Source organism: Glycine max, chromosome 6 (genome assembly GCF_000004515.6).
Source record: "Glycine max cultivar Williams 82 chromosome 6, Glycine_max_v4.0, whole genome shotgun sequence".
NCBI classification, from domain to species: Eukaryota; Viridiplantae; Streptophyta; class Magnoliopsida; order Fabales; family Fabaceae; genus Glycine; species Glycine max.
The window spans coordinates 21,750,385-21,822,473 of NC_038242.2; the positions used below are offsets into that span (position 1 = coordinate 21,750,385).

The window sequence follows — 72,089 nt, forward strand, 5'->3', positions numbered from 1 at the left end:
CGTAGACGACATGATTTCCAAATCTCGGACTGAGGACGAACACCTCGTCAATCTGCGTAAGCTGTTTGGAAGGCTGCGGAAATACCAACTGAAACTAAACCCTGCCAAGTGCACCTTTGGGGTGAAATTGGGGAAGTTATTAGGATTTATCGTCAGCCAGAAAGGGATAGAGATAGATCCCGAGAAAGTGAAGGCCATCCTTGAAATGCCAGAGCCATGCACGGAGAAGCAGGTTCGAGGTTTCCTGGGCAGATTGAATTATATCGCGAGATTTATCTCACAACTCACCCCTACCTGCGAGCCTATCTTCAAACTATTGCGTAAGAATCAGGCGGTCCTGTGGAACAGTGACTGCCAAAAGGCCTTCGAAAAAATCAAACAGAGCCTCGCGAATCCCCCGGTGCTCATGCCACTTGTAATAGGAAGACCTTTTTTCCTTTACATGACTATGTTGGACGAGTCTATGGGGTGCGTGTTGGGACAACACGATGACTCTGGGAAAAAGGAACAAGCCATTTACTATTTAAGCAAGAAGTTTACCGCCTGTGAGATGAATTACTCAATGTTGGAAAGGACGTGCTGCGCCTTGGTATGGGCGTCACATCGTCTTAGGCAGTACATGCTCAGTCATACCACATGGCTTATTTCCAAAATGGATCCCGTGAAATACATTTTTGAGAAACCGGCCCTCACGGGATAAAGGCAATAAAGGCGATAAAGGGAAGCGCCTTGGTAGATTATTTGGCCCAACAACCTCTCCAAGATTATCGGCCGATGCACCCTGAGTTCCCGGATGAAGACATCATGGCCCTATTCGAAGAAAAGCGGACGCATGAGGATATAGACAAATGGATTGTTTGTTTCGATGGGGCATCTAATGCTTTGGGCCATGGAGTAGGGGCAGTCCTTGTATCCCCAGATGATCAGTGTATTCTTTTCACAGCCAGGCTAGGTTTCGATTGTACCAACAATATGGCCGAATATGAAGCGTGAGCCCTTGGGATTCAAGCGACCATTGATTTTGACGTAAAGATACTCAAAGTGTATGGAGACTCGGCTTTGGTAATACGCCAGTTGAAAGGAGAATGGGAAACTAGGGATCCAAAGTTGATACTCTATCAAACTCATATCTTGAAGTTAGTCGAATTCTTTGACGACATTTATTTCCACCACATACCTCGGGAAGAGAACCAAATGGCCGATGCATTGGCCACCTTGGCGTCCATGTTTCAACTTGCCCCACACGGGGATCTACTGTACATTGAATTTAGATCTCGCGGCAAGCCGACACATTGTTGTGCGATAGAGGAAGAGCGAGATGGTAAATAGTGGTATTTCGACATCAAACAATATGTTGAGAACAAAGAATATCCACCAGGGATTTCTGACAATGACAAAAGAACGTTAAGGAGATTGGCTACTGGTTTCTTTGTGAGTGGTACCATCCTGTACAAACGGAACCACGACATGACCCTCCTGCGATGTGTAGATGCCAAAGAGGCGAACTACATGATTGAGGAAATCCACGGGGGTTCATTTGGGACACATGCCAATGGGCATGCTATGGCCAGGAAGATCCGTAGAGTGGGTTATTACTGGCTCACTATAGAAAGCGATCGTTGCACCCATGTAAGGAAATGCCATAAATGTCAAGCGTACGCGGACAATGTCAATGTTCCGCCACATCCTCTGAATGTCATGTCCGCCCCTTGGCCTTTTTCCATGTGGGGGATAGATGTCATTGGGGCCATCGAATCCAAAGCTTCGAACGGTCATCGCTTCATTCTTGTGGCGATAGATTATTTCACCAAATGGGTCGAAGCGACTTCTTATACCAATATCACGAGGAATGTGGTGGTTAGATTCATAAAGAAGGAACTGATTTGTCGATACGGACTCCCTAGGAAGATCATTACTAACAATGGCACCAATCTGAATAACAAAATGATGCAGGAAATGCGCAGGGATTTCAAGATCCAGCATCATAACTCCACCCCCTATCGGCCAAAGATGAACGGGGCTGTAGAGGCTGCAAATAAAAATATTAAGAAGATTATTCAGAAGATGACGGTGACATACAAAGATTGGCATGAGATACTGCCTTTCCCTGCATGGATATCGAACCTCGGTACGAACTTCTACTGGGGCAACGCCATATTCCTTGGTTTATGGGACGAAAGCGGTACTCCCATTTGAGGTAGAGGTCCCTTCCCATAAGATACAAGCAGAATCGGGCCTAGAAGAATCAAAATGGGCTCAAACACGCTACGACCAACTCAACCTTATTGAAGGTAAGCGTTTGACGGCCATGAGCCATTGGCGCTTGTATCAACAAAGGATAAAGAACGCGTTCGACAAGAAGGTACGCCCGCGCAAGTTCAATCAGGGGGACCTTGTCCTGAAAAAGATATCCCACGTTGTTAAAGATAATCAAGGGAAGTGGGCTCCTAATTACGAAGGACCTTTCGTTGTGAAAAGGGCTTTTTCTGGGGGGGCTCTGGTGCTCACCAACATGGATGGCGAGGAACTACCCTCGCCCGTGAACTCCGATGTCGTTAAGCGATATTACGCTTTAAATATGGGGCAATTAAGGAAACCGCTACATGTTCTTTTTATTTTTGTGTTTTTGTTCTTCTTGGTTTCCTCCAAGGATTCCTATCCGTTGTAATTGTCTCGTCACAGTTCTTTAAAAGAAGAGAGCATGGGTCTGAGGCTTGAGTCCTCATTTTGGTTTTAAACCATGTGTAGTTTGTAATAACCTAAGCCCTCTCACTCAGTTCATGGGGTGCCCTAAGCGCTTAATTAAAACTGAACCTAACCATCTTTCACTGAGAAGATTATTGCATTTCAAGACGTACATGCATATGCATATGCATGCATATTTTTGTGATAACAGGGACATAATTGTCTTAGGCCACGGTCAGAGGTCAAGACAAAGTTAAAGACCAATCCAGGTAAGACGATGACGCGGTCACAATTTGCCACGCATTGTTGTTTCCAACTTTCAGGTACTTAGGGATGGACGCAAATAGAGGCTAGGGTCACGACTGACGGATCGTCGTCCCTTCCTTGCTCTGGACAAGCGGAAAACGCCGCTGCAAGGCAGCCTAGTATCCTTTAAATTCATAGTAATTATTACTATTGTTTGTTTAAAAATAAATAATGGATGCCTAATCTACCTTGAGTGGGTTCGAGTGAGCGAACGCCAGCCCGTAGGGGACCATGATTATGTCTTCCCTAAAAAAAAAAGGTACAGGTTAGCTCGCCTGGGCGAGCAACCCTTGTACGAAAATGTTAAAAGAGGCGGAGGGGAACGTTTTCTACACTCAAAAAAACTTCCCCCCTCATTCAAAAAGAGAGCTCATGGGACTCACGGTTTTTGCCCCCCCAAGCCACCTTTGGTTACATTTTGCTTTCTTTTTTGATACTCCTACTCACTCCAACAAGTAAGTATCTCATCCTTGAGCTTTCTAGCTTTCCATTGATGTATCTCGGTCTTCTTTTGGTGCTCTAAATTGTGTGAATATGCCCAAATCTATGGAGCAATTTTGGCTTTGTTTCATGCTTGATTGGTTTGAATTGAGGGGTTGTAGGGGATGGCCTTAGGCCTAGGGTGCATTCTGAAGCAATGGGGCATGCCACATTGCCCTCACTCTCTTGTTATTCATGCCTAAACATGCGCCCACCAAGTGCTCAGTGAAATGCCTCAATGACATATGAGCATGATTTTGTAAGCTTGGGATTGTGGGACTATTTTATATGTATAGGGACAGCATGAAGGATTTAAAATGAGTGCCCGAATGCGATTCTAAGCCTAGGAACCCAAGCTTTTAATTTCAATACAAGGAAGCATGACTTACGCCTAGGAATCTAAGTTTTGGCTTTGAATGTAAAAAGGCATGAATGTTAGAACATGTTTGAGAGGTTTTTTATTAGAATTTAAATTTGGCTGCCCCATGAGGAATACCTTGCACCTAGGTAGCATGGAAAATACCTTTCAACGGTATGTATGTATGTGAATATATGTAGCACGAAAATGTCTTGCAAAGTGTGTGAATATATGGCATAAAAATACCTTGCAAAGTGTGAATAGCAAATAATGCATTTCAAAAGTCTATATGTGTAGGATAGCTAGTGTAGAAATGCCTTTCAAAATATGTATATTTGCGGATAGGTAGCATAAGGAGCCTTTCAAAAAATGTACCCATGGCAAAAATGGCACGAGAGTGCTTCCCAAATGAATATATGATGTGGAATTGCCCCTCAAGTGTAGATAGTTGGCATGAAAGTTCCTTTTCAAATGCAAGTGTGTGCGTGATGTGAGATTGGCTCTCCAATGTGCATATATGTATAAATAAATGTGAATGAAACAACACAAATTTGTATGTTAATAATGTGCGTAGGTAGTTTGTGGTAGCAAAATACTTAGGATATGAACATGTGTAATTTTAACACAATACCTTGAGCATGCGTATATGTATTCTTTCCAAAAAATATATGTGTGTGGTAGCTAGAATGTTTTGAATATCCTTGTATGTTGATATTAGGATATTTTACGCATATGCACATTCATAAATGTTTTACATTAAGGAAATGTGTGCAGTAGTTTGTTCTAAATCGGAAAGATTAGCATGCCGTTTTTGCTTTAAAATAAGCGTTTTCTTGTAAACTAACTTTCCAAATGTTTGTCTTTGCAGGAAATGGCTTCGAGAAAGCTTTCCATAAAGAGATCTAGGAAGGATGCCGCGGCTGAAGGGACTAGTGCCGCCCCCGAGTTTGATAGCCATCGTTTCAGGAGTGCTGAGCACCAGCAGCATTTTGAGGCCATCAAAGGATGGTCGTTCCACCGAGAGAGACGCGTCCAGCTCAGGGACGATGAGTACACCGACTTTCAGGAAGAGATAGCTTGCCGGCGTTGGACGTCGTTGGTCACCCCCATGGCTAAGTTTGACCCAGAGATAGTCCTGGAGTTTTACGCCAATGCTTGGCCCACGGAGGAGGGCATGCGGGACATGCGGTCATGGGTAAGGGGCCAGTGGATTCCTTTTAATGCAGACTCCCTCAGCCAGTTCCTGGGAGACCCGCTAGTGTTAGAGGAGGGCCAAGAGTGCGAGTATAGTCAGAGAAGGAACCGGGCCGATGGATTTGACGAGGAGGCCATTGCCCAGCTGTTATGCATACCGGGTCAGGATTTTTCCCGGACCGCTGTCGGGAGACAAGTGCGGATCATGTGCACCAGCATGACCACCTTGACTCAGATATGGATGACATTGCTGCTCAACAACATCTTGCCCAGCGATCATAACTCCGACCTCCCTCTACCGAAGTGTCAGCTGGTATATGCCATCCTGACACGAATGAGCGTCCATGTGGCTCAATTGATCGCTTACGCCATTTATTTATTTGTAGGTATGCCACCTACCAAGCACCTTCTAGACCCAGATAAGTCTAACAGGGCCCTGGGGTTTCCAACGTTGATCACGGGTCTCTGCCAGTCATTCGGGGTTCCCGTCACACCTAGTAAGTTGATTCGACCGCCGATCACCCGGGCCTTCATTGAGAAGTATTGCACGCCTAGACAGGCGCAGGGTGATGCACCGCTGGCCGCAAACGCACCACCACCGCCTCATCAGGCTGATCCAGCTGGGTCATTTGGCATGGAGCGGTATTTACAGCACTTGGTTCGCCAGCAGGCGGCCAACCACAGGGGGCAGGTGCAGGTCCATGAGTCTCTCTACCAGCTCAGCCTCAGTTTGCAGAGCCAGGGTTTCACTCCTTTTGCGTGCCCTACTCCAGATCAGTTCAGGGCAGAGGTCGCATGGGCCGGAGATTGGCCTGAGGCCCAGGCAGGGGAGGCGCCTATAGAGGCTCCCGGTGATGCAGAGGAGGCCGGCATGGATGAGGAGATGTCGGATTTACTCGGTTTCTTGGGAGGGAGTGGATCCACAAGACTAGGAGACCCCCAGATTCATGTTCTCTTTTATGTTTCCTCTTTTATCTGTTACATATCATTTTATTTTTATAACTTGAGGGACTAACATTTGTTTTGTTGCGTTAATGTTTATTTCGTTATTGTCGATAAATGTTTGTTGAGATTCCGGAACCGTGTAGAGTTTTCATTTAGGAACGTCGTCCTAAAAATAAAACGAACAAAAATCATGGTAACGCCAAGAATATAAAAAAGAAAGAGGCGTTGTGAACAAAAGTCATGTCTATATATAAAGAAAAGAAAAAAGGAGTTTTTTATAAATAAAAAGTGTATGAAAAGATTTTGTGTGCATGTAAATAATGTGTGAAAATAAATTCTTGTGTGTGAGCAACGAGTGTATATAAAGAAATTTTTGTGTAAACCACGAGTGTATGTTGAAAAAAAAAAACAAAAAAGAAATCTTTGAACAGGAATAGAGTTTGTATATAGACCGTGTTTGATATAAAGAGAAAGAGTTTTAATGCGTGTGTATACAGAAAAAGTTTGTCATGTGTAGGAATGTAGGTGTACAAAGAAAAGCTTTCTCATAGATGGCGATGGATGTATAGTTTTTTGCGAACATAAAAAATGAAACAAAAAGAAAAAAGAAAGAAAGACCTCGAAGGTCGGCATGTTATGGTCATAGGAAGCATAAATCATTCGTAGAGGGCAAACATGTCTTTTGGAAATAAGGGACTGATGCTAAGAGTTTATTTTCCAGAATAACTGAGATGAGAATGGATGGATCTACTTGTGTAAATCCCCAGTCGTAGTATCACAATGCCATAAACTGGATGCTTGAGTACTCACCTAGTTGTAGCCATGACTAATTTTGCACGTTGTTTCCAAATCATCATTGTTACGCGTGCCTTGTGGAAATGATATGGAAGTCTAACCCGAAACCGAGGCCTTGACACATGAATTTGTCTTGCCCCAAATATCAAAATCAGGCACACACGATGGAAAGACCATGTTGAGACACAACCTTTAGCTACTTTGAACCTTGGCCCATGAAAAGAATCCTCATCCTTTCCCCCGAAGAGAAGGACAACAGAATCTCCTCAAGAGAGAGCGAATAACGAATGCTAAAACCCGAATTCTCAACGAAAGAAATGGAAAGGGAGAAATGAAATGAAAGAAAAGGAAGAGAATGATTCCCGATCAAACATCGGAAGAAAGTAAAAAGGGAAAGATCGGAGGAAATTAGAATAATTCCCGATCAATAATGGAAAGCAAGAAAGAGAACAGAAGATCTTCTAACCAGATAAATTTTTCGACAGGGTAAATGACTGCCAGCGAAGGAAAACCCATTTTTGAAGTAGTTCTTCCTTTGGGATTGCCATTCAAAGTCGCTCGCGACTGGCGATATCCCGCCCCACATAAACAAAGAGGAAAAGACTAAAACACCCAGCTTCCCCTTCGAAAAACACTACCGTCAAGAAAATACTATTGATCTGTGATCGTGCGTGTGATCTTTTGGTTCGATAGGAAGTCATGTGCAAAATAAAGTCATAGTGCAGCTATGGTTTGGAATTAGGGTAAAACACTTACCTGTGTGAGTTTTTATACACCATGAGTGATTTTATTCCCAGTTTCAGTTTGATCCGATGTTTCACTTGAATGTTCATTTAAAAGCTAAATGTTGACATCCTACCCTTCATTTTTCGGTTACAAGGAAAATTACTTTTGGCATGGGTATATTGTTTCCCTAAGATATGGTGCTCTCGCGAATGATTTATTTTTCCGTGCTAAAGCATGTTCGCCTTTTTAGGTGAAAGAACCCGATGGACCATTCGGTCCTACCCTCAAATCTTATTCGGAGACCCATGAATTGATTGCCTAGCGTTGTTCATGCGTCCTCCACCATCGGGCCTGGAGCCCCGCGAATTAATTGCCAAGCGCTGTTCACCTATCCTCCACCCTCAAATCTTATTCGGAGACCCATGAATTGATTGCCTAGCGCTGTTCATGCGTCCTCCACCATCGAGCCTGGAGCCCCACGAATTGATTGCCTAGCGCTGTTAACCTATCCTCCACCCTAAAATCTTATTCGGAGACCCATGAATTGATTGCCTAGCGTTGTTCATGCATCCTCCACCATCGAGTCTGGAGCCCCGCGAATTGATTGCCTAGCGCTGTTCGCCTATCCTCCACCCTCCAATCTTATTTGGAGACCCATGAATTGATTGCCTAGCACTGTTCATGCGTCCTCCACCATCGAGTCTGGAGCCCCGCGAATTGATTGCCTAGCGCTATTCGCCTATCCTCCACCCTCAAATCTTATTTGGAGACCCATGAATTGATTGCCTAGCGTTGTTCATGCGTCCTCCACCATCGAGTCTGGAGCCCCGCGAATTGATTGCCTAGCGCTGTTCGCCTATCCTCCACCCTCAAATCTTATTCGGAGACCCATGAATTGATTGCCTAGCGTTGTTCACGCGTTCTTCACCATCGATTCTGGAGCCCCGTGAATTGATTGCCTAGCATTGTTCGCCTATCCTCCACCCTCAAATCTTATTCGGAGACCCATGAATTGATTGCCTAGCGCTGTTCATGCGTCCTCCACCATCGAGTCTGGAGTCCCACGAATTGATTGCCTAGCGCTGTTCGCCTATCCTCCACCCTCAAACCTTATCCGGAGTCCCATGAATTGATTGCCTAGCGCTGTTCATGCGTCCTCCACCATCAAGTCCAGAGCCCCATGAATTGATTGCCTAACGATGTTCATGTGTCCTTCGTTATCAAGCGCGGAGCCTCCAGTGACTGGGAAATATGGTTTTTTGTTATTTTCCCGATCAGTTCCTTCGCCAAACATGTGTATATGTATATATTATGTTATTGGTGTCTTTTGTTTGTGTTTGTTTTGTGTTGTGCGGAGAAAGAAGAAAGAGAGACGGGAGTCATCATAGACTAATCACAGAAAGGGCGAAGACGGACGAAATCAGTGTTTTTATCTTTGCTTGCCTCTTATCTCCGATAAAAGGTAAGTAAAGAGGAGCAACTGTCATACCCTAATTTCGTCCGGGTACTTTTGTTTGATGGCATGCAACCTTTGGTTGATCGCTTCGAGGTACTTGGCACCCTTTGTTGCGCAATCCGTGAAATTTCGTAACATGCCAGAAATCAAAAGGAAGCATTGTTACGCAATCTGTGAAATTCCGTAACATGCCGAAATCAAAAGGAAGTATCGTTACGCAATCCATGAGTTTTCGTAACTTTCCAAAAGAAAACAAAGGAGTAATTACATGACCCGTAAGGTTCCGTAACCTTACGAAAAGAAAACAAGTATCGTTACGGAATTCGTAAAGTTTCATAACGTTACGGAAAAAGAATCACCAAAAAAGCAAAAGGGGGTGTATTTAGTAAAAAAAAGGGTGCAAATAGCAACCAGACCCACTTGGGCCTTCCAGATTCTTCCTCCAGAAGGCGGTTACTTCTGGAGGAAGCAACCTGGCTCGCCTGGGCGAGTTGGGTGGCAAGCTCCTCCCTTATTTTCCTATAAATAGAGGGAGGAGTGAAGAAGAAAAGGGTTCAGCCTTCTTGGCACTTCGTATTAACTTGAAATTAGTGAGGAAAATTGTTTCCGTGAAGAAAATCCAAGTCGAGGCGCTTCCGTAATGTTTCCGTGGGTGATTTCGCGAAAATTTTCAACCGTTCTTCGTCGTTCTTCGGTCTTCAATCGGTAAGTTCCCGAAATCGAACTTTTGAATTCATTCTATGTACCCGTGGTAGTCCCCATTTGTTTCGCGTACTTTTATTCTCGTTTCATTTACTTTCCGTACCCCCTTTTGACGTGCTTCAGTCATTTACTTTAGTCATTTTCTCGCCTAATCAAAAAATAAAATAAATTTCCACCGATCATTTGATTTGTAATATCCGTTAATTTCTGTTAAAATGAAATCCGACCGTTCGGTCATGCCGTAACCACGTTGGAAACCAAAAAGAGATAAAAATAATAATATAATAATAAAAAAAATCTTTTAGTAAAATAAACCAAGAAAATCAATCGGACGTTTCTCTTTGAGATTTCTCTTTCTTAATTGAATTGACTAATAACTAAAGTGAAACAAAGGCTAAAATCAACTCGCAAAGTCAAGCTCGTCCGCAAAAAATCACTAAAAAGGATTTTAAGGTTCAATACCTCACTTTTTCTTACTAAGTAAAAATGGATCATTTTTAAGGTCCAACGCCTTAAAAAGACCACATTCCAAGTAAAAGAAATCGCTTGATTCACCCTTAAAAAAGAACTACGTAGGTCTGATTTCCTCTTCGATGGAGGGTACGTAGGAGCAAGAGCCCCACTTTTGTCGACCTCAAAAATAAAAAAGAAATAAAGTTTAGGTACACAATTTCACACAATTCTAATTTAAGGCTGTTGTCCTTTGGGACAAACGTGAGAGGTGCTAATACCTTCCTCAAACGTAAATACAACTCCCGAATCTAGAATATTCTTCATGGCCGGTTTCCTTCGATTTTTTCCGACGTTTTCCACAAATAAACGTTGGTGGTGACTACGCGCATTTTCCTCATTTGGAAGACGCACCCGTGAGCCTCGCCTCGCTCGCCCGCAAAAGGGTAGGTTGCGACACCTTGTAAAATCCTTTACAAGCAAAGATCCACAAAGGATGTACCCTCCTTTGATCTCATTGAACAACCAAGTAGATGCACACTCCACTTGAACTGATCCACAAGAGATGTACCCTCTCTTGTTCTCAGTATTACAACCCAAGTAGATGTACGCTCTACTTGTACCACAAAGGATGTACACTCCAATGTGTGAAGACAAAGAATTCTTAGGCAGTTAGTCCTTTGAATTCTCTATAGGGGGGATACAAAAGATATCTCAGGCGGTTAGTCCTTTGAAATCTTTTGTATAAAGGGAGGAGGAAAAAGATATCTCAGACGGTTAGTCCTTTGAAATCTTTTGTACAAAGGAAGAAGGAAAGAATCAAAAGAATTCTCAGACGGTTAGTTCTTTGAATTCTTTTGGCAAGAGAGAGAAGGAAAGAATAAGAAGAATAACACAAGTTTTTGGCCAATGAACTTTTCTTGAAAAAGAAAGTATTGAACAAAAACTCTTAGAAAGATGAATGAATGAATGAAAGAAATCTGTTATGCATCTTTTTGAAATTCATGCCATAGTCACATATTTATAGTCATTTGATGACTCAAGTTAAAAGTTTATGACTCTTGGCAATTTCTTCAAAACTAATCGCTTTTAAAAGTTGTAACTCTTTTGAAAACTAGTCACTTTAAAATTTGTGACTTTTGAAAAAATCTTCAGAAACAAGTCACTTTAAGAATTGTGACTTTTGATAATTTATTTTTTAAAATAAGTCACTGGTAATCGATTACCATCATAGTGTAATCGATTACACATCAACATATGTGACTCTTCATGTTTAAATTTGAAAATCAAAACGTTTAGAAACACTGGTAATCAATTACAAGTATTGTGTAATCGATTACACAAGTTTGAAATGATTTGAAAATGTTTTATCACAAGTTGTGACTCTTGAAATTTGAAATCTAACGTTTTAAAACATTGGTAATCGATTACATGATTATGGTAATTGATTACAGCTTTGTAAATCAGTTTGAAAACAATGTTGGCTACTGGTAATCGATTACTGCCTTCTGGTAATCGATTACCAGAGAGTAAAACTCTTTGGTAAAAGATTTTTCTTTTTGAAAAATTCTCTTGAGCAAAATTGTGCTATTCAATATTTTGAAAAACTCTTTTAATACTTATCTTAATTGAGTCTTCTCTTGATTCTTTACTTGAATCTTGAGTCTTGATTGAACGACTCTTTAATTCTTGAAACTTGCTTTGATTGAACGGATTTTTGATTCTTGGAACTTGCTTGACTCTTGGTTCTAGACTTGAGTCTTTGGCATTATAAAAATAATCTTGGAAAGCATTTCTTCCATATTACCTGGTGTTATAGTGGTTGCTTGTTTCTTTTTCTTTCTATTCTTCCATTTAGTCTTGGTAATTTCTAGATCAAATGATGATTTATTAGCAAGAAATTTACCTTGCATAAAGGAAAAAAGAACACACTACAACAACCTATAAGCACCAAGGTTAGTGAAAATAAAAGTAAGAGAAAATTTATACAAGATTCAAATGAAAGAAATAAGTACAAAGGTAAGAAAAAATAAAAGAGGGAATTTATACAAAATCAAAAGAAATTTACAAAGGAAATAGCCTATCAAACTAAAAGTCTAAATCTGAAAGAACTAAGTGGATGATTCGAGTCCCCGGCAATGGCGCTAGAAGCTTTTTGAAACTTTTGGCAAGCGTACCAATTGTTGTCGTAGGTTTCACATTTATAAAAGAGTTAGTCTCCACAGGGACATAAGTTTACTTAATTCATTCAGATAAAGGTTATCAGTTTAATAGTTATGTACAAATTTAACCGAATGTCATTAATTTTGGTTTGATTAACTAAAGACAACTTAAAGTAAAAGAAAAGTAAAAATAACGGATTTACGAAAATAACGTAATTCAGTGCGTCGAAAATACAAAAATTGTAGAAATGATTTAAATTAATTCAAGAAAACATAAGATTGGATTTCATCATTCATACCCTTAGTATCTTAATAAGATTAACATGTATAAATAATTTTCTAACATTACTGATGCACACATAATTATCCCAAGTTGATTCCTCGCACTTGGAACCTAAGAACATTTACTAAATATTGATCCCTCGCATATACAGTAAATATCCCAACATTACAATTATATTCTCATGGTTTTTGCAATCAAATTACATCCAATCCTTAAGAAAAACTAACCGATCATTGTGCAGAGCACAAGACTAACAAGAGAAATGATGAAGGAAGTGATCCACGGTCACAACTTTGCAGCGCCTCGGCTCCACTTTTCCTCTTCTCCTTCATCTTCTATGATTTTCTAAGGATTTCAGGCTGCTGGTGTCTATTTTTCCTCTTCCCCTGCATGGCTATTTATAGAAAAAGCCATCTAGTGCAGGGGGAACTCGCCTAGGCGAGCTTGTTTACTATCTCTAACTATATATAATAGTCTATCCTTACATTCATTAGCCTTCTCTCACTTTTCTTGCTTTTTTCCTTAGGATTTTGCTACAATTGTTGTTCGGGTTTTGGTTACTTCAACCTCCACTAATCAGAAGGTGTGTGAGGGAAGTTTTTTTCTTAATTTTTGGTTTTGTTAATTTTTTTCTATTTATTTATGTCTTGTTTGTGATTCTCCATGAATTGCTTATTTATTTTATCCATTAAATTTTCATAAAACCATAATTTCACCTTAACATTCCCTAAAAGCCAGACCATATGCTCCATTCCGATAGTTAAGTGATTTGGTTATCATAAAGGTAGGGAAAACCAAATAATTAAGGTTCAAAATATAGAGTCAAAAGTTCTCCAAAATAAAGAAAATGAACTAGCATGTCCCAATTGGAATTATTCAATTAGGATTTTTTTTTTTTGAACGGTGGGTACAAATGTTAATTATGCAATTATGGTAGGTGGATTGAGAAGATCAAAACAAAATTTAGTCAAATTTTGTATACTAATAGGTAAAAGAGGGAGACACATTCCAATGAGTGCTGACAACTGGTGACATAGTCGATGGTGGTGGAGGGTGGGAGAAAATGAAAACTTTAGGAGAAAGTGAAGTCTACGTGAGAAATGAATATTTGATGACTGATAGATGAGAGCGAATTGAGTTTTTATATTTTTTTAAAAATTAAATATTAAATTACTACAATAGCCATAAGATAAATTATTTAAAGCAAAAGAGATAGTTGTTTTTTTGTGGTATAATTTTGGTGTAGGTGGAATTGAGTAAATGTAAGAATATATATGGTTAATGTTTTTTAATGTATTTAATGTTATTAAATGTAATATTTATATGAATATTGAATAGTATTATTTATTGCATTTATTAAATATATTATAATGATTTAATTGAATATGTATAATCACTACTATAAAGCTAATGTTTTACGTCGATTGTTTGGTAGATACCACAACGGTTACGAATCGTCGTCGTTGCGGATGTCATACAATGTCCACCGGTCTACAACGACGGTTGTCCAACCGTTTTAGAATGTGATACAGTTCAATATGGTCTTGGCGTTGAGATCGTCTTCGAATGTACCACATTTTAAGATGGTTTTGACAACAGAACCGTCTTAGAATGTCAGATATTCTAAGACAATTTTGGAGCCGAGACTATCTTCGAATGTGTCACATTCTAAGATGGTTTCGGCAGAACTATCTTAGAATGTGTTGTTTTTTTTTTAAAAAAAATGTCATTTGTTTTCATTGTCACCTATATTACAATACAATGATTCAGACACCAATACATTTATAATAATTGTCACCTAATAATGTGTAAAAAGTGCAACCATACATATATATATATATATATATATATATATATATATATATATATATATATATATATACACTACAAAAGAAAGTCACACACACACACACACACACACATATATATACATATATATATATACTACGACTTTTCTTTTCATTAACCTTTTCAACAAGGTAGCAATGTGCATATACAGTGAATTTCAAAGTCAGTTTCATGAAGAAGAGACTTTTGTTCAGAAGCAGCAAAAGCAGCTGCACTATTCCAAAGCTTACTTCAAAATTTTCCCTGCTCAAACATTCTTTTACAAAGCAGATGAATAGGTAGGCATGTGAAATCGGGCATGTAGAAATTCCTGATAATTTTCAACATGAATCTTGTTTTGTGTGTGCCTCTCAGGACTCCTCCTAGATATTTTATCAGCTGGTTCTTTATCTCTAGTCCAACTTGTGCTTGTATTCAACCTTAGGGAACTGCTACCCTTTCTGTTATTTCTCTCTGATGAGAAAGCTGGTACAAATTTTCCAAGACCATCAAAAGGATCAATATCTTCATATACTTTTCCATTTGAAGTTGAAGAACTATCAATTTTTGTGCCTCCAGAACTACTAAATTTACTAATTTCTTCCAACGGGTTCATATAGTGGACTACAAATGAATCCACTGGGGCTGAAGCTGATTCAAATACTTTGAAAGGGTATTCTACTGTAGTGGGGGTTGTTTTAGATGCACGGACAGTTGGTTCTGAGGATAAACCAATATCAGGAGTGTGCCTGTTGATAACAATATATAAAAAATATTATGATACATCAACCACTCACCAAATAAACAATATCTATGAATCAATCATGAAAGATAAGTACAGACAAGTATCAAGTTGTTCATTCCACTTATCTGAAAATAATATTTTCAAACATTGATTGGGAGACTCACAAAAGATATATGAATAAGACACAATGTTCATAGAAAACATTTTGAATTGATACATGATTATTTAACATAGAAACAAAGAACTTTTTAACACATTTTCCTTCAAAAAGATTACAAATGTATCTTTGATATCCATGTTATCATTCATATTCATTACAACTTTCAAAAACATATTTATCATTCATAAAATAAAATAGAAGAGAAAGACATGATACGTTTTTTCCCAAGTTGCATACACCTTTTTAATTATCATATATGTTCATAGCATGATTTATTTTATATCTGTAAAGTGTAAACTCTTCTACAAATCTTCAAACCTGCTAATGCTATTACCTCTAAATTTGTTTGCCACGGCTGCAATCCAGGCTTTGTCATGCTAAATGCATATCTTGTAGTTGAGGCCAGCAGAATGAATCCCCCAGGTTTTTGCAAGCCAGTATCACTTTCATTAGAAACTTGTAACACTGATTGGATCAGAAGACAACGAGTCCCTATAGGTACCAGATCCTAAAATTCAGAATCTGAAGCATTCATCAAACTTTCAGATTTTGAACAAAATTATAGAACCATACAATGTTAAACATGAAGTGAAATTCATGCCAGTAAGGATTCATTTAATAAAATAAGAAATTCATTGCTAATATTATTAATTGCAGCGATATATTTTCATTCAAAAAAATTAAAGCCTTATATTTAGTTGAGTAAGTTTTTTTCTTAGACTCAACTCAGTCAACTAAAGACCCTCATACAGAAATACATAGTAAAGATTCTTGTATGAGTCATAAATGTTAGTAAATAATAAAACACAACGATGCACATATCTCCTAATAAGACGTCTAAAAGATCTACAATTTACGTGGCAGTTTCCATATGGCGTCCTACATCTTTATAAATATTTCCAGTTCATGATTTTTTTTTGTTAAATCAGTAAGTAAAGAAAGAAGGGGAAAGTCAAGAAAAAAGCTGAAGCACAAAATAGAACTTTTGCATATATATACTCCATCCAACCAGAGGCATAAAAAATATTAAGATACAACATTACTATGAATTTGAAATAAAATCAGCTATCCTTTTCAAGTCAATGAACAAAGGTTGGATAAGCATAGGCTTCATGATCATAATTTTCAATTTGGTCAAATACCTTTCAAGATAAAGGAAACACTTCACAAAATAACATGTTTGTTCAAGACCCCGCTGTAGTAGGATATAACCTTAGGTAAAAACATTTTTTTCAACCACATTTTAGTTTAAAGTTTTAATTGGGCATATATTCTAGTTCTAGATAATTAAAAAAATCAGCTGAATGTCCAGATGCTTTTCTAACTCCTAGCAATTAACTAGAAAAACCAACTCCTTTCATAATTCAGCTTCCATATGCTTACTTAACCAAAACTTAAAAAAATATTATCAATACCTGTATCTTGAGGAAAATATAGGGTGTCTTTCAAATCATATAGGCCACCATTTTCATTTTTTTTCTTAAACCAACTAGGAATAATTGCTTTTGATGTATCATCAGGTATGTTCCAGTATCCCCTTGTACATATTTCTCCTTAAATAAAAATTAGCTGAACAGATTGAAAACTGTGCAAGAATAAGGTTGAAGAATAAATGCTTAACAACAGAAAGAAAGAGAGCAAGATGGAGAAAATGAATAGTAACTATGAATTGAACTGATGAAAGAACATCGAGTTTGCTATGTATATTTTACATGATAACCTATATCTACAATGTAAACATCTAACTGTATGGGTAGCTAACTTCTGACAAATCTAACCAGTCCTAATAACCTTTGTCAGTTCATCAGCAGGCTAAGTAATCCATATACTCTAACAGAAATGACGAGCAATTTACACATTAGTTACTTGACAAGTTTTCCTTTTGAACTAGTAATTTTTAACTTTCACCTTAAACAAATATAGTTCAAATCAACACAACAAATATTATTGTATGATCATCATCTACCAATTCATTGCCCATTTTAGCTTTTTCCTTTTCTTCATTTTGGGGAAAACCTATCATATGTTTTTGGTTTTCCATTCACAATAAAAGTGGTATTTATAGGTAACCTACAAATGAAGAACCCCAACAACAATCAACCTACCATGAGTTTCTTTAAATTAATAATGATAATATACGAGACATACCATAGCTATGGCATTTGTATTGTGCAACAGAACATATGATACCTAAGCCAGGTCCTCCTTCAGACCATCTACTCTATCTATTGACATGACAAATATTTGCTCTGTACCATCCGATAGTCTTTTCATCCACTGGTTGAGCACCCTAACAATTTCCCAGTCTGGGTTGAGGATCAATATCTTAAATGAAAATAATTCATATTTGAGCTCTATATATATTTATATTTACTTACATACAAAAGCAAGGTTTTAAAAATCAGTACATAACTATAATTGCAGCAACATCATCAAGGTTTTTCACACCTCTGCAACCACAATTGCAGCTACATACATTGGCCACATTTGTCTGCAATTTTCAGAAATATTAAGGATTATGACAAAATTGCAGAAGCAACCACAATTTAAACAGCGAAAAAAAAGTAGAGTTATTTAATTGTTATACATATTAAAAAGAAAAAAAAGAGTAGTCTTCTAAAAACTGGAAGGCCATTGAATTTATGGAGCCCAATATAGGATGAAACTTAAACAGCAAATGAAAATTATCACCTGGTACCTCAAAATTTATTTGTAATGGAAGGATAACCCTTCATCTAGAAACAAAAAATGCTAAACTTAATCTTTACAGGGTGCATGACATTCTCAAACTCTGAAAGCAATTTAGGTTTAACATGAAGTGATAATTACTCAAACTCTCCTATTACAAAGACTAACTTAAGTTGATCCAATTTGAGGGTGTTATACTGGTTGTACAGAAAAATAAATAATTAAACAACCACTAAAGAAATCACCTCATCGGTTCTCTCTGATACTGCTTTCAGTTTGTTTAGTTGCCAAACTAAAGAAAAGCATAACAAAAGTTACAAAACCTTTTTCATTCAACCTATGCTATGCACAATTAAATATCTACCAGATAAATTACCTAACAGACTCATATGACATGAACAAAAAGTTAAGATTGTGCATAAGATATTATATGAATGTTAACTCCCAAACATAGTTTGCAATACATCGACACATGAAATACATAGAGGAACTGAGGAAATAATCCCTCCCCCATCAAAGCAGCAACACCATCTCCAGTTCCACCTACAAGTTAGTCCTATAGAGTATAGACCTAATTCCATAATAGTTCTCTCCAAGTTCCAAACAACTAATATCAATTTTAGAGGGGCCAGAAAGTTCAAAATTCAAACAAAAATCCATTGACAACTTTAAAGAACTAAATTAGGGGTGGGGTTTCTGATTCCTTGTTAAATTGCAATAATAATCAGTCGTTAGCTAAGACTTTCCAACATGTTCAGTATGCAGTGGTGATAAAACTTTATACTGATTGGGGCAAAAAATAGTAGAAAGCTTTCAATAAAGATCACCGAGGAGAAATTTTGTAACTAGATGATCTTCTATAAACACAAAGAATTCAAATTTCAGGAATGTTGGATCAAGTGGCCTCGGAATAATTAAGAAAGAGCGGTTGAATTAATTATTAATGAACCTTTACTAATTAAAAATCTATCCTTCTTAATGTTACTAAAATCAAATAGGCTTTTACTATAGATTTAAGAAAGTAAAGAACAGAAATAGAAACTTAACCAAAAGTAAAACCGATAATTAAAGTGCACAGCAAAAATTAAAGAGTGTAGGGAAGAAGAAGGCAAATACAAGAGTTTTATACTGGTTTGGCAACAACCCGTGCCTACATCCAGTCCCCAAGCGACCTGCGGTCCTTGAGATTTCTTTTCAACCTTGTAAAATCCTTTACAAGAAAATATCCACAAGGGATGTACCCTCCCTTGTTCTCTTTGAACAACCAAGTGGATGTACCCTCCACTTGAACTGATCCACAAGAGATGTACCCTCTCTTGTTCTCAGTTACAACAACCCAAGTAGATGTACCCTCTACTTGTACCACAAGGGATGTACCCTCCAATGTGTTAAGCCAAAGTTCTCAGGCGGTTAGTCCTTTGAAACTTTGTGAAGGGGAAACATAAGATATCTTAGGCGATTAGTCCTTTGAAATCTTTTGTTTATAGGAAAGGGAAGAATCAAAAGAATTCTCAGACTGTGTCGTTTAGAATTCTTTGACAAGGGAGAAGGGAGACACGAAAGAATTCAGGCGGTTAGTCCTTCGTTCTTTTGGAAAAGGGAGAAGAGAGACACAAAAAGAATTCAGGCGGTTAGTCCTTGGCGAATTCTTTTTGGCAAAGGGAGAAGAAAGACACAAAGAATTCAGGTGGTTAGTCATTCGTTCTTTTGGAAAAGGGAGAAGAGAGACACAAAAAGAATTCAGGCGGTTAGTCCTTGGCGAATTCTTTTTGGCAAAGGGAGAAAGGAATGAAAAAGATGAATAACACACTTTTGTTTTCTGTGAAAGAACAAGGTTTAGAAACCAAAAAAACTTTGAAAGCTTTTGGCAATGGAAGAAGAAGAAGTAGAAGTTCAAAGAGATGTTCAAAAGTTAATTGGAAAAGTTAATTGAAAAGCAAGTCAAGGTCTTGCTTTTATAGACTCTTCATGTCTAGTCAAGAAAACCATTGGAAGAGTTATGACCTTGAGAAAACCTGAAAACCATTGGAAGAGTTACATCTTTTGATTCTTATTCAAAACTTGTCACTGGTAATCGATTACCAAAACCATGTAATCGATTACACAAAGCTTTTTATGAAAGGATATGACTCTTCACAATTGATTTTGAATTTTAACGTTCAGATACACTGGTAATCGATTACCATCTTGTAATCGATTACACCATTTTGAAATCAATTTGAACGTTCCAAATTCAGTTAAAATATTTTGAAATCAAACTTTGCTAATGGTAATCGATTACAGGAAACTAGTAATCGATTATCAGAGAGTAAAAGCTCTAGTTACTTAGAAAATTTTGAGAAAAAACTCTTTTGAAAAAAAAATTGTGTTGTTTGTTTTTTGAAAAATCTTTTCAATACTTCCCTTGTGAAGTCTTCTTGATTTCTTCTCTTGAATCTTGAATTCATCTTCTCTTGAATCTTGAAATCAAACTTCTCTTGAATCTTAAATCTTCTTGATTTCTTCTCATGAAACTTGAACTTGTTGACTGAATCTTGAAATCATTCTTTGGGCTTTTTGTCATCATCTTAGTCATCATCAAAACTACTTGAATCAACTTCATTCATCATCATGAAGCTTGCTTCTACAATCTCCCCCTTTTTGATGATGACAACCCTAAAATCAAGAAACACATACACATTCTTTTTCATAGTCGATCACTCACTTAATTCTCCATATTCTCCCCCTTTGTTTTTGAGTTTAAGCTTCACTTGAAATTAAGTTATTTAATTATGTGAGTTCTTGATTTAATCCTCTATTTTCTCTCCTATTTTCTCTCTCCCTTTGGCATCAACAAAAAGCCAAAGTGCGTAACAAATATAAAACATACATAAATGACTAATCATACACAAGACATTCATTGAAAAATCTAAACCAATCATGAAGCAAAAAACATGAAAAACCCAAATTAATATATAAACCACGTAGTCATATAACATAATTCATAGAAATTCAGTCATACTAAGCAAATATTAAAAGAAATACTAAATGTTCAAGTGTCATAATAATATAGTTCATTTGGATAAGTCACTAGCATCTAGCAGTCCTAATTCTCTTCCAATGTTGTAGAAGGAATCTTTATTTAGTGATTTTGTGAAGATGTCTGCAAGTTGATTTGTAGTATCTACAAATTCTAAAACAACATCACCTTTTGGAATATGATCTCTAATAAAATGATGACTAATTTCTATATGCTTGGTTCTAGAGTGGAGAACTGGATTTTTAGATATGTTTATGGCACTTGTGTTATCACATTTTATGGGTATGTGATCTAATACAATTCCATAATCAGATAGTTGTTGTTTCATCCATAGACTTTGTGCACAACAACTACCAGCAGAAATGTATTCTGCTTCTGCTGTAGATAATGCTACACTATTTTGCTTCTTGTTATTCCAAGAAACAAGAGCAGACCCTATGCATTGACATGTGCCACTAGTGCTTTTCCTATCTGTTTTTTATCTAGCAAAATCCGAATCTGAGTATCCTACTAAATTGAATAAAGAATTCTTAGGGTACCATAATCCTAAGTTAATTGTTCCTAATAGAAATCTTATGATTCTTTTTACTGCCATTAGATGTGAGAACTTTGGATTTGATTGAAATCTTGCACACATGCATACACTAAACATAATATCTGGCCTACTTGCAGATAAGTAGAGTAGAGATCCATTCATACCTCTGTATTGCTTTGTATCAATGGGTTAACCGGATTCATCTTTGTCTAGGTAACAACTGGTGCTCATAGGAGTAGCCAAGTGTTTTGAGTTTTCTATTCCAAACCTCTTAATGAGTTCCTTGCAATACTTTGCTTGGTTGACAAAGATCTCATCATTTGTTTGTTTGATTTGTAGTCCAAGAAAGTAATTTAACACACCCATCATGGATATCTCAAACTCATTTTGCATATCAATAGAAAACTCTTTGCACAAAGATTCATTAGTAGATCCAAAAATTATATCATCAACATAAATTTGTACCAATAAGATATCATTATCCTTCTTTTTTATGAATAAGGTGGTATCTATCTTCCCTCGAGTGAAATTCTTTTCTAATAGGAATTTACTTAATCTTTCATACCAAGCCCTAGGTGCTTGTTTTAAACCATAGAGTGCTTTCTTTAATCTATAGAGATGATCTAATTTTTGTGAGTCTTCAAACCCAGGAGGTTGTTCTACATATACCTCCTCTTGAATTAGACCATTTAAGAAAGCTCTTTTGACATCCATTTGATATAGTTTAAAATTCATAATAGATGCATAGGCTAATAGCATCCTAATGGCTTCTAATCTGGCTATGTGTGCAAAGGTTTCTTCATAGTCTATACCTTCTTCTTGATTATATCCTTTTGCTACAAGTCTAGCTTTATTTCTAATTACTATACCATTTTCATCCAATTTATTTCTAAATACCCACTTAGTTCCTATGATTGGATAGTTTGAAGGTTTCTCTACTAATGCACATACATCATTTCTCTCAAATTGATTTAATTCTTCTTGCCTAGCTATTATCCACTGATCATCTATAATGGTTTATTTAAAGTTTTTAGGTTCTATTAACGAAACAAAAGCCATATTATTGCATAAATCTTTAAGATAATGTCTAGTTGTTACCCCTTTTGAGATATCTCCGATGATGTTGTCAAGAGGATGATTTCTTGAAGTTTTCCATTCTTTGGGAAGATTATCATTTTCTTGAGCTGTGTCAATTTGACCATCCTTGTTTTTGTCATCTCTCTTCCTTTTTAGATTTCTTTCTTCATTTTGTGTATCTTCCAAAGAATCTGCAATATCATCAAGAAACTCCTTTCTCGGAGAGGTAATATTAGTTTCATCAAAAGTAACATGTATTGATTCCTCAATTGTCATGGTTCTTTTGTTCTATATCCTAAAGGCTTTGCTATGTAGGGAATAACCAAGAAATATGCCCTCATCTGCCTTAGCATCAAATTTTCTTAGGCTTTCTTTACCATTGTTTAGGACAAAACATTTGCATCCAAAAACATGTAAATGAGCAATGTTTGGTTTTCTATTATTAAAAAGTTCATATGGGGTTTTCTTAAGAATGGGTCTTATTAAGGCTCTATTCATAATATAACATGTAGTGTTGACTGCTTTTGCCCAAAAATATTTTGGAAGTGGTGTATCATTTAAAAGAGTTCTAGCAATTTCTTCTAAGGCTCTATTTTTCCTTTCTACTACTCCATTTTGTTGGGGTGTCCTTGGTGCAGAAAAGTTGTGTTCTATGCCATGTTCATCACAAAACATTTCAAAATCATTGTTTTCAAATTCACCTCCATGATCACTTCTGATGGAGATAATTTTGAGATTCTTCTTGTTTTGGATGACTTTGGTAAGTCTTCTAAATGCATGAAATGCATCATTTTTATGAGTAAGAAATAAAGTCCAAGTATACCTAGAATAGTCATCAACAATTACTAATGCATAGTAACTTCCACCAAAACTCATGACTCTAGATGGTCCAAACAAATCCATGTGCAATAATTGTAATGGTTGAGTGGTAGAAACAATATTTTTAGATTTAAAAGATACTTTTGTTTGTTTACCTTTTTGGTATGCATCACCTAGCTTATCTTTTTCAAATTTTAATTTTGGTAATCCAATAACTAGATCTTTTGAAATTAATCTATTTAGATGATCCATGTTAATATGAGCAATTCTCTTATGCCATAACCATGGATCACAATCTTTACTTAGAAAGCATCTATCATTTTCAAATTTTTATTTTAAATCAATCATGTAAACATTATTTTCTCTGAAACCTATATGTTCAATATCTTTGTCATGCTCATGCTTGATAACACATTTTTCAGAGTCAAAAGATACTTTATATCCTCTATCACATAATTTACTAACACTTAATAAGCTATGCTTTAAACCTTCTACAAATAACACATTTTCAATAGGAGTAGAAGAACGCGTACCTATTTTACCGACTCCAATGATCTTGCCTTTGTTGTTATCACCATATGTAACATGTCCACTTTTCTTAGGGGAAATGGTTGTAAATTTGGATACATCTCCCATCATATGCTTGGAGCATCCACTGTCGATGTACCACTTCTTCCTTACAGATTCTTGTTTGTTGTTCTCATGAGATTTTGTCATGAGACACAAGTTGACTTGGTCTTTATCATGATCTTGGAATAACCTATTCCTGAAATTACTTTTGAAAAACAAAGAATTTAAAGAGGCCATGAATCTTGAAGTTGTTAAACTTTCTACAAGATACCTGTTCTGATACCACTTGTTGGATCAAGTGGCCTCGGAATAATTAAGAAGTGGGGCTTGAATTAATTATTAATGAACCTTTACTAATTAAAAATCTATCCTTCTTAATGTAACTAAAATCAAATAGGCTTTTACTATAGTGTTAAGAAAGTAAATAACAGAAATAGAAACTTAACCAAAAGTAAAAGCGATAATTAAAGTGCACAGTGGAAATTAAAGAGTGTAGGGAAGAAGAAGACAAATAGAAGATTTTAATACTGGTTCAGCAACAATCCGTGCCTACATCCAGTCCCCAAGTGACCTGCGGTCCTTGAGATTTCTTTTCAACCTTGTAAAATCCTATACAAGCAAAGATCCACAAGGGATGTACCCTCCCTTGTTCTCTTTGAACAACCAAGTGGATGTACCCTCCACTTGAACTGATCCACAAGAGATGTACCCTCTCTTGTTCTCAGTTACAACAACCCAAGTAGATGTACCCTCTACTTGTACCACAAAGGATGTACCCTCCAATGTGTTAAGACAAAGTTTTCAGGCGGTTAGTCCTTTAAAACTTTGTGAAGGGGAAACAAAAGATATCTCAGGCAGTTAGTCCTTTGAAATCTTATGTTTGTGGGAAAGGGAAGAATCAAAAGAATTCTCAAACTGTGTCGTTTTGAATTCTTTGACAAGGGAGAAGGGAGACACAAAAGAATTCAGGCAGTTAGTCCTTCGTTATTTTGGAAAAGGGAGAAGAGAGACACAAAAAGAATTCAGGCGGTTAGTCCTTGGCGAATTCTTTTTGACAAAGGGAGAAGAGAGACACAAAAGAATTCAGGCGGTTAGTCCTTCGTTCTTTTGGAAAAGGGAGAAGAGAGACACAAAAAGAATTCAGGCGGTTAGTCCTTGGCGAATTCTTTTTGGCAAAGGGAGAAGGGAATGAAAAAGATGAATAGCACACTTTTGTTTTCTGTGAAAGAACAAGGTTTAGAAACCATAAAAACTTTGAAAGCTTTTGGCAAAGGAAGAAGAAGAAGTAGAAGTTCAAAGAGATGTTCAAAAGTTAATTGGAAAAGTTAATTGAAAAGCAAGTCAAGGTCTTGCTTTTATAGACTCTTTATGTCTGGTCAAGAAAACCATTAGAAGAATTATGACCTTGAAAAAACCTGAAAACCATTGGAAGAGTTACATCTTTTGATTCTTATTCAAAACTTGTCACTGGTAATCGATTACCAAAACCATGTAATCGATTACACAAAGCTTTTTATGAAAGGATGACTCTTCACAATTGATTTTGAATTTCAATGTTCAGATACATTGGTAATCGACTACCAATATCTTGTAATCGATTACACCATTTTGAAATCAATTGGAAGTTGCGAATTCAGTTAAAAGCTTTTGAAATCAAACTTTTCTACTGGTAATCGATTACAGGAAACTGGTAATCGATTACCAGAGAGTAAAAACTCTGGTTACTTAGAAAATTTTGAGAAAAAACTCTTTTGAAAAACGAAATTGTGCTATGTTTGTTTTTTGAAAAATCTTTTCAATACTTCCCTTGTGAAGTCTTCTTGATTTCTTCTCTTGAATCTTGAATTCATCTTCTCTTGAATCTTGAAATCAAACTTCTCTTGAATCTTGAATTCATCTTCTCTTGAATCTTGAAATCAAACTTCTCTTGAATCTTGAATCTTCTTGATTTCTTCTCATGGAACTTGAAATTTATCCTGATCATGAACTTGTTGACTGAATCTTGATATCATTCTTTGGGCTTTTTGTCATCATCTTTGTCATCATCAAAACTACTTGAATCAACTTGATTCATCATCATGAAGCTTGCTTCTACAAGGAAGATTATTGCCAATGATTTGGTTTCTCCATGCAAATATAAACCTAGTTATTAAACCATTGACTACTCCAAAATCACTTGATTCCTTAATGAAGCTCATGCCTAATTAATATTTGAAAAAAGCTTTATTCCCTTTCCCTTTTAAACAAAATGTTACATAAGGCATATAAAATTGAAACTGTGTTTTGCAAGTGAAGAAGGGTGATACTCCAACTATCTTTTGACTTCTTAGTGTCAAGATCGAGCACTGGATGATGATGATTTACTTCCCTCAAGGTCATTATCCTCTTCCCAATCACCAGTCAAATGCCACCAAATCAAATCTTCAAAGACAGCATCTGCATTTGCAGCCTTCAATGTTGACATATCTAGTAATAAAGCCATTATTTGTCTGCTTGTCTTATGTATTGAAGAAACTTTTCATCACAATTAACTACAAAGTGAAAAAAAAAAAAGTCATTTATATATATAATTCTATTTGGATCAATAATTGAAACTACCATAAAACAAATTTAATGTGACACCATTCAAGTACTTGTTATGAAACTCTTTAAAAAAATCAGTTTGAATGCTAATGAATATTTAGTGTCTTTGGATTTTTATTTATTTATTTATGTTTATCCAAGACTGACTTTCTACAAACAGATTTTTGGTTCATGATAAATCACAACCAAAAGAAACAAGGCTTCCAGCGTGCTACTTTCATTTTCAAATCCTAATTCAGACAACAAAAAAGTGGATATTGTACCTGTAACTCATAAGCTTAAATTGTCCATCAAGAGGCACAAAACAAAGAATTTCATGAGATTCCCAAGGCAAAAAAGTAAAAACACCAATAATATTATCACTGTCAAAGTGTCAATTTTTGAAAAGTGATAAAGGAGAATGAGCATATAGACCTATTTATAAATACATCCATTTCTTCAACTATGAGTAGCGATTAGTTCTTGAGACAAGTACCTCGTACACAATGACAAAGTTGTGTTTGATTATGTCCTCGTTTAAGGTCCCAAAATAATGAATTAGCACATCGGCTACCCTACAAGTTGGAACTACAAATCACCATGTTCTCTGCATACCAAAATTTAGTGTCCTTGATAAACCTAATATTTATAGTATACAATGTTATGTTAACATTTTTAGTCACATGAAGTCTTGATGACAACTGAGACGTTACAAGCAATAACCAAGAACATTTTTCATACCTTCAACATTGTGTAGTGCAGGGAGGTTCTTATACATGTATGATCTTTGTCTGTTTTTCATCATCTCAAAAAGACCATCAGATCATGTTAGCATCAAAATAATGAACACCTTACCTTTATTTCATTGGCCCCTCGAGTACCTAACCTATCATCAACATGACACAACAACCTATAAATTTGATCCTTAGCCTCAAGTGTTAATTGGGCCTCATCTGGAAATGTTAAATCATTTCTCCAATGAAATACAAGAAATAATTATTTTTTTATGATAAGCAATTACGCCATTTAAGGATGGTACCTTTGTGCATGTGCTTATTGGGTCATTGGAGAAAAATGGAGGTTAACCAAGTATTAATAAAACAAATATATATTACTGTTGAATTAAATGTCAACTAACCATAATTTTTATAATGTAAATAATGAAAATGTTTTAGGACAAACAAAAATCCTCCTATGTGAACTAAATTTGTCTAAATTCCAAGTTTTTAAGTTGTAGAAAATAAGATGCACATTTCTTGCGAAGTGTTGTCATGTCCATTTAGTTTGTTGGTCATGTATCTCTTATTTTGAATTGAGCATGGATGCCATCAAATTGGTTTGAATACTTTTCAAAATAACAAGGTTAAGACAAGTAGAGTAGTAATTTAAGTTAAACAGAGAAAGAGGATGATGTGAACCTGACTAGGAGCGGATCGCTTGATACAGGCTACAGAGATTTGGATGATGCCACTTCCAGTGGAGGAAGATAAGTCAGGGTAGATGCCACAAGGATTACCTTGATAAGTCTGAGATTGGTTCAACAAGGAACCCAGAGAGAAGCTCTCACCAAATTTTATGAAAATGTCAAAAGTTTTTTTTTATTGAAAACGAAAACCAATACTTATAGTGTATCTGAACAAAAAGATAAAATAGACATGGGCCTTCTAAACAGTTTGGACCAAAATTACAATAAATAAAAATTATTAATAAAAATAGAACATATTTGGTATGGTCCTTCAAATTAATCTGAGCCTTCAGCAACAATTAATAGTCTTGATAGTGTCTCTGCCTCTAGGCCTTCATCCTTCTCCACTCGGGGGCTTTGTCCTTCTCCACTTGGGGTCTTTGTCCTTCTCCACTTGGGCCTTTAGCCTGTATTTGGCCAATTTCAGGATTCTCATCAGAGGATACATCTCTAGCCATTTATCAAGTTTTGTTGATGAAGGGGATTTGTGAATCTTTCCTTTCCCTATTTTTATTAACAAATCACCTTCACTATCACTCTGATATTATCTCATAAGTAGCAAAGTTAATTGGCTAAATTTTGTATATATTACTGGTAAAGAAGTTGTTACTTCTTTGGATTTACCTATGCTTAACTGGAGTAACTCTTATCCATTTAGATTATAAATGATCCATCCAATAAGATAAACAATATAATCGCCCTTTAGACAAGCTGTTAGTTTACCTCATCTAGTGGCTTTATCATTCATCATTGTGATGAGAATCCCAAAGCTACCCAAATACAGGGACCTATGACCAGGGGTAGGACCAAACAGTCAGAGGATATCCTCCAACAAATGGTAGCAGTCATACTTGACAAGGCCCAAGTGGAGAAGGACGAAAGCCTAGAGGCACTCCCAAGAATCTTGATAGTTGAAGGACCAAACTAATTTAAAAGCTCATATCCAATATTTTCTATTTTTTGTAATTTTAATTAAATAAATTGGTGGTTGAATCCTATGCCCTTTTAGCTACACCAATTTCAGTTAAAATAGTAATTTAATGCTACACTATATGTATTCAACTCATTTGGAAGGAAGGGACTTTTGGCATTTTTCAAAAAATACTTGTGTATTTCGTGAGACCTTTTCTCTAGGTTTCTCATCGAACCAATTATGGACTTATCAAGGTTCAACCCTTGCGGCATCTACCTCTAACTTATCTTCCATCTCTTGAAGTGGAGTCATCCGATTCCGTGAACTGTACCAAGCAATCCGCTCCTAGTAAGGATCACATCATCTGGTATTAGAGCTTCGACTCTTGATACAGGTTCTATCCTATCCGATATTTTTTTCTTTCCTTCGTAAGTTTGTCTCATTCTCTATTCGTGTTTTGTTCTATAATTTGAGTTATGTTTTTTTTTTCGTTTGTGATTTCTATATGTTCATCTTCCATCTCTGAGTCTATTCGATTTTGTTTTTCATTTTTGTTTCGTTTTTTTGTTTTCATTTTTTGTTTTCTGTTTATTCTATTCGATTTCGTTTCTCTTTTTGTGCCTTGTTCCATTCTAATTCTGTTTGCTGGATGAATTTAGGGTTTGGGTCAAATTGCATAATTTCCTATTGAACGAATACATTGGCTGGACCAGTGGAATTGATCTAGCATTCTTTTATCCTAAACGAATACATTGGTTGTTCTATTCTTCTTTTTTGTTAATTGAGTAATTTCTTTGTTTCAATTCCACCTATTTTTGTGTTGTGTATGTCTTTTTGTCTTTTGTTTATCACTTAAGTTGTCTATTATTAAGTCTGTGTGATATTTAAGTTGTCTTCTGTGCATGTCCTCTTCTTTGTGTATCACTTCTTAGTGCATCCAATCCTTATGCGTCCAATTTGGTCCATCCAAGAACTTAAGAGGGAACAAGAGTGGTAAAAGGCAAGAGTCAAAAACATCACACAAAAGCCTATTTTGAGAGCATCAAACATGAGTGTACTACCATCAAAGAGAGAAACACATAAGTAGAGTGTGGTGAGGTCCTGAAACCTTTATTTAATTTACTGCAAATTTTTCTGTTCCTTAATTATGGCAGGAGCTGGTGACGGTGGTGGTGAATATCATCAGTTGAACGGAGCTCAGCGTTTGTTACTGGACATGATGACTACACAAATGCAATGTTTACTGAACCATAACAATGAAGAGCTCTATGGACGGATAGAAGGACTAGAGAACCAATTGATTCAAAATGTTGAACGACCTAATGGTGGGAACAAAGGGGGCAATGATGGACTGAGGCAAAATAGAATTGAGGAGCAAAACAAAATTGAGGGAGTAAAACTCAATGTACCTCCTTTCAAAAGGAGGAGTGACCCAGATACCTACCTGGACTGGGAGATGAAAATTGAGCATGTATTCTCCTGCAATGACTATATTGAAAAACAGAGAGTCAAGTTAGCAGCAGCTGAATTCTCAAACTGTGCCCTTGTTTGGTGGAATAAAAATCATAAAGAGATGCTAAGAGAGGAAGGGCAAGAGATAGATACATGGACTAAGATGAAAAGGGTTATGCAAAAGAGGTATGTGCCAACTAGCTACAGCAGAACCATGCGATAAAAAATTCAGAGGCTATCCTAAGGAAGTCTAACTGTGGAGGAGTACTACAAAGAGATGGAGATGGCACTAGTGAGGGCCAACATTGAAGAGGAAACTAAGGACACAATGGCTCATTTTCTGAATGGTCTAAATCCTGATATTAGAGATGTTGTTGAATTACAGAAGTATGTGGAATGGGATGATTTGTTGCATAAGGCAGTACGAGTTGAACAGCAGCTCAAGAGGAAAAGTGTAGTAAGAAGGAACTCATCCAATACTTTCAACTAGAATTGGACCAACAGATCCAAGAAGAAGGGAGTCAACTCATCTAGTCCATCAGCAGCGTCCCCACATGGAAAGTTAGTAGCATCCAGTGTTGGAACCAAACATAACTCTGCCTCATCCAACACTGGGACCAGAAACATAAAATGCTTCAAATGCTTAGGTAGAGGACATATTGCTTCTGAATGTTTGATCGAGGCCGTACCCGAATCAAATAAACATGAAAATGCAGTAACTAGGAAGTGATCCTAGGTCGTTTCCCAACGAGCAGTGACAAACCAAATGTTCATAAGATACTTGTAGTAACAGTAACGATTGGGGGGGGGTTTGGTTGTTTGGTAATTAAAGAGCAGAACAAGTAAACTGGAATACGAAACTACTAATATTAAAAACGGGTTGTTTCCTCTTATTCAGAAGCCATTCTCTTATCCTGGGTTATGGAGAATTCGTCCCTAACAGTCAACCACTTAATCCAACCCTATTTCAATTTACTAAGCGAAAATCAACTTAGGGTTTTCAATACGTGATTAGGCACCACATACACCAGTTAGCCCTTCGTCCATTAAGCATGAACGCAAGTTAGGCTCAGAGGCAATTAATCGAACACGAAGCGTGCACTGATTAATATTCACGAAATTGGGATAACTGGTGAAGGGAAAACTGTCAGGAAACCACATTACAAGCGAAACCTCAAAGAGAGTTGGGCTTCGTCCTCAAAAGGAAACAACACCAGAAAATCTAGCCTTCCATGGATTCAAACAGAAAACGCAAATGAAACATGAAACAGAAACATAAATGAACAGAAACGTAAATGAACAGAAACGTAAATGAACGGAAACGTAAATGAAAGTAGAAGAAGAAGCACGAATGAACTCGTAATTAGAAGCAGAAAACGGAAATTTGCATTAAGAATGAAAATTGTAACAAGGGAACAGAAAAACGTGAAAACCTAAAACCAAAGCTCTGAATAATGAAAATAGCATAACAGAATGCCTTGCACGAATCCCAAGGCAGCTATTTAAAAAGAGTCACTCAAAGTCACTGGGCCCTATTACAATACTCTGGCCCAAAACGAAATAAACACTGAACAACATAAAATAAAATTGCAAAATTTCCTAATTAGAAATTAGCTAAGGTAAGCGCTGCTTTATTTGCCCTCTTCAAGTCCACAACTAAAATCCGGATTAAGCCCAATGTTTCATTAATTCCTGAAATTAGATTAAAAACATCAAATTAGCTAAATGAGCCCAAATAATAAAACTGCCTAATTAATTGACAATTAAGACCAATCAATAATTAAAATGGTGTAAAAAGGGTTTAGAAAATAGAAGAAAATGATGGCACATCAATGTTCAACTAGGAGGACCATGATCATGAAAGCAGATGGAGAAATCACTAGTGAATCTGAAAAAAATGAGAAAGAAGAAGAAGTGGAAGAAGAGCTTGAGGAGGAAGCTATGCAGGGTGATATGCTAATGGTGAAAAGGCTATTGGGAAGTCAGATGCAACCACTGGACAACACCCAAAGAGAAAATATTTTCCACACCAGGTGTGCCATTAATGGTAAGCTTTGCTCTTTAATTGTTGATGGAGGAAGTTGTACCAATGTTGCCAATTCCAGGTTAGTGTCCAAACTAAATATGGAAACTAAACCCCATCCTAGGCCATATAGACTTCAGTGGCTTAGTGAAGATGAAGAGGTAAAAGTGACTGAACAGGTTGAGGTGTGTCTCACCATTGGAAGATACAATGATAAGATGTTGGGTGACGTGGTTCCCATGGAGGCGAATCATATACTATTAGGAAGACCGTGGCAGTATGACACCAAAGCAATACATGATGGCTTCAACAATAAGATTTCTTTCTAGCACCATGACCAGAAAATTATTCTTAAACCTCTATCCCCTGAAGAAGTGTGTGATGACCAAATCAGAATGAGAGAAAAGAGAGAACGAGAGAAAGAGAAGAGTGAAACACCAAAGAGGAATAAGAAAAAGAAGAGTGATACACATGAGAAAAAGAGTAAAACACCTGAGGGAAAATTTAATTGTTTAGCAAAGGCGAGTGAAGTGAGGAAAGTGCTACTTGTTCATGAGCCACTTTATCTACTGTACTGCAAAGACAATAAATTTTCTGTTGATAATTCTAATGAGTTTAATATTTCTGTTTCTCCTAGTGTTGAGCTCCTATTGCAGGAATTTAAAGATGTCTTTCCCAAGGAAATCCCCCATGGACTGCCACCTTCAAGAGGCATAGAACATCAAATTGACCTCCTTCTAGGAGCTTCATTGCCTAACAGGCCAGCTTACAGGAGCAATCCACCTGAGGAGATTTAGAAGCGAGTGCAAGACCTTATGAAAAAAGGGTGGGTGCAAGATAGTTTAAGTCTATGTGTCGTTCCAGTTCCAAAGAAAGACGGAACTTGGAGGATGTGCACAGATTGTAGATCCATCAACAACATCACGGTAAAGTATAGGCATCCCATTCCTAAGCTAGACGATATGTTGGATGAATTGCATGGATCTTGCGTTTTCTCTAAAATTGATTTGAAAAGTGGGTATCATCAAATTAGGATTAGAGAGGGAGATGAATGGAAAACAACTTTCAAAACTAAATATGGATTGTATGAATAGCTGGTTATGCCCTTTGGAATGACCAACGCTCCTAGCATCTTCATGAGATTAATGAACCATGTGTTAAGACAATTTCAAGGAAAATTTATTGTGGTTTATTTTGATGATATCTTGATTTATAGAAAATTCCATGATGAACATCTTGTGCATTTAAGGAGAGTTTTAGAGGCCCTTAGGTGTGAGAGCTTGTATGCTAACATGGATAAATGTGTGTTTTGTTTGGACCATGTAGTTTTTTTGGTTTTGTTGTTAGCTCACAGGGAGTACAGGTTGATCAAGAAAAAGTGAAAGTCATTCAAGAATGGCCAACCCCCAAAATTGTTGGTGAGGTAAGAAGCTTTCATGGTTTGGCAAGTTTCTACAGGAGATTTGTTAGGGATTTTAGTATTGTGGTAGCACCTCTTACTGAAATTTCCAAGAAAAATGTAGGATTTAAATAGGGGGAAAAATAAGAACATGCATTCACTGCACTCAAAGAAAAATTTATGCATGCGCCAATTCTTGCATTACCTAATTTTGGCAAATCCTTTGAAATTGAGTGTGATGCGTCTGGGGTTGGGATATGAGTTGTTTTAATGCAAGAGGGACACCCCATTGCCTACTTTAGTGAAAAACTGAATGGGGTTGTCCTTAATTATTCCATATGTGACAAGGAGTTGTATGTGTTGGTAAGGGCATTACAAACTTGGCAGCATTACCTTCTACCCAAACAATTTGTCATACATAGTGATCATGAATCCTTGAAGCATCTTAAGGGACAAAGCAAACTGAGCAAGAGACATGCCAGGTGGGTGGAGTTTCTTGAACAATTCCATATGTGATCAAGCACAAGAAAGGTAAGTCCAATGTAGTTGCTGATGCACTTTCAAGAAGATATGCTTTATTCTCTACTCTTCAAACTAAATTCATTGGGTTTGAGAAAATTAAAGAATTGTATGACCATGATCCAGATTTTGCTTCTAAATATTTTGCATGTGTACATACTACTCAAAATAGTTTCTTTCAGCATAATGACTATTTGTTCAAAGAAAAAAGACTATGTGTGCCTAAAGGATCCATAGAAGATTACTTGTGAAAGAAGCCCACCAGCAGGGATTAATGGGGCATTTTGGGGTTCAAAAGACTTTAGACATGTTACAGGAGCATTTCTATTGGCCACATATGAAACATGGTGTGCATAAGTTGTGAACAGTGCATTGTATGTAAGCAGTCAAAGTCTAGAGTCGTGCCTCATGGTCTTTATTCTCCTTTGCCTATTCCTGAATATCCTTGGACTGATTTATCTATGGATTTTGTTTTGGGGCTGCCTCGAATGAAGAATGGTAAGGACTCCATTTTTGTTGTGGTTGACAAGTTCTAAAAAATGGCACATTTCATACCATGTAAGAAAAATGATGATGCGTGCCATGTTGCTGAATTATTTTTCAAGGAAGTGGTGCGTCTCCACGGACTACCAAGAAGAATTGTTTAGAACCGAGACACCAAGTTCCTCGGTCACTTTTGGAGAACATTATGGGGTAAGATTGGAACAAAGCTTCTCTTTTCCACCACATGCCATCCTCAAACCGATCGCCAAACTGAGGTAGTAAACAGAACTCTATCTTTTCTTCTTAGAGCTGTGATTAAAAAGAATATAAAGAGTTGGAAAGAATGTTTGCCTCATGTTGAGTTTGCATACAATAGGGTCGTTCATAGCACTACACAACACTCTTCATTTGAAGTAATGTATGGTTTTAATCCCTTAACTCTTAACATTTATGATTTTAAGCATAAGGATGCACAGGCTAAAGTTGAATATGTGAAAATATTGCATGAGCAAGTGAAGGCTCAAATTGCAAAGAAGAATGAAAGCTATGCCAAGCAAGCCAACAAGAATAGGAAGAAAGTGGTACTTGAACCAGGTGATTGGGTTTAGGTACACATGAGGAAGGAGAGGTTCCCTGAACAAAGGAAGTCTAAACTTCAACCTAAAGGAGACGAGCCTTTCCAAGAACTAGAGAGTATCAGTGACAATGCTTACAATATTGATATTCCAGGTGAGTATGGAGTAAGCTTCTCATTTAATGTTGCTGACTTGACTCCATTTGTTGTAGGAGGCGATTTTGAAGATTTGAGGGCAAATGCTTTCCAAGATGGAGAGAATGATGAGAATCCCAAAGCTGCCAAAATACAGGGTCCTATGACCAGGGGTAGGACCAAACAGTTAGAGGATACCCTCCAACAAATAGTAGCAGCCATACTTGACAAGGCCTAAGTGGAGAAGGACGAAGGCCCAGAGGCACTCCCAAGAATCTTGATTGTTGAAGGCCCAAACTAATTTGAAGGCCCATATCCAATATTTTCTATTTATTGTAATTTTAATTAAATAAATTGGTGGCTGAATCCTATGCCTTTTCAGCTGCACCAATTTCAGTTAAATTAGTAATTTAATGCTACACTATATGTATTCAACTCATTTTGAAGGAAGGGACTTTTGGCATTTTTCAAAAAATACTTGTGTCTTTTGTGAGAGCTTCTCTTTGGGTTCCATGTCGAACCAATTTCGGACTTATCAAGTTTGAACCCTTGTAGCGTCTACCTCTGACTTATCTTCCATCTCTGGAAGTGGCATCATCCGATTCCGTGACATGTACCAAGCGATCCGCTCCTAATAAGGATCACATCACATTGTCACTAGTTTGTGGATTGCCTTGGGTGCTTGTCAACGGTGACTAACCGGGTTGATTTGGTGAGTAACATGCACTAGGATTGCAAATGATCAAACAAAAAAAATAAGAACAACAGACCATGCTCAACAATATGCCTTCCATACTATTTCAGTTGTTAAAGGAATGACCTGTACATAAATAATATGCATACCTAGATTGGGGGGAAGTTAGACTATAGTCTAGCCTGACACCAGAATTATATGGACTATAAGGAAAAAATGAACAAGTCAAAATATGAATAACCTCGGTTTAACACAAAAGAAAAAACAAGAAAATAAAAATTCTCCAATTCTGCTATTGTTTAAAGTCTTAGCAGGAGCATAAATGAAGTTAACTTATAAAAATGCAAAGAAAATACGCAATCCAATAAAGCATCCATCAAAATAGAGAAAGTTAAATAGAGCCTAAGAGGATAAACAAATACAACATCATCAAAAAAATTCAAAATACGTTAAACCATGTAGAGAATATCCCAAAATAGAACACTATACTATCTCCCAAAACAGAACAGTTCTAAACATAATTCCTTGTGCTCACCCCACTAGAGAACCACAAAATATGGGGACAAATTCTAGGAATCCTTATTATTACAAAAACATAAGTTGTACTAGAAGAGATTGGTCGAAGGTGAAAGTAGGAACCCAACTTTGATTGATCAAGTTGTTCCAAAAGTAATTTAGTTTCCAACAAGTTGTCGGGCATCGTTTTCTCCTTGAAGGTACATTTGGAACTTCCCCAACGGAAAAAATAACACACACTTAATGTCTCTTACTGTTTCATTGCTTTCAAAATTCTTATAGCTGGTGAATCATGGCATTAATGCATGGAAGAGAGGTTCACCAAAGAGCACTACAGGAAATGCTTGGAAGAGATTCAAGGAATTAGTGGCAAGCAAAGGTCTACATGCTGTCCAAACTAAGGTCAAGGATATGGATTGGGAGAGCATCTTCCACTTGCATCACCTCCCTGATTCAAACATCTTGGAGATCTCTGATCTCATTTATGAGTACAAGTTACAATAAAACAAAGAATTTATAATAACATTACACAATATTGCATGCGGATGACATGAAGTATTATACAAATACAAGTTAGCACAAAGTCCCAAAAAACAGACACAGAATTTGCACCTTGATCTTGACTTGACAAAAAGGATACAAGAACAAGTCCTTAAGATTGAACATTAATTCTTACAAGCAGCTATGTATATCTCTTTTACAAGATTCTAAGATGAGGTAATGGTACAAGAAGGTGATGAAGGATTTTGGTTTGAGGTTAGAGAAACTAGCAAAACAGTTGCTGGTAGAATCTTGGCCTAGAGAAAGGGTACCTCAAGAAGGCTTTTTATGGATCAAGAGGACCAACTTTTGGCACCAAGGTTGCCAACTACCCTCCATGCCCCAACCCAGAGCTGTTGAAGGGTCTTCGTCCCCACACTGATGCCGGTGGAATTATCCTTCTCTTCCAGGATGACAAAGTCAGTGGACTGCAGCTTCTCAAAGATGGCCAATGGGTTGATGTGCCTCCTACACACCACTCCATTGTTGTTAACATTAATATTGGTGATCAGCTTGAGGTAAATTTATTTCATTAGACTACATTGATAATGTAAAAGTTTTTTATGCTCTCGTTCAATCATAAATTGTCATCTATTAAAAAATTGTTGACTCCTGTAAGTGGACATTTTTACAAACAATTTAGATGCAACAAAATTACTAATATCAAACACTACTTGGTGAAAAAATAGGTTATCACCAATATTGGTAAGTACAAGAGTGTGGTGCACTGTGTGATAGCACAAACAGATGGGACCAGAATGTCTATTGCCTCATTCTCTACGTGTGATAGCACAAACAGATTGAAGTTTTGAAATATTTCTTCAAGTAAACTTCAAAATCCATCCTTGAAAAAATTGGCACCAGACACAAAAGTTCCTACAAACATAGGAGTACAAAGAAAATGTACCTCTATAACGATACGCAAACGACGCACCGAGTAGCGCAACAAGGGAGGCAGGAGAGTGATTGATTAAGTGAGGGAGGAGAGTGATCGAGTGAGAGCACGAGGGAGCTAGGCAGCAGGACATAGTGGTAAACGAAGCTTGAAGCTAAGGTGTACGAGCTAGGGTGTGCGGAAGGGGAAAAAAGTTGGCATAACGACGACGGTTTTATACGTAAAATCGTCTTCATTTTCAATAGACCTAATTATGAGATTGCCACTAAGACACATTCTAAGACAATTTAAAAAATGTCACCGCATCATATTCTAAGACGATTCCACATCATCGTCGTAAAAGAGCACGAATATATTATAATTATATATGTATAATTTAATATATGACAATATTATTCAAAAGGAAATAAATTTAATTAATCTTTTCAAAATTAATATAGATGCGAAGGTAATATTGATTTTTTTAAAACAATGATAGCACTAAGGTAGTATTAAAATTAATCTTTTCTAAAGAGAGTATTCAAAAGTATATTAGACAAATACACCTATTAAAAGAAAAGTGTCTGGTATGGAATTTAATCGAAGTTTTGCTCGAGAGTCTCACCGAGGTGTAAGGTGCTGAACCATATTTAATTTTATTGGTCATATTTTTTTCAAAATAAATAAAATTCACAAATTTAAAAAACATAATGTTATCTTTATAGATAAGTATTTTTTTTTTAATTTTCTTGTTTGTTTTCTTCTTTGAAAATGAAAAGTTAAACAATATATGAACAAAGGTTTTTTGCAGTTGAATTTTAATTGTATGAATCCCAACCATTAAAATAAACTTAAAGGTCCCTTTGATACACGTTGAGGTACAGGAAAAGGAGAACAAGATCAGGAAAATTGTTTGATATTGTATTTAGTTTGATGGACCGTGTATAATATGCCTAATAATACAAAATTTACTATAATACCCTCTCTAATATAATTTATATTGTTATTATTATTGCAATATTACAAAATAATATATAGTATTATACATTTTAGTTTCAATTTCTGCTTCCTAAATGAAAAAAAAAAAAAACTAAAACTGCAATTGTTCTTCCTATTTGGCAAAAAAAAAACTGCAATCCTTGGGAGAAACCCATCTGAGAACCAATTTGAGAAAGAAAAAACTAAAGAACCATGTGATAAAGAAACAGGTTGTTGCAATGAGTTGAATGAGTTATATGCTGCAAATGGGTACGCGGCGGTGCCGAGGCAACAGTGTGTGCGTGGTGACCTTCAAGGTGATCAGGTTGAAACAGAAAGAATGAATTAATATCAAGAATCCCAAGGAGTTTTTTTTTTATGCACCGATTGTTTTTAAACAAGACTGGCAGGAAGAGAGAAAAAGGAAGAGGTGAGGGAGAGAAATGAAAGAGTGCGGAAGCGAGAACTGGGAGAATAAGAGAGAGGGAGAAGAAGAGTGGGTATTTTACTATTTTGATTATTTTATATTTAGAACAAAAAGTTGTGCGGTAATTTTGTGAATAACAAAATATTAAAGTTTTGTTCCGTCCATTTTTATTTCCCTTGTGTGCTGTCGCATGAGTATTTTTTAGAACATTGAAACAATAGAATTTGTGTTGTCCCCGTACTATTATTCTTAGCAAATTAAATGTAAGTTAAAAAATTCTAGATCTTTGATTGAAAGTGTATGACTCTACAAAATATATATATATATATATATATATATATATATATATATATATATATATATATATATTACTATAGATGATTTTATTCCATTCCATTGAAATAAAAAGAGAGTTTATCATTTGATCATTTTAGAATGTATTTTTTTAAAATTAAAAAATTAAGATTTCTAAAATGGTTTTTTAAATTAAAAAATTATCTTGAAATGTTTTATTTAAAAAAAATAAAAAAATTAAAATATATTAAGAATTTTAAGATAATTTTTTTAAAAAATTGTCTTTGAAAAAAAACCCTCTTAAAATATTTTTCTTTTAAAAAAATTAAAATATTTTAAGGATTTTAAGATGATTTTCCATCTTAAAATATTAAAAATTAAAATTACCATAAAATCGTCTTAAAATGTATTTTTTTAATTAAAAATTTCATATACATTTCTTGTAATCGTTCTCTGATTTCTATTTTTAATCACATGTTATTTCAATTAATTTCATATATTCCAAAATAATAATAATAATAATAATAATAATAATAATAATAATGGGAAAAAAATAGATTTTTCCCAACTAATTGCTGCTTGTGCTAAATAAGTGCATGGGATGACTCATCTCCAACAGCGTACGTAATATTCATGTTCACACTATAAAAATGAATATAATATGCCACTTAAACCACTTATAAAAATGTATATAATATGCCGCCTGTACAATAAGCATGACCTCTGCAATACCACCAAAAGTCTCAGCATCAACAACATTCCCATTTGTTCTTCCTTCTCGAACCTTACAAGAGAGATATGAAAAAAAATTCCTTCAAAAAGGGTAAGAATATATAATTGATCTGTGAGAGTTTAATTCTGTTTTGACTTTGTATATAAGAGAGAGTAACAGAATTTTAAAATTCTGTTATAAGTGCTAGCCTAAGAGTCAAGGGTTGTTACTTTATTTTGCTTGTATAAAAAGGCAATCATACATCTTAATAAAGTGTTGTTTTTCATTCTATCATTTTCAGTCTCTAGTGCTATTCTTAGTGTGTGTGCAATTCTGTGCTTAGAAAACAGTGAGTGATACACGAGTGAATGTGTGAGAGAGTGAATTGCATCTCTTGCAATTGAGTGAGGAACAGTGTGTGTTCCAACAATTGGTATCTAGAGCATTGGATTCGATAGAAGGGGCAAGAATCGCTAAAGAAAGGTTCTTGGAGGTGTTCTTGAAGGAGTTCTTTGATGGCTGCAGTATCTGGCTCAATTCCTGCAAATCTACCAGTTCTCACAGGAAAGAACTATGAAAATTGGAAGATTCAGATCAGGGTGGTGATGCGATTCCAAGGAGTTTGGGAGTTCGTAGAAGAAGGTTATATACCTGTGGGAGAGAGAGCAATAGAGGAACAAAAGGCTGCTGATAGAGAAAAAGAAAAGAAAGATTGCAAGGCACTTTTCATTTTGCACCAAAGTGTAGATGCTGCTAACTTTGAAAAGATAGCAATGGCTCAAACCTCCAAAGAAGCATGGGACATTCTGCAGAAATCTCATGATGGAGCAACAAAAACCAAGAAGATCAAGCTGCAAACTCTGAGGAGACAATATGAACTACTACAAATGGAAAAGAATGAATCAGTTGCTGAGTACATCACAAAAGTGCAGACAGTGGTGAATTCAATGAAGGGCTATGGAGAAAAGATAACTGTGCAATCAGTTGTAGAGAAAGTGCTTAGAACCATGCCACCCAAGTTTGACCATATTGTGGTAGCCATCGAGGAATCCAAAAATCTTGAAGAGCTTAGCCTAGAGGAATTGCAGGGATCTTTGGAATCTCATGAACAGAGAATGAATGAAAGGATAAATGAGAAGAAAAGTGAACAAGCCTTGCAAGCACGGTCTAATCCGAAGAAGCATGGTGATAGATGGAAGAAAGAGAAAACTGAAGGGAAGAGCAATAAATGGAGGGGAAATCAGAACAGTGATAAAGACCACAAGAAAGGAGGGGGATCCAATTCCCAAAACTCTTCAAATAGAAAGAAGTTTGACAAAAGAAGTATTCAATACTTTAACTGTCAAAAGTTTGGGCATTTTGCTGATGAGTGTTACAGCAGACCCAATAACAAAAGAGAACCTAAAGGTGATGATGCAAAATTGGCTCAGGAAGAAGATGATGACACTGAACAGGTACTGCTAATGGTAACTACTCAAATTGAAGGGGCAAGTGATAATTGTTGGTACCTAGACACAGGTTGCTCCACTCATATGACAGGAAGAAGAGAGTGGTTTCTCAACCTTGATCAATCTGTGAAGAGCCAAGTCAAATTTGTTGATGATAGAATCTTGACTGCTGAAGGAATTGGGAAGGTCCTTATCAAAACAAAGGATGGAGGTCAGTCTTGCATCACTGATGTACTCTTTGTACCAGGTATGAAAAGTAATATACTCAGCTTAGGTCAATTATTAGAAAAGGGCTTTATAACTAAGCTTGAAAACAAGATGTTGAGAGTGTTTGACAGAAATCACAAGCTCATTTTGAAGTCCCCTCTTTCAAAAAATAGAACATTTAAAATTGAGATTGATGTGATAGAACAAAAGTGTTTTACTACTACAGTAAACAGTGAAGAGTGGTTATGGCATTACAAATTTGGCCATTTAAATTTTAGAGATCTGATTAAGCTAAACTCAAGAGAAATGGTGTTGGGTTTGCCTCAGATCAAGCCTCCTAGTGAAGTATGTGATGGTTGTTTACAGTGTAAGCAATCAAGAAGCACTTTCAAACAAAATGTACCAATCAGGGAAAAAGAGAAACTTGAGGTGATTTACTCTGATGTGTGTGGCCCTATGCAAACTGAATCTCTGGGTGGAAACAGATACTTCATATCCTTTATTGATGAATTGACTAGGAAAGTATGGGTTTACCTAATAAGAAGGAAGAGTGATGTCTTTGAAGTCTTTGAGAAGTTCAAAAATATGGCAGAAAGGCAAAGTGACTCATTAATCAAGATATTGAGAACAGATGGTGGTGGTGAATATGTTTCTACAGAATTTCAAGAATTTTGTGATCAAGAAGGCATAATTCATGAAGTGACTCCTCCCTACACACCTCAACATATTGGAGCTGCAGAAAGAAAAAACAGAACCATAATGAATATGGTAAGGAGCATGTTGAAAGGCAAGAGTCTGCCCAAGTACTTGTGGGGAGAGGCAGTGTCTACAGCTGTCTTCATTTTGAATAGGAGCCCTTCAAAGAGATTGGAAGGAATAACACCTGAAGAAGCTTGGAGTGGTGCTAAACCAAATGTGAGCCATTTCAGAATCTTTGGATCACTTTGTTTTAGGCATATCCCAGATCAGTTAAGAAGGAAGTTAGATGATAAAGGTGAACAAATGATCTTACTCGGATATCACTCAACTGGAGGCTATAAGTTGTTTGATCCGAAGAGTAAGCAGATAATAATCAGTAGGGATGTGGTATTTGATGAATCTAGAAGCTGGAACTGGGAGCAGAATACTGAAATGAAGGGACCTTCAATAATGATAAGGTCAGAAGAGGAAGAAACAAATGAAGGGAATGGTAATACCACTCAAAGAGAAGTGAGACCCTAGAGAAATGCACCCAAACCAGCTAGATTTCAAGGTTTTGAGATGTTGTTTGATGCTGATGTAAGTGCAGATGGGAATCTTGTACATTTTGCTCTGTTTTCTGAAGCAGAACCAATAAACTTTGAAGATGCTATGACTGATCAGAGGTGGGTTGAAGCTATGACAGAAGAACTTAAATCTATTGAGAAAAATCAAGTGTGGGAGCTGGTATCTCAACCAAAATCGAAGAAGCCCATTGATGTGAAGTGGATCTATAAGATTAAGACAAATCCAGAAGGCAAGGTGGTCAAGTATAAAGCTAGACTTGTGGCTAGAGGATTTTTACAGAAAGCTGGGATTGACTACAGAGAGGTGTTTGCACCAGTTGCTAGAATTGAGACTATTAGAACAGTAGTGGCAATTACTAGCCTAAAGAATTGGACAATGCACCAACTAGATGTGAAGTGTGCTTTCTTAAATGGTCCTCTTGATGAGGAGGTCTATGTGACTCAGCCACCTGGATTCTCTATAGCTGGCCAAGAGTCAAAGGTTCTCAGGTTGAGAAAAGCTCTTTATGGACTTAAGCAAGCCCCAAGAGCTTGGAACAAGAAAATTGACAGTTTTATGATGAAAATTGGCTTTGATAAGTGTAGCTGTGAGTTTGGAGTCTATGTAAGATCCAAATCAGTAGGTAATATCATTATTATATGCCTCTATGTGGATGATTTGTTGATCACTGGTGGTAATGAAAGTGAGATAGCAGAACTGAAAAGGGAATTGATGAGTGAGTTTGAAATGACTGATATGGGGGTTCTATCGTATTTCCTTGGACTTGAATTCAAGAAGACTGAGAGAGGTATTTTGATGCACCAGAGCAAGTATGCAACAGAAATATTGAAGAGATTCAACATGGTTGAATGTAATTCAGCAGCAACACCAACAGAGGCAGGTCTTGTACTTGAAAAGGAGGGCAAGGAAGACAAAGTCGATGCAACTGAGTTCAAACAGATTGTTGGTTCTCTCAGGTACTTGTGTCATTCAAGACCTGATTTGGAATTTGCTGTTGGACTGGTAAGTAGATATACGGAAGGACCCATAATTCCTCATCTCCTAGCTGCCAAGAGGATTCTAAGGTTCATAAAAGGGACCATCAATGCCGGAATTTTATTTCCAAATAAAGACAATAGCAACTCAGAGGAATTGATGGGATATACTGATGCAGATTGGGGAGGAGACAGAGATGACAGAAAGAGTACTACAGGTTACATATTAATGTATGGTGCAGCACCAATATCATGGTGTTCTAAGAAGCAATCCATAGTGGCTCTATCAACATGTGAAGCTGAGTATGTTGTAGCTGCAATGAGTGCTTGTCAAGCTGTCTGGTTGGGCACATTACTATAGGAATTAAAAATCAAGGAGAGTGATGGAGTGAAGCTTTTTGTGGATAATAAGTCAGCTATAAGCCTGTCAAAGAATCCAACCTCTCATGGTAGAAGCAAACACATAGAAACAAGGTTTCACTATCTTAGGGATCAAGTGAACAAAGAGAAATTGAAAGTGGAGTACTGCTGCACATTTGATCAACTTGCTGATATTTTAACCAAACCCCTCAAAGGGGAGAGGTTTAAAATGTTAAGGGACAGAATTAGCTTGATGGACTTAGGAGATCAGAATTAAGGGAGGGTGTGAGAGTTTAATTTTGTTTTGACTTTGTATATAAGAGAGAGTAACAGAATTTTAAAATTCTGTTATAAGTGCTAGCCTAAGAGTGAAGGGTTGTTACTTTGTTTTGCTTGTATAAAAGGGCAATCATACATCTTAATAAAGTGTTGTTTTTCATTCTATCATTTTCAGTCTCTAGTGCTATTCTTAGTGTGTGTGCAATTCTGTGCTTAGAAAACAGTGAGTGATACACGAGTGAATGTGTGAGAGAGTGAATTGCATCTCTTGCAATTGAGTGAGGAACAGTGTGTGTTCCAACATGATCAACATATTCAAATGTACCCCTAAATTTTTAACACCATATCCAGCAAAATTATACCGTCAATTGACGCCAAAATCCAGTATTTTTAAATCTGTTCCAAACTGGTAAATCACTGTCCTGCAGAAATTCCTGAAAGATTGTAGCATATTTGCAAGCAATAGTTGAAACGTTTGGGCAGTCCACTGCTTGACTTTTTGGTAGCGGAGGTTCCTGACATGGTATTAGAGACTCTTGACCAAGTTCAGGATAGAGAGTTTGACACATTCTATCTCTATTATTCAAAATAAATAAATAAAAGATAAATTTTAGCCCAAGGTAAGGTGCCCCAGCCTTTGCTTAAAGCCCAAAAAGCTCTTATCGCATGTTAGACATTATATTCAATTATTTATATTATTCATAAGCTTTCACCTAACAGCTCAAGCTTTGGGGGAGAAATGGTTCTTGACAATGCTTTTACCCAAGAACTAGAAAAGTTATGCTATGAAAATGTTTTTACCTGTACTTAATGTTCCCCAAATTGATATCTTCAACTGGTTCAAATCCATCAGTGGAAAGTGAGTGGCGTTTTACCTCTAGCATTAAGGAAGTTGTAATAAGCCAAATCCCGTGGCCAATTTACCAATTTCAAGTTCTTTGCACCTGCAAGAGTGAGAATAATTAGTTTGATAATGATGACGTTTCACTATAAAATGAAAGCAACATTATTCATAAATATTACTCACCGAAATATAATATTATATATACTAAGGGTGGTTCATTTGTTGATGACAGATTACCAAGAGGGGAAGTAGTGAAAAGTGCATCTTGTTTTTCTACTATATATGGCTATGATATTTGGACATTCAATTTTTTCTAATATCTTATAAGAAGCAATCGAAATAGCCCCTCCCAAAGGGGGAGCAAACAGTTTGCCACTTGACCGTGACAATCTTTCTAACATTGCTACCCTCGACCACTCAAAATTTCGAATGCAATTGTCTATCTGTTTTAGAACAAGTTAATAAGAAACATTTGGTAAAAAAAATACTAAGATCGAATAATGTATTACATATATTTATCAATAGTGAAGGGATGTAATTTATATATAAAACTATATGATATGAGAGTATAATTTGAGAAAGAGAAAGGAGTATAAATTTCTTTAACAATGAAATCTAACAAGAACCAATCTTACATGATAAATGATTATTTTGATTCCAAATGTCTAAGTTGCCGAAAAAGTTCCAATAATAATATTTACTGTTTAATGATAAATTAATTTCTAAATTTTATTTTTTTATGTTAAATTATTTTTTTAATATTTATGACATTAATGACAAAATAATCCAAAGAAACAATAAAAGAAATTATTTTGTCACTAAATCAGAATTTTTGTTAAATAAAAAACTAAATTATCACTAATTTAAAGATTTAGAACTAAAATACTCCCTAATCTTATTCTTACACAGTTGGATCTTACACGTTTATTTACGACCTAAACGACTTTTCTGAGTGTCTAGATCTCAAGTCAACCTGGTTCTGGACTGTCATCAAAACCTCTCTAACTGTCTACAGAAATGACACAAATTTGGGATAGAGAGATGTTAAATTTCATACAGCAATCACAATGTATAAGCTTACTCTTAACACAATTTTTGCCAACTATTTATTATCACTTTGTTAGGACAAATTCACAAGTGGATAGCAATGTTATTAAAAAGCGACCACGGCGAAATAGCATCGCGAAATTTCGAAAAAACGCCACCAAAATAGTGGTGGCGTTGCGGGTTGCATATGGCGACGTCATGGCGGTCATGGCGGAATCGTGTTAATGACGAAATAATGGGTTTTTTTTAAAACGTGCGCGACAAGGGTTGGGCTGACCCGACCCAACCCTACCCGAGTTTCTCTTGCAAAAGGAAACTCGAAGCGCGAGAACAAAGCCACGAACAGAACAACACAACAATCTTCAGCGGCGCGACCAACAGCAGCCTCCAGCGCACGAACGGCGGCGATGGTGACGCACACAACACCCGCACACAACATTCTCGAGTGTGACGACGGCAGCAGGCCAGCAGCACGACGCACGCGAGAGACATGACGCATGACGCACGTTGCATGTGAGAGACTCGAGCAAGACGCACGCGAGAGAGAGGACGCAGACGACCGAGCGACATCGACTCTAATGTGTTTTTTTGTTGTTTTTTTTCTGTTTGACACTCGTTTTTGATGTCTGGAGCTTTTTTTTTCCTTTTTCTATTTGACACCCTTTTTATTTTTGACACCCGTTTTTTTTTTTTTTTCTGTTTGACATATGTTTTTATTTTTTCTATTTAGTCCTCTTCTAAATGGCTAAACCATCATCCAATGCTGCTACTGCAACTGCAACAAGGAAAAATAAGACAGACCCTGGCTAGAAATATTGTCATCCACTGGTGGAAGGGGATACAAACACAATTGTTTGTAATTTCTGTGGAAAAATCACAAAGGGAGGAATAACCATACCCAAAGAACGCTTGATTGAGAAGTCGGGGAATGTTGCAGCTTGCAAGAAAACTCCACCAAATGCAGTCGAAGAGCTGAAGGAATATATGGTTAACAAAAAAAGTGGAACCACTTACAATAGTTCTGGCAGTGGTAATATGGCAAATATAAGATATTTTGAATTTGGTGAACCAATTGGATGTGATGGAAGTGAAGATGAGTTTGCAGACTCTTGTAATGCTACTGCAAAGACAAAGTGTGGGACTAAAAAGGGAGCAATGGACAAATTTTGTAAGAATCCAAAAAATGCAATTAATCGGAGAAAAATGGAGATGTTGAGGCAAATGAACATAAGAGAGTCAATGGATAAGAATGAAGTATTGAAGGTGCATCAATATATTGCTCGCTTTTGGTACCAAGCAGGTTTGTCATTCAATCTCATTAAATTGAAAAGCTTTGAGAATATGGTTGTAGTCATTGGCCAATATGGGCCATATTTGCCCATTCCTAGCTATTATGACATCAGAGTTCCACTCTTGAAAAAGGAAGTTGAATATACTAAAAATTTGATGAAAGGCCACAGAGCAATGGGTCAAGTATGGTTGTACTATTATGTTCGATGCATGGACTGATCGAAAACAAAGATGCATCATTAATTTTTTTATTAACTCTCAAGCTGGTACCATGTTTTTGAAGTTTGTTGATGGCTTTGATTTTGTAAAGACAGGTGAAAAGCTTTTTGAGTTGCTTGATGCCATTGTGGAGGAAGTTGGAGAAGAGAATGTTGTTCAAGTTGTAACTGATAATGGGAGCAACTATGTTTTAGCGGGTAAGTTGTTGGAGGAGAAAAGGAAACATACTTATTGGACTCATTGTGTAGCTCATTGTATTGATTTGATGCTTGAAGATATTGAGAAGCTTCCCTTGATAAGGAAGACAATTAGAAGGGAAATTAATCAATTTGGGTTTATCTATGCCCATTCTAGTACCTTAAGCTTGTTAAAAAATTTTACAAACAAGAGGGAATTGGTGAGACATGCTATTACTAGATTTGCCACTTCTTATCTAACCTTGGAAAGGCTCCACAAAGAGAAAGCCAATATTAGAAAGATGTTTACTTCTAATGAATGGACCTTAAACAAGTTATCTAAGGAACCTAAGGGGAAAGAAGCTGCAAAGGTAGTGCTCATGCCTTCTTTTTGGAATAGTGTGATTTACACTCTTAAAGTCATGGCTCCACTTGTCAAAGTGCTTCGTCTTGTGGATGGTGAAAGGAAACCAGTCATGGACTATTTTTATGAAGCAATGGACAAGGCAAAAGAAACCATTATCAAGTCTTTCAATAACAATGAAAGCAAGTACAAAGATGTGTTTGCAATCATTGATAAAAGATGGAATTGTCAGCTTCATAGGCCATTGCATGCAGCTGCCCACTTCCTAAATCCAAAGTTCTTTTATGACAACATTGATTTGGATTTTGATTTTGAGGTCACCAATGGTTTGTTTGATTGCATTAAGAAGTTGGTTCCACAATTTGATGTGCAACAAAAAATTCTAACTGAGTTGCATCTTTACAAGATTGGTGCTAAACACTTTGGTTCTGACTTTACAATGGCTCAAAGGAAAATCCATTCTCCTAGTAAGAAACTTTTACCAAATGACAAATACAAATACTATACTATTTTTTTTATGTATTAATGTTATAATCCAGAATTCCAAGTTATGCTCTTGGTTGGTATTGCAGCATATTGGTGGCGAATGTTTGGGTCACAAACTCCAAATTTGCAGAAGCTAGCTATTAAAATTTTGAGTTTGACTTGCAGTGCTTTAGGATGTGAAAGAAATTAGAGTGTATTTGAGCAAGTAATTCTGACAAAACTCTAATTATACTTTTTAATTTTTATTTAATTTTGATGGTCACGTTTTATTTGGAGTATATTTGAGATTGAGATCAACATTTATTTGTTATGTTGTAGATTCATTCCAAAAAAAATAGGCTTGAGCACAAGAGGTTGCATGATTTGGTGTTTGTCAAATTCAACCAACAATTGAAGCAAAGATATAATGCAAGAGATGAAATTGATCCAATTTCTCTTAATGATATTGATGTGTGCAATGAATGGCTCGTGGGAGAGATGGATGAAGATGATGATAATGATGCTGGAAATGATTTGGTATTTGAAGATGATGATGCACTAAATAGGGCAAGTGTGTATGAGGCATCGGGGGTTGGAGAGTGTAGGATGTATACTAGGCGGAAAAAAATGGAAAGAAATCAACCAACAAGTGTTGCTGCTGCTGCCCAAACTTCTAAAAAACGGGCAATCATTGTTGGATCTTCATCAAGGAAGCAAAATGCAATCCAAGAAAATGATGAGGATCTAGATTTTGAGAAGGATATTGAACTTGAATCTGAAGAAGAAGAAATCATGGTCAATTTTGAGGCGTATGATGGAGAAGAGGGAGAGGGAGATGATGCTCCATTATCTTATGATAACAACGAAGATGATTATGTTGGGATTGGAGAAGATGATTAGAGCCTCAACCTTTACTTTGCACTTTGCATCATGCTTTTATCCTTTTCTTATTTTGAACTCTTGAATGAGTTTATTTGGTGTTGGTACTTGGTTATTGTATGAACTCATGAAACTTTTTTAGTTTATTTGAATGCAATCCATTGTTTTTTAATTTTTTATTTATATTTATATGTATATATTTTTTTTTGTCCGCCATGACGTCCGTCATTTTCCGTTATGCCATCCACCATATTTTTATGGCGGATTTTTTACTTTCCGCCATGACCCGCCATCCACCATTAACAACATTGGTGGATAGAGAGATGTTAGATGAAAGTAATACCATAAGATGCTAAAAACATTAATACCTTGACCTCTTCTACATTGGGTTATGTTGTATGCATTGCTTCCTAAAGCGAACACATAATCATGTCTTTAGTACAATAGATGATCGACAACACAATATATTACATTCAATATTTCTTTTTTGAATTTATTTGGGACGGATAACTAAGGAAATTATAATTGTTACATTACTTCAAATTTCGTAATGTCACATCCTTAATTGATTTTGCTATGTGATCTACTCAAATTCCTAGTAATTTTTTCAATGAAGTTTTCTAAGAAAGCAATGGTATGTTGAGAACTAAGAGTAGCACATTGCATCATCTATGTCAAAGAAGGACGGCATGGTTTATATCAATTAGTTATGACTTGGAAACATTATTCGGCCATTTAATAGTTTGTTCAATTAGACCACTCATTTTGATGTGATGATGAGACCATGCTTCTACCCTACAATATACCTTCATTCTCGAATGACACATTCTCTATGTTGCTTACTCAGATAACTGTAGGTATCATCAACTAGAACACCCTGTTATCCAACACACGCATGAAAAAGTTCCCTTTTCCTAGTTATTGTCCAACAAAAATAGAGGCTGAAACGATTTGATTTTTATAAATACAATGTATGTATTATTCATAATTTTGTAGATTTCTTGTGGATGACGGTATTAGTCACTATAAATATAAGGAATGGTATGGTCTAAAAGCAAGATACGTTTGGAGGAAACTAGAATAAAATAACCAAAACTATACCTGCTTCATCTTTCCATGCAGGGGAATCAAGGAGAATCCTTTCAAAACAGAAAGACAAGGAAGGACAGCTTCCCAATAATCAATGCAAGCACAAGTCATGAAATATCTGCATTAGAGTCAAAATGATGTTTTGGGTATGATAAAATACTCTTCTACTGCATAAATCACATCATTAATTATCAATGTGTATCTCACATTATAATTTTTTTTCGAGAGATTCTTAAATATTAATAAGGATATGTACTAGCTATGATGGCTTCTTATCTGCCTCGCATTCCAAGTACTGCAAACTCAAAAGGATAAGGAGATTAATATAAGCAAAGGATAAACATAAATTGTATTATGCATCTATTAGTAGTACATGAAACTTACTATATGGATTCTAGTAAGAATGTAAGACAAAGAACCACTATTTAGTTACATCTAATCCTATAGCATTCTAGCATGCCTCATAAGTTTTACCTCAATGTGAAGTCCTAAAGGTGTTCTGGAAGATTCTGGTTGTTTTGATGATGCAGGACCATCTTTTGAATTTTTTCTGCTCGAACTTCAACCCTCACAGGGTTCCTCAATCCTGCCTTAGCAAGCTCTTCAATAGCCTCAGTTTGAGTAGTAGAGAACATACCAGTTTGGTGGACCAAAATCAAAATTAGGTTCTCCATCAACCATAAAGGCAGGCCTCTGGATGCTAGCATAATCTTCATCACTACTATCATCTTCTTCACTGCACTCTTTCGCAACTGAGCACCCATCCTCACTCATAAGATTATGACTACAAGAAGGGTCAACAGGAGTCCCTTTTTAACTATCCCTATTTTCACAACACACTGCACTGAAAGCAATTGCAAAACTTTCAACACTAGCAATGTCAATTTGCTAACAATTTAAGGCTTGAAGAGGAAATAATATATAATTTAGTATCTATAATTGCAAAAGCAAGAGTGATATGGTAAAGCATGTCCTTTTCATTGAACCACAATGTAGACAAGAAATTGAAGTTCTTATTGATTATTGAAAAAACAACAATGTAATTCTCAGCATACAAAGTAAAAGATGAAATAAAAAGCAAAGCATCATCATTATTTGAATGACCAAAGTAATCTTTCAAATCTACAATGAAGCCTACTGTACAAGGCTTTTCCTATACAATGATTTTACACAAGTAACCATGCAACTAAAGTCAGTGCCTAATTACAACAATCAGAACATAGTCAACTAATGTTGTATATTAGACATGTTCAAGGTCCCTTTTGCTCATTCTTCAATGCACAAACACATTCATATATCTCCATCTTCCGTTAGTAGCAACCACACCTATCCATCACAGAAATTGAAAACATCAAATTGACACAATATGACCTAGCAACTGGGGGACAATTGGACTAAAAAAAGTAGAAAAATCAGAGCAATAAAGATTTAGACAGCTTCTTCAGAAAGAAATATTTATTACTTTGCAGAGAAAAGCATTTTACAACGACGAATGTAAAGTGATGAAGGTAGGTACAAGCAAAGAAACACCATCACAAAGAACAAGAGTTACAATAACAAGGAAAAAAGAAGAGGAAGATTCGATTTCTTGGTTAAGAAAGAAATACTTAGTGAGGATTGGTTTGTCATGGGGGGTTAGGGGAGTGGAGGCTAAAGTGTCATACTCCATGGCCACGGTGCTTTGAAAGGCAGTGTGAATTGCTTTCCAGAACTTGCCTAAGGAAAATGAAGAAGCTTGCGCCGTCACCATTTTCTCACCGCCCAGCCCAGATTCTAGCTCCACCAACAGTCGGCTCTTCTTCATATCTAGTTCCGCAGAACCAAGAATAGGGTGTTCTCATGAATTTGAAACATCAATCATCGGTACACTAAACACTTTTTTTGCATAACTTGCATTGTTCAAAGAAATAATAAGAGTACGCAAGAACTTGGTGAGGCTTGGGATGAGAAGAGGAGTGACATAGAATCTCGGCAAGAGGAACAAAAAAAGCTAGGGTTTTGCAGGAACCGGTGGCAGGGTTGATGATGACGTCCTTGAAGCTGTAGAGCAAAGGAATGGTGGCGGCTTGGACAGGGGTGCAGAAGTCGAAGCCAGAGTGTGATAGGGCTTAGAGAAAAACGCGTGTTGGTTAATGCTTTGTTGGGGAACTCCGATTCCATGGCTGCGCGCCGAATGCGGGTGCGGGAGAGGAAGAGGAGGCCAAGGAGAAGGAGGGTGCAGAGGAAGAAGAAGCGAAGGAGAAAGAGAGAAGGGATGGAGATCAAGGAGGACACGACGGGATGTAATGTTTGTGGATAAGAGGACAGCAAGAGTGAGCTAAGAATTTAAAAGGGGAAGCCGTGACAATTTTATAATTAAAGGGAAAAAAATTAGGATGGTACATAAAATTTTCTTAGTTTTCTTTTCCTCCAATTACAAAATTTTCACGCGTCACATTGATAGTTTTTTATTGTCGCTTTAGAATATGTGTTCTAAAAATTAAATTTTTTAATAGTGCCTCTAAGTCATGCCTATATTTTCAGTATCCTTATCATCTCTCTTTTAATTCTGCTCATTGTTCATCTTTGCATCTACATGCAACTTAATTTGTTCTCTTTGCGCGTCAAATATACATACTACACCCCATCCATCATGTGTTTTAACTTTGATATTTGTGATTTACAATGTTCCGAAATTCTTGATATGTTATATATATACTGACTACACCTCATCCATCATAAGTGCTATTAGGTATTTGTAGTTCTATAAACAAAATTAAAATTTCACTTGCATCAGTCTTTAATGTATACTTAGATTTGTGTGTGTTCTTTAGTATAAACTTAAATTTGTGTATATGTTATTCTTCTAGTATTTTGGTTTTTAATTTTAAATGTGTGTCATTCCTTAATTAGGTATTTATAATATTGTTCAATAATGAAAATTAATATTTTACTAGCGCGAACCTTTAGTATTGACTTAAATTTGTGTGTGATGATACAAAAATCAATCTCGATCATATATAGATTGTTGTACAGTTAAGATTTATTATTCTTAGTTCTTTCTTGATAAACTGCACCTGTTAAAAGGAAAATAAGTGAGGGGAGATTTTGTGTTTTGCTCTAGACTTTAAAAAATCTTTTATTTTTTATTTGCTTTTCTATTTTTTTTCCCTTGATCAGAATTTAGGAGGAGACTCAAAATGAAAAGCTCTCAAAGACAGTTTGTCAAAGAAGGATCACCATTTGACAAGGGAGAAAAAAAGGTAGCATCTGCGAAAGAAGAACCAAAACCTTGGAAGAAAGTCCGAATAATATACACTGATCTTGATGCTTCGAAGTGAAATATCTAATGGTCCCAACCGACGTGTCTTAGAGGTAATGATTCCAAACTCTACACTCTACCCCCATAAAGGAAAACACACCTTATCCAGTATATATAAAGGTGTTAGACATAGAAAGTGAAGGAAATATGTAGCTAAGATTTCAGACCAAGGAAGAGTTTGACACACAAATGGTTCTACAAAAATATTTTCTCAAGCCTTTCTCAAAAGTAGAGGATATTAACTTATCTATTGTATATTTTTCTTTAGATTAAATAGGTGATTTAGTTCCTGACTTTGTACCCCTTTTGCATATTAGTCCCTAACTTAATGTTAAATTTAAAATAGTCCTTATCTTTGCATAAGTGTTGCAAAATAGTCCTTCCATTAAATTTTAAAGTAACGTTGTTAGTGAGGTCAATTTTAGTGCCACGTGGACTATCCAACATGGCACTAAAGGATGATGTGGCATGGCACGTGGACGTGCATCTTAAACGATGTCACGTCATTTGATGATAACAAAATGAGTAAATAGGCAATTTAGTCCCTGACATTGTACCCATTTTGCATATTAGTCCATATCTTTGCATAAGTGTTGCAAAATAGTCCCTATCTTTGCATAAGTGTTACAAAATATGTTAGATCAAGTGGCCTCGGAATAATTAAGAAGGGAGGGTTGAATTAATTATTAATGTGTCTTGACTAATTAAGAAAGTAAAGAACAGAAATAATAACTTAACCAAAAGTAAAAGCGACAATTAAAAGTACACAGCGGAAATTAAAGAGTGTAGGGAAGAAGAAGACAAACACAAGATTTATACTGGTTCGGCCACAAACCGTGCCTACATCCAGTCCCCAAGCAACCTGCGGTTCTTGATATTTCTTTCAACCTTGTAAAATCCTTTACAAGCCAAAGATCCACAAGGGATGTACCCTCCCTTGTTCTCTTTGAAAAACCAAGTGGATGTACCCTCCACTTGAACTGATCCACAAGAGATGTACCCTATCTTGTTCTCAGTATAACAATCCCCAAGTAGATGTACCCTTTACTTGTACCACAAAGGATGTACCTTCCAATGTGTTGGGACAAAGAATTCTCAGGCAGTTAGTCCTTTGAAATCTTTTGCTTAAGGGGAAGGGAAAAATCAAAAGAATTCTCAGGCGGTTAGTCCTTTGAATCTTTTGTAAGGGAGAAGAGAGACACAAAAGAATTCAGGCGGTTAGTCCTTCATTTTTTTGGCAAAGGGAGAAGAGAATGAAAAAGATGAATAGCACAAGTTTTTGAACAAAGAACTTTTCTTGGAAGAGAAAGTGTTGATCAATAACTTTTTGAAAGATGAAGAGAAATGAATTAGAAAGTTTTGTAGAAAAGCGTTGAAAGATATGAAAGAAGATATTAAGAGATGTTGAAAGATTGATTCAAGGATGTTGAAAGAAGATGATGTAAAAGATAGATGATTCAAAGATGATTGATAATTATTGAAACTCGTGCCATGGTCACATATGTATAATCTCTTGATGACTAAAGTCAAAGCTTGTGACTCTTGGCAATTTCTTTAAAACTAGTCATTTAAAAAAGTTGTGACTTTTGAAAGAATCTTCAGAAACAAGTCACTTGAAGAATTGTGACTTTTGGAAATGTATTTTCGAAATCAGACACCAGTAATCAATTACCATGAAGGTGTAATCCATTACACATCAATAGATGTGACTCTTCATTTTGAATTTTGAAAATTAAAACATTTAGAAGCTCTGATAATCGATTACACAAGTTTAAAATGATTTGAAAATGTTTAAACACAAGTTGTAACTCTTGAAATTTGAAATCTTAACGTTTTAAAACACTGGTAATCGATTACTACCTTCTGGTAATTGATTACCAGAGAGTAAAACTCTTTGGTAATGATTTTGTGAAAACTTCTTGTGCTACTAAATGTTTTTGAAAAACTTTTTTAGTACTTATCTTGATTGAGTCTTCCCTTGTTTCTTGAATCTTGAGTCTTGAATCTTGATCTTTATTATTCTTGAAACTTGATTCTTGAATCTTGAATCTTGATTCTTGAAACTTTATTCTTGAATCTTTGGATTTTGCTTGACTCTTTATTCTTTGGCATCATCAAAATAACCTTGGAAGACATAGCTTCCACAAAATAGTCCTTAAGTTAAATTTTAAAGTAATGCTGCTAGTGAGGTCAATTTTAGTGTCATGTCATTTGATGATGATAGAATGAGTGGCTTCTTCAAAATCTGATGGTTCTGAACCAATTGAGGCACATATAAGAAAAGGAAGCCACACACACTTGCACAAATAAAAAGAATCATAAATCCACTGCAACAACCTTATCTCCTGGCAAATGTCCGTTTGAGGCCCAGGGGATTCTTCATTCAATTTCGAGCATTTTGACATATTATGGGCCTCAAACGGACATTCCTATCAAAAGTTATACCCGTTTCAAGTTAAAAAAAATTTCCGTAAAAAAACATTTCGCCATTACGAATGGCGGGACTCGCCACGTGGATCGTGTCTCACCATCTCCACTAGCAAGTTCTCCTAGCTACTACCACGTGTCCAACTCGCCAACTCCATTGGCGATTTCCCTCCAAAAATAGACCCCCTCTGGAAAAAGTTTCAAAACAGACCCCTTTTGGGAATAAGTTTCTAAAAGGAACCCGCTTTGGTCAATTTGCCCCCCCCCCCCTAACTTTTCTGTTACTGTTATAGTTGCACCCACTCCATGTCTCCATGTCAAACAAAGTTAACTCTCTTAAGTTTAAGAGTCATATGAAAGGCACATGATTTTCAAGTAAACATTTTTTTCCCAAAAAACCTTCATCACATTCATTGTATTTGCTGAGATGTTGGAAGATTTGATGGACATGGAGCCTAAAACCCAGAACACAAATTTAAAACAATCAAAATAAAAACTCCAAATAAAAAAAAAATCCAATTGGATTGTTCATCTGATTTTAATCAAAATCCAATCACAAAAAGAAAAGTCAAAATACTTGTATTTATGATATGCAACATATTACATCTGCATACGCAAGGATCAAATGAAATTTGTTACTTCTCACACCCCTTGAAGACCAAATTGCACAAAATGAGGATAGGAACAATCTCAACAATAATTACATGTTCTTCAAATATAGAATGAATCTCATAAAATTACAAAAATGAAAAGAGTTAGGAATAATAATATCTCTTATCAATTGAAATCTTAATATCCCAGTTAAATTGAGTGTTGCATTCTCGCTTATGTTGGAACAAGGTTTATATATATATATATATATATATATATATATATATATATATATATATATATATATATATATATATATATATATATATATATATATATATATATATATATATATATATCATATATATATATATATCATCAAGATTCACTGACGACCTTAAGCATTTCCTCCGTGCCACCAATGTAGGACCCCTTTATGAACACTATCAGAGGCACCATCGCCTCCCTTTACTTCCCCCTTAATAAAGCCCTTAGTTTCTCTAAAGTCGCTATCCATGGACATGTCACACTTACAAATCAACAAGCACCCCCAAAAGCCTTGAAGATTGTGTGAATAGCATTACATGTCTTGAACATCCTCTTCATGCCCCTCAACAATGTCTTTTGTGGCAGTTGGAAGTGAACTTGACATACGACATCAGGAACCATGACATTCACGTGCGCGGCGCAGCGTTGTTGCCCTAGAAGAAACTCTTCTTCATGGACAATGACATTCTTTGGTTCGAGTTGGAAATGTCTTGAGGGTTAAGTTAGAGGGTATTTTTGGTTTCACACAAAAAAGATAGGACGATTTGGTCATTCAACATTAAATTAGAACTGTTATTTAACATTGTTAAGAGAAAGGGTGGCAAAGTAATGTAAAAAAAAAAGAAGAGGATACATGTGTAATTAGAATAAACCTCATGAGGTGTCAGGGTTATTTGCTATTTTCTAAATTATAAAATCAACAATAATCTTATCCTTTTTAAAAAAGATATTTTATCTAATAAAGGTTATATTTTATTAATGTTAGTTATTATACAATTATTTTTACCTCTTTTACTCTTTTTCTAAACTATAAAGTCAATCTTACTTTTTAAGAAATTTTATTTTTAAATATTATATTTTATCAAATTTTAGCTATTATACAATCGATTTTATCTCTAGCTGGATCAATTTTTGGCCCCCTTGTCATCTAAGTCTGGGATGCCCTTACATATGAGCTATCTAAGTATATTTAGCCATTAATAATACCGGTACATTTTATCAGAGACTTGTTGAGTTGGGTTGTTAAAGACTTGTTGTTTATATAGAAAGAAGCGAAGGGAAAGTGTTGAGTGTGGAGTTTTGCTCATGAGTTTGTGTGCCTGGATATGTGTCATGCAATTTTGTGGAGCCACATCTGAATTCCTCTTAACAATTCAACAAAATGTTGGAGAGAGGGTGTATTAATATTCAGTATATATGCGTATTGTTTGGGTGGGGACATTAACAAAGGGAATTTTGTCTTGGATAGTTTGGTCATATAAAGTGTAAGGCTAGGGGTAAAATGATGCTAGTGGATTGGCCTTCAACGTTTGGCTTGCCAATCACTTAGCTTGGAATATTTATTGCACTTCTAGTCAATCAATCATCTTTACTTAATATATAATTTTTATTTTTTTAGTGAATATACTACTATAAAATTAATATTTTACAATGTCTATTCTAAGACGGTTGGTTTGAAACCGTCTTAGAATAGAATACAGTGGCAAACTTGTAAATAAAAGATAAAAACAATGACGGTGGTATAAAAAGTGTCTTTAGATGCAAATGTTCAAAGACGTGATGCAAGCTCCATTGGAGCTTGTAGGCCTAGGATCTTCTTCATCAATGGATTCCTTTGCTTCTTGGAAGATAAATGGCAGCGGAATGGAGAAGGAAGAGAGAGATGAGACGCCACTTCAAGAAGAAGATGAGTCTAGAAGAAGCTCACCACCATAGGAGGCCATGGATAAGAGCTTAGAGGAAGAAGGAGATGAATGAAGGGAGAGGGAGAGAAGAGCACGAAATTTTGTGCTCAAAAGGAGCTCTGAAATCTGAAGTTAATATTCAAATGATCAAAGTTGAAAAAAATGCACACACATGACCTCTATTTATAGCCTAAGTGTCACACAAAATAGGAGGGAAATTCAAATTTCACTTGAATTTGAAATTGAATTTGTGGAGCCAAACTTTGGAGCCAAAATTTCACTAATTATGATTAGTGAATTTTAGTTATGGTTCAGCCCACTAATCCAAGATCAATTCCAAGATTCTCCACTAAGTGTGCTTAGGTGTCATGAGGCATGAAAAGCATGAAGGACATGCACAAAGTGTGACTATATGATGTGGCAATGGGGTGTAGTAAGCAAATGCTCACCTCCCCCTCTAAAGTTTAATTGGATTGGGCTTCTACCAATTCAATTAAATTTATTTCCAACCTCACACATCAAATATCCACTTAGTGCATGCGAAATTACAAAACTACCCCTAATACAAAAACTAGTCTAGGTGCCCTAAAATACAAGGGCTGAAAAATCCTATATTTCTAGGATACCCTACCTACAATATGGATCCCTAAACACAAGGACCAAATATAATGACATCCTAGTCTAATATGTACAAAGATAATTGGACCCAACCTTGGCCCATGGGCTCAGAAATCTACCCTAAGGCTCATGAGAACCCTAGGGCCTTCTCTTGCATCTTTGGCCCAATCTTCTTGGAGTCTTCTATCCAATGCCCTTGGGGGGTAGGATTGCATCATTCCCTCCCCCTTGAAAATGATTTGACCTCAAATCCAGAGGTTCTTGAAAGTCATTAATTTTTCCCTCAACACCTGTAAAAAGAATAAAAGCATATGTATTAGTGATGTTGGGTATGTTAGAGTACGGTAAGGACTTGAAACCCCTTTCCTGGTCATCTTCCCATAAGAGAATATAGTTCCTCACCAACTCAATGAGTGGTGCTAAAAGTATAGAAAAATATGGGACAAACCTTTTGTAAAAGTTTGTTAAGATATTGAAGCCCCAAATTTCTCTTATACTTGGTGGAGTAAGCCACTCAGGAATGACCTTTATTCTCTTAGGGTCCATGGGAAGCCCTTGATCACTATTTAAAAAGTTAAGGAAAGTAATGGAATAAAACATACCTTTTTCATTATTTTCATGTTGATTATTCCTACAAAAAATTACGACAAACCTAAGGTGTCCCACATGAGCACCTAGGTTTGCATTGAAACAAAAAATAAGAACAAACCTACCTAATGAGTTCCTATGTACACAAATGATGAAGATGTTGGGTGCATGAGTGATTTTACAAAAGAGTGTTGCACCACTCAACACATTCATGATACCACCTATCATAGGGATTTGGTGCCTAATAATACCTATTTTAGACACCAACAAAGCACAAGGATTTAAGCTCTTGCGTACCAAATCCTCATCCAACAACTCCTTTACTTGAGGAATAAACTCAAGATCAAGAGGTATGGTGGTGCTAAGGGATGTTTCCCTTGATAGGAGAAGGTAGAAATTTTTTTTAAGAAGGAGTGCTCTTTTAATATCACATTTTGTTGCAAAATGATTTTCCTTGTTAACAATATTCTTGGAGAAATCCTTTTCCTCCTTTTCCTTCCCCTCGGCCTTTGAAGACAAGGCCTTACTATCCTTCTTTTTCTTTTGTTTTTCTAATTTTTCTTCCTCATCCCTCTTATCTTTCATAGTTAGTTGATCTTTGGCCACCTGTGAAGGTGTTTGAGGATGCAACACAAATTTAGTGCCAAGATGGGTGAGGGTAATCTCATTAGTTAGGCCATTATAAATGATCTTCCTATCAAATTGCCACGGCCTTCCTAAAAGAATATGTCCTGCCTCCATGGGAACTATATCACAACTAACTTCATCCTTATATGTCCCAATGGAGAAAGGTACCTTCACTTGTTGGTTAACTATCATTTCCCCTTGCTCATTGAGCCATTGAAGTTTATAAGGTTTTGGGTGGGGAATGATAGTGAGGTTCAACTTGGAAACTAATCTTGTGCTACAACAATTGCAACAAGATCCACTATCCACAATGAGAGAACAAGTTTTATCTAAAATTTTGCATCTTGTATGAAAGATGTTCTCTCTTTGGGATTGAGATAGATCACAAGATTGACCTCCAAGGAGCCTTCTAACCATTAAGAGGTCACCTTCTTCATGGGGGTAGACTTCCTCACTAGACTCTTCACCCCTTACTTCATCTTCACTTCCACTAGAGGAAGGGAAAGAAGTAGTCTCCTCTTGACTACTATAAATGTCTTGACCCCTCATGATCATGGTTTTCTTTGTGGGGCATTGAGAGGCAATGTGACCTCTCCCAAGACATTTGAAGCATTTAATGTTGCTAGTCCTTTCTTGGGAACTAGTCTTAGGGGTGTATTTCTCTATGGTCTTACCCTTATCTTCCTTGGGTTTTGAAGGTGCAGCCCCTAAAATTCCATGGGCTTGGTCCTTCCTTGGATAAGAGTGAGAGCCATAAGATTTTGAAGAAGGCTTTCTTTTAAGTTGTTGCTCCACTCTTATACAAAGTTGGACTAGCTCATCTAGGTCCCTATATGGAAGGAGTTCAACCTTGTCCCTCACTTCCATATTGAGCCCACTAAGGAACCTAGCTATGCTTGTTCTTTCCTCCTCCCTAAGTCCAGCTCTTAAAAGGAGTAGTTCCGTTTGTTGTCTATATTCTTCAACACTCATACTCCCTTGTATAAGCCTTTGGAGCTTGTCCATAAGCTCCCTTTCATAGTAGGAGGGAATGTGCCTCTTCCTAAGGGCACTCTTAAGATCATTCCAATACTCTACTGGAGGATCCCCATGAATCCTTCGTTCTTTAACAAGGGAAGTCCACCAATAGAGGGCATACCCTTGAAAGCTAAGGGTAGCCAATGGAACTTTTCTTTCTTCGCTAATATGATGGCAAGCAAAGAGTTGTTCAACCTTCATTTCCCAATCTAAGTAGGCCTCAACATTATCTTTTCCGTGGAAATATGGGAGGCTAATGTTAACCTCTTGAGGCCTTCTATCCTTTTCTCTTCTTTGGGAGTGATGTTTAGTATGTGAACTATGACGCCCTCTATAATAGTCGCTAAGTTCTTCACTTAAACTCTTGCAAGAGTCATGACTACTATAGGAGGCATGTTTTTCTCTTTTCATTTCTTTCATTATTTTTCTTCTTTCTTCCTCTCTTATTTTCTCTCTTTCATCTTGACTTATTTCTTCCACTCTTTTTTTACCTTTTTCTTTTCTCTCTTGTTTTTCTTTCCACAACTTAAGGGATCTCAACTCATCTAATATCTTATACAAGGGGTCCTTAGGAGTAGAACCCTCACCATTAACACTAGATGAAGAATGAAGACTCATGTTGGTTCCTAAGTTATGGTTCTTTCTTGTCGGGGGTTTGAAAAAAAGGTAAAAGAAACTATGGTTGAAACTAGCCAAAATAAACACTAAAAAAGGTGTGAAAGATAAGGTAAAAACTAATTGGTAAAAGGAAAGCTATCTAGGCGGTTTGACAATGGAGGGTAAAGGAAATAAGCTATGAAAGTAAGCAAGAAATTAAAGTGCAAGAAATGCAAACTAGGCGGATCCTAAGAGTGTTTGGATGACCTCATTTAAGGTTCCCAACAAAACACTCACTATCCTAAGGGAAAATTGCCTAAAATTATTACACACAAATGGAAGTAGGGTAACCTAGCGGAGGCTCCCAACTTACTTCCAATGAAAGGCCTTTTTGTTACAAAATTTGAAAGCAAAGCAAATTGCCAATTACAAAATTACAAAGAAAAAAAAAGTCCTCAATTGTGGTGGCTATTCTCTCTTTAGTGTTTCACTCAATTTGGAGTGTTTCTTAGTCCAATAGCTCTTAAGGTGGTTGGCCCCTTTCTTCTTGACTCAAATTCTTCAAGATATGGCACCAATCCTCCTTTCCAATTCCCTATATGGCAACTCACAACCAAGGAAACAAAGAGACAAGCAATAACCAAAGACCAAAAAAAATGAAATGAAAGCTAAACCAATAGAGTTTTAACAAGACAAATTTCCAAGGATTATTCAACAATTAAAGCAATGGAAAGCACAAAAAAGCAAGCTAGGACTCAAAGAGAAACCTAGAATGGCTCTAGAGTAGAGTAGAAAAACTCTAAAAAAAAAAAGACTCAAGAAACCTCTAGTTTTGGCACTTGTTTTCACAATAATTTTCAATTTAAATTTCAGAACTAGGATTGGTATAAAATAGGCACCAATTATAGAACAAATTTTGAGCCAAAACAACAAGCACACTTTCCTTTTACTTTTTTTTTCCTGGACACTGATTTGTCTGCCAACTTGTGCGATTTTTATTATTTTTTCCTTTAATCCAAATCGCTTGGTTCTTTTTTTATAATTTTTTTCCAGATGTCTAGAAAATTCAGTAAAAGTTTCAGCTCAAAAAACGTAGTGACCAATTCCCAGTAATTTATACAAGTTCGTATGTTCAAGCTGCCAGCACCAGCGATTTCAGCCTAGAAATCAAGAGTAGTGTTTATGTTGCTTAAGGCTTGGATAGTTACAATTTGTGTTTGCTTATGCTCAATTATCTTGAATAACACAATTAAATAGAGCTTAAGACTTATTTTGATTCACAAATCCAGCCACAACTCAGCACCACAACTCAACTTCATCATAGGCATCATGTAGGAAACTTAGAAAGCAAAAAAAAAGTTCAAGAACAAGACTACTTCTAGGAATTGATTTAGAACATGTTATGAACTAAATAACATGCATGAATTAGACTCAAAATTCAAAAGATAGGCTAAGAATGACAAGAATACATTAAAAAATGTATCTAGAATTCAATCAACAAAATAAAAATTCAACACAAACTTAGAACATAATGTGACAATTACTATGACTAAACATGACTCTAAGACAACATGGATTAAGTGATTTACACTTAGATTTTTGTGTTTTTTTTTCTAATCAATATTTTGGAACAAAATTTAGATCTAAAGGTTCAGCACAAGAATATTATGAATGAAAATTGATAGAACCTAAAATCAACACAAAAACAAGATTCAAGAGTAGATCTACAAAATTTGAACCATAGAAATGCAAGAACAAGTGTAGATCTAAGATTTAATCGGTTTATTTTTTTTTTTTTGAATCTACTCTAAACAGCACCAAACCACAAGACAATGGAGGATATACATGGAGAATAAGATGAAGAACAAGAAATTAAAGAGAATTCACCGAACAAAAAGATAGAGGAAGCAAAAGAACATCACCTAGATGAAGATGCTCTTGATACCACATGATGCAAGCTCCATTGGAGTTTGTAGGCCTAGGATCTTCTTCATCAATGGATTCCTTTGCTTCTTGGAAGATAAATGGTAGCGGAATGGAGAAGGAAGAGAAAGATGAGACGCCACTTCAAGGAGAAGATGAGTCTAGAAGAAGCTCACCACCATAGGAGGCCATGGATAAGAGCTTGGAGGAAGAAGGAGATGAATGAAGGGAGAGGGAGAGAAGAGCACGAAATTTTGTGCTCAAAAGGAGCTCTGAAATCTGAAGTTAATATTCAAATGATCAAAGTTGAAAAAAATGCACACACATGACCTCTATTTATAGCCTAAGTGTCACACAAAATAGGAGGGAAATTCAAATTTCACTTGAATTTGAAATTGAATTTGTGGAGCCAAACGTTGGAGCCAAAATTTCACTAATTATGATTAGTGAATTTTAGTTATGGTTCAGCCCACTAATCCAAGATCAATTCCAAGATTCTCCACTAAGTGTGCTTAGGTGTCATGAGGCATGAAAAGCATGAAGGACATGCACAAAGTGTGACTATATGATGTGGCAATGGGGTGTAGTAAGCAAATGCTCACCTCCCCCTCTAAAATTTAATTGGATTGGGCTTCTACCAATTCAATTAAATTTATTTCCAACCTCACACATCAAATATCCACTTAGTGCATGCGAAATTACAAAACTACCCCTAATACAAAAACTAGTCTAGGTGCCCTAAAATACAAGGGCTGAAAAATCCTATATTTCTAGGATACCCTACCTACAATATGGATCCCTAAATACAAGGACCAAATATAATGACATCCTAGTCTAATATGTACAAAGATAATTGGACCCAACCTTGGCCCATGGGCTCAGAAATCTACCCTAAGGCTCATGAGAACCCTAGGGCCTTCTCTTGCATCTTTGGCCCAATCTTCTTGGAGTCTTCTATCCAATACCCTTGGGGGGTAGGATTGCATCAAGACGGTTTTGTAGAAAAATCATCTTTGAAATCTATTCGGTCTAATATTTATAAAAGCTTATTCACTCATGCTCTCTATTTGTCTCGTGCAGCTCTCTCGCTCTCTCCCCTGCTTACCCCATATGCATCGGTCTTGCCCCAAACCGTTTCGGTTCTCCACACACCATTTCTGGGTTGTCTTGTGTCGTCGTCATCGTCTAACCCCGACATCTAGATCGCAGTGTTTAGCGCTGTCATCATCCGCTTGTTCTTCAAGCCCTCGATGTTCCATGAGCTCCTCTGTGTGATCATGGTTGGTGTCTTGACGCTCCTGCATGGCTTCGAAGGAAACTACTTCAGAAGCACATTTGCGGAGTTGATAAATCTGGTTTCTCACGAGCCGAAACTTCTGAAACTGTACATCAATGACATGTTTCTCGACATGATTTAGATTGCCGAGAGCAGTGGCTTGAGCCATAAGGTGAGTGTAAATCGGATTGACTACGAGGATATCGACATGGGGTTCGTTCTCTCGCACACACACACACAGATATTTGGGTTTCCCCAGTTGAATTTGCCTATTGAAAACCCTTAATTCCCACAACAAATGAGAGCAACTTAGACAATACAATGTCACCTTCAATTCTTTTGATGACACTGTTGTATGAAGTTTGAGTAGGTTGGTTTCATGGCTACAACAAGGTAAATGGCATGTTTTATCTTTCTATAGTTATTGTCATTTATTTATTTTAATAGAAATTTAATAAGTTAAAAGACCCAATTTAAACCAAAGCACCCTAATTTCAAACACAAGGATGGGTATTATCTCTGGCTTTGTAAGGATGTCAAATGGGTTTTGCCTAAATTGGAAGGACTTCAATTTGATGTTCCAACTGCTATATCCAAAAAAGGTTTGTCTTTGTCTTCCTCTTCAGGTTACAAGAAGCAATATTGACTATCCCTCGTGGTATAACTCAACTAATGGACATGCTTATGGATCGTGAGGTACAAGACTTCAATGCTTTGTAATCATTTCAATAACCTTTCCAAACTTTATTGTTGATTTTTTGACATGTCTAAACAAGATATAGCTTTTTAACATATTCACTTATAATAATTTGAGGGTGCAATCTGATCCTTTAAATTCTCAATACTTACTGTTGGAAATCTTCTAGTAAGTTTTGTTCATTAATCCTCTTTTTTAAAAGAAACCCTGAATATGCTATTTCTTTTTTAGAATATTAATGCTTGGCTGTTGTTTATACTGAGAAAATGGTCAAGGTTTACCTTCTAGGTAATAAGGAATAAGGCATTATTGCTTCTTACTCATCTGACTCGTGAAGCTAAGGTAACTTTTTTGCTCTAATAGTATTGCACTTGACATTTTTCCTTTTAAATTTTTCTTTAGTAGTAAATGTTTGTTATCTAAATAAATTTAATGATTATAGGAGATTCAAAAAATTGTCGTCTTTGAAGGTGCATTTGAGAAGATTTTCAGTATCATAAGAGAGGAGGGAAATTCAGATGGTGGTGTTGTGGTATAGGTGATAAATGGTTACTCTATGACAGTACTTTATTTAACTTTCTTTATGAGCTACATGATGTATGATATTAATGCATGATTATGGTCTACTTGAAACCTGGAAATTTAAAGCTACCTATGTTTATACTTATATATTTTTTATTTTTATTTTCTTTTGATAAAATTCTTTTTTTTAAATACCTATAAAAAGGATACATGCTCATGTTTCTAATAATTATGGGCTAATAGTGTTCGAAAACCACTATGTCCAAAAACATGTTTATGGACTCTTTTTTTTGGTTTCATTACCTGATCCCATCTTCTGATTTAGGTATAATGATAAATCAAAAAAGAAAAAACAAAAAAAAAAGATGTAGAAATCCAAGAGTAATCAAATATGTATTATTTGTCATCCTTTGTTGTTTGTACAAGGCATTAAAAATTGCTTTTTTATTGTTGACCAAAGATTTTGTATCTAAATCTTATTCATGTAATTATATTTTGAGCATGATTAAGCTTTGTATAGTTTTTGGTCTAGATACTAATTCTTAGGTCGTTGTGCAGGACTGCCTTGAATTGTTGAACAATTTGCTTCGTAGCAATGCATCCAATCAGGTTTGTTGATTCTGTTGGGTTTATTCAGTTCTAAACCTGGTGCTGATTTCAACTCTTTATGGTTCAGGTACTACTAAGAGAGACTGTAGGACTTGACTCATTGATATTGATTTTGAAGCTGAGAGGAAGTAGTTTCACTTTTAATCAACAAAAGGTTAGATTCATTCAATTTTTCACTTTAGTTTATGCTATTAATGAAGTGAACCCTTATAGCTAACTCTTTTTTATCCATGCCAGTTGACAATCAATCTACTTATTGCATTAGAAACCATTAAATTATTACTAAGGGAGGTTCTGAGTCTGGTCCTGGGAAAGATATGAATAAACAGACAAATAAGACTACTCTGGTTTAGGTTTGTTGTGAACCTAGTCTTATGATGCTTGCATAAAACAACAATCTGGTGATCTTATCCTTCTATTTTTTGGATTTGGTTGCAGAAAAAGGTATTGGACCATTTGTTAATATTAGGTGTTGAAAGCCAATGCGTACCTGTTCTCGTTCGCTGTGCGGTAAGATAACTTCCTTGTTTCACATACCATGCTTTGATATATTATCTCCAACATAAAAAATTGTGATAAAATTACACACACACACACACACACACACACACACACACACACATAAACACAAACTGGTATTTTCTTGCTGGCATTATCTTTCATAGATTACTTGTGCATCTAGATATGGTTGAGTATTGTTGCTTTATTATAAGTAATGAGAAAGTGATATGCTTGTATTTCGGCGATAGTAATTGTTGTTCAAGATGCTTTTTTTGTGGTAAAATTAAGTTAAAAAGCTAGTCATGTTGTTGATGCATCAGTTATGAAATGGTCCATGCATCCACCTCACTTTTGATTCACATACATTTCAAAAATCATTTTCTTTTTTATTATAGTAGTAGTTCCATTTTCATTTTTTCTTGTAGCATTGATTTTTATTTTTTGTTCTAAAATACATAGTTTGTGAGAAAATTTTCTGTTGCGAAGAAGCACAAAAGTGTGCTCAGTTTTATAATGTTAAATTCAATCTTTGTTAGGCAATGCGATGCATTGGTGATTTGATTGCTGGAGATTCAAAGAATCGTGATCTTCTTGCTAGCAAAGTTCTTGGAGAGGAACCACACATTGAACCTACTTTGAACTCTATACTTAGAATCCTTTTGAGAACTTCAAGCATGCAAGAGTTCATTGCTATTGATTATATTTTCAAAAGCTTTTGTGAGGTCAGTTAAGCATACTTCTTTCTTGATTTATTGCTTAAATAATTTCTTGTCACCACATATACTAACATAATTTAAGAGTTAATAAATTTTGATTGGTGTTTGTTTATGGTTTTCAGTTTTTACTGCACACATTTAATTTCTGCTCCCTCTCTTGATTAACCTTGTCTAAAACAGAAAAATGTTGATGGCCAATCAATGCTGGCGTCTATGCTATTGTCTGCTTACATCTTCAATTTGTTCGATAGGTAAGGTTTGTTTCTGATGGTTTTCACATTAATCCATTATGGACTAATAATACCTTAATATGTTAATAATTATTACTTTGGCATGCTCATCCCATGAATGTGAGTGAGATTTCATTACAATAGGAAGTATGTAGGAGGCAGGTGGCTGTGCACTTGTCATGATATATCTATTTAATTTGGTGATTTTTCTTGTCATCATTTCAGTATCTTGTGCTTCGAAATGCTTCTATAGCCGAGGACCTGGCTAAGAAATGTAGTTCTTTGTAGCTTGAGTGATCGAAGCCGTACCTGAATCAAATAAACATTAAAAATGCAGTATCTAGGAAGTGATCCTAGGTCGTCTCCCAAACAGCAATGGTCAACCAAACATTCATAACAGATAGTAATAAAATAATAACGAATTGGGGGGGGGGGGGTTGTTTGTTTTTGTAAATTAAACAACAAGAAAATTTGAATTAGAAAATAACAGAATTAAAACATGTTGTTTCCCTTTGATTCACAAGCAAGTCTCTTATCTTAGGTTACGAGAATTTATCCTTAATCAATTCAACCACTTAATCCAACCCTAAATTAAATTACTAAGCGAAAATTAACATAAGGTTGTCATTATGTGATTAAGCAACACATACACCAATTAATCATGAACGAAACTGATCATTAAGCATGAATGTAAATTAAGCGTAGAGACAATTAATCAAGCACTAAGCATGCATGGATTAATAGCAACAAATACAAAGTAATTGGTAAAGAGGAAAAACTGATCAGAATTCAATAGTAATAACAAAACCTCAAAGAGAGATGTGCTTGATCCTCAAGAGAAAACAACGTGGGAGACTTAGCCTTCCATTAATAAGCAGAAAACAAAATTGTAGATTGAAGCAGAAACGGAATTGTAGAAAACAAATTTTATTCTACGTGAACAGTGCGTATGAATAGTAAAAATTGGAATTCTAAAATCCTAGAATTATTCTCCTCTTCGAAAAAACTCCCTAAACTAAAACCCTGGTTCTGTTATATAGGTTCTCAGCCCCAAAGCTTACAAATCTATTTTAAGTCCAAGCCCATAAACGAAATAAAATAAAATCTGGACAAGATAAGATAAGATTGGATGAAATAAAATCTGGATAAGATAAGATTTGATAAAATAAAATTGTCTGCTCTCTTCAAGTCCAAGCCCAATTCCGGATTCAAGCCCAATTGCTTATAATTCTCCTGAAATTAAATTAAAAACATAAAATTAGTCAAGTAGGCCCAAATGATAAAACTGCATAATTAAAATGGTGACAAAAAGGGTTAAGAAATAGGAGAAAATAATTACACATCAAATCCCCCCACACTTAGCCTTTTGCACTCTTGGGCAAAATCAAAAAGCAAAGCAAGGAACAAATCTAGAGACATTAAAGAGAAACAAACAAACACAAAAACAATTACATATTTCTTAATGAATCTCAAGGAATGAAAGGAATTGGCAACATCCAACATGTAGAGAGTTAAAGAATCAAGACAGTCATGAAAATCATCCAAGCATCTCAGACATGGCAAGATAGTCAATCAGCTCAAGAATGAAAAGTGATAAAGCCTCATAAGATATGCACTCTATCTCTCAAGTGTCTAGGCTACTATTTACTCTCAGAGCACCCATGAAAACAAACACCATATAGACTTGGCAAGACTCTAAAATTGACAACCAAACTTGCCAAACACATACACATGAGGATCAAAAGGTCTTTTAAGGTTGTAATGGGGCCAGGGAAAAGGTAGAGAAAAGTATGAGATAAGTAGTTAAAACCCAAAGGAATAGAGGAGCAATGGGGAATGAGTGGAAATTAAGCAAAAGTAGTAAACCCAAAACCTCCAATATTAACAAAATCAACCAAGTCTTCAAACCAGTCCAAGTCCTTAAAACCAGTCCAAGTCCTTAAAACAAGACCTCATTTATTCAACTTCACTCTTTTTTTGTTTTTTTTTATTTTTGATTTTTTTTTTGTGAAAGCAGAAAACGAAAATTTAAAAGCATTTTGATTATTTGAAAAATAAAGCAACAATTAGGCAATATATGTATATACATCAAGCATGGCCAAAATACATCATCAAGCATGGCCAACAAAAACATATCATCCAATGAAACATACCCCCCACACACTTATTCCCAAAACAATTCCAAAGCTCCAAAATTCCTTAAGGGTAGGGTAAGATCATGGTTTTTTACTTAAGGCTTGCAATGAGCTTCAAAACAAAGAAAGGGGAACATAGGCTGAAAGGGGCTATCAAAGGAATTAATTCAAGGTAGGCTCATTTGGCTAGAGGCTTATAAGAACAAAAATGCCTAAATCATCTCCCAACATGCATGAGAAGCATGAAGTATCAACAAGAGTCAAGCCAAGGCTATTGTGCAAGCAATTAATGGGGCAAAACACACCGAATAAA

General features: G+C 36.0%; 1 protein-coding gene and 1 pseudogene across 1 annotated transcript; both read left to right on the top strand.

The window, feature by feature from the left end:
* Positions 1 to 35,412: 35,412 nt before the first annotated feature.
* On the top strand, positions 35,413 to 38,069 carry LOC100776056 (1-aminocyclopropane-1-carboxylate oxidase-like; annotated as a pseudogene).
* Positions 38,070 to 47,708: 9,639 nt separating this feature from the next.
* On the top strand, positions 47,709 to 50,381 carry LOC100777121 (uncharacterized). Its single transcript, XM_014776986.1, has 5 exons — positions 47,709 to 47,744; positions 47,850 to 48,440; positions 48,541 to 48,673; positions 48,752 to 49,483; positions 50,029 to 50,381. Exons 1-5 carry the CDS (start codon positions 47,709 to 47,711, stop codon positions 50,379 to 50,381), a joined length of 1,845 nt encoding a protein of 614 aa, XP_014632472.1.
* The last annotated feature ends 21,708 nt before the right edge of the window (positions 50,382 to 72,089 follow it).

Bases quoted from the DNA above. Each gene is read 5' to 3' on its own strand.
- LOC100777121 (XM_014776986.1), top strand. From the start codon at position 47,709: ATGGCTAAACCATCATCCAATGCTGCTACTGCAACT. The intron at 47,745-47,849 runs GCAACAAGGAAA...AAAATCACAAAG, and splicing joins CCAATGCTGCTACTGCAACT to GGAGGAATAACCATACCCAA. The intron at 48,441-48,540 runs GTATGGTTGTAC...ATGTTTTTGAAG, and splicing joins GCCACAGAGCAATGGGTCAA to TTTGTTGATGGCTTTGATTT.